The sequence below is a fragment of the Prionailurus viverrinus genome, chromosome B4 (assembly GCF_022837055.1).
Source record: "Prionailurus viverrinus isolate Anna chromosome B4, UM_Priviv_1.0, whole genome shotgun sequence".
Taxonomy (NCBI): Eukaryota; Metazoa; Chordata; class Mammalia; order Carnivora; family Felidae; genus Prionailurus; species Prionailurus viverrinus.
Genome location: NC_062567.1, coordinates 116,649,360 through 116,721,448, shown reverse-complemented (window position 1 = coordinate 116,721,448; position 72,089 = coordinate 116,649,360). Strand labels below are relative to the sequence as shown.

General features: G+C 38.1%; 1 protein-coding gene and 2 non-coding genes across 7 annotated transcripts; all 3 read right to left on the bottom strand.

Moving 5' to 3' along the window:
• Positions 1 to 24,093: 24,093 nt before the first annotated feature.
• TMPO (thymopoietin) lies at positions 24,094 to 54,684 on the bottom strand. 5 transcript variants are annotated; one of them, XM_047865877.1, is made up of 9 exons: positions 54,151 to 54,684; positions 45,213 to 45,339; positions 41,443 to 41,601; positions 35,872 to 35,969; positions 28,973 to 29,092; positions 28,778 to 28,873; positions 28,253 to 28,363; positions 27,114 to 27,202; positions 24,094 to 26,295 (listed from the first exon to the last, which is right to left on the bottom strand). In XM_047865877.1, exons 1-9 carry the CDS (start codon positions 54,427 to 54,429, stop codon positions 26,010 to 26,012), a joined length of 1,365 nt encoding a protein of 454 aa, XP_047721833.1. In that variant the 5' UTR covers positions 54,430 to 54,684; the 3' UTR covers positions 24,094 to 26,009. The 5 variants fall into 5 exon arrangements, with proteins under 5 accessions (XP_047721833.1, XP_047721834.1, XP_047721835.1 ...); XM_047865878.1 differs by lacking the exon at positions 28,973 to 29,092; XM_047865879.1 differs by lacking the exons at positions 28,778 to 28,873; positions 28,973 to 29,092 and having other exon boundaries at positions 54,151 to 54,683.
• An 11,571-nt stretch (positions 54,685 to 66,255) lies between these two features.
• On the bottom strand, positions 66,256 to 66,327 carry TRNAW-CCA (transfer RNA tryptophan (anticodon CCA)). Its single transcript has one exon. It is a non-coding gene; the product is annotated as a tRNA-Trp (tRNA).
• A 592-nt stretch (positions 66,328 to 66,919) lies between these two features.
• TRNAD-GUC (transfer RNA aspartic acid (anticodon GUC)) lies at positions 66,920 to 66,991 on the bottom strand. The gene has a single exon. It is a non-coding gene; the product is annotated as a tRNA-Asp (tRNA).
• Between the last annotated feature and the right edge of the window lie 5,098 nt (positions 66,992 to 72,089).

Genomic DNA, 72,089 nt, shown 5'->3' with positions numbered 1-72,089 from the left:
AGCCAGCCAGGAACTCCCTAACACGTTTTTAATCCAGCATGGAATAATAGCAACTCAACATTGTTTTTAAAATCTTATTTTTGGGGCGCCTGGGTGGCTCAGTCGGTTAAGCATTCGACTTCAGCTCAGGTCACGATCTCACAGACCGTGAGTTCGAGCCCCGTGCCGGGCTCTGGGCTGATGGCTCAGAGTCTGGAGCCTGCTTCCGGTTCTGTGTCTACCTCTCTGTCTGCCCCTCCCCCGTTCATGTTCTGTCTCTCTCTGTCTCAAAAATAAACATAAAAAAAAATTTTTTTTTTTAAATCTTATTTTTAAGTAATCTCTACACCCAATGTAAAACTCAAACTTACAAACCAGAGATCAAGAGTCACATGCTTTACCAACTGAGCCAGCCAGGAACCCCTAGCAAATCAACATTTTAAGTGTTATTTACAAGTGACAGACTCTACTTAGTAAAGTTCTCCAATAGTAAGAAATACAGGTTTCCTCCTCTACCCAAAAGTTTGCTTTAGGCCACTTTGCTTTTACAAAATACCTGCCTTTGTGCCTGGTTTTCCCTAATCAAAAGAAATCCAAAGGAGATTTCTGTTTTTACAAAATGGTAATGGCTTCTTCACTTTGAAACCTTTTGGATGGGGTTGGTGGCGTGCAGGGGGCAGGGCAGGGACCTGTATTACAAACTACAGTGAGTTCCACAGCGACATCTAGTGTGTCCTTCTTGTAAAATTGCTTAGTCTTGCATATTTCTGATAGAGTAGCTTGTGGCCATATGACTAGACACTATTTTTGAAGTCTTGAAGGAAACAGCCTAACGAAAGTCTGTTTATTAATCCTTATTATCATTTTTTAGATTATAGTACAGAATGTGGTATTGTTTGGGGTTCTCATGGTACATATTTTAGCTGGACTAGAATTTACTACAGCAGGTGACACTGCAGTGTAAAAGTTATGTTTGATTGTTTTACAAATTTACTGTAAAATTTACATAGTTTATTGGGAAAAAATTAAAGAAGTTTTAATCCATCTGTAAATGTTTAAATTATTAAGAACTGTTCAGTTCAAAGCTGCCTCATTCAAGATACTGTAATAGGAAAATGTTATAAAAGGGACCTCTGTACATTCAACAAAAATTCTATTTGTAGGGGCTCCTGGCCGGCTTAGTCAGTGGAGCATGTGACTCTTGATCTGGGGGTTGTGAGTTTGAGCCCCCTGTTAGGTGTGGAGATTACTTAAAAAAAAATCTTTATATATATTATATATATAATATATATAAATTCTATTTGTAGAATGTTGAGAAGCTTCTAAGAAATCACCTGAGTGACTAGTAAAGGAGTAACAGACAGTAATAGATGTATGCCTTGGCAGTACTAACGTTCTATTTAATATGATAAAAAGGTCCAAATAGCTCCAAAGTGATTCGTTTACAAAGACAAAATGATCCATAAATGACTATTTACTGATCAATGCCATATAACTTTTTCCTGTTACAGTTATTTGGAATAGTCTTAGGAAAAGTGTCGCCGTTACTATGATAACTGAAAAACGAGTACCTTAGTGTTATGTGTCCAATCCAATTTAACTGAACAAACTTCCCTTGAAGCCCTTCTGCCCCCTTAACCAAAGAGAAAATTGGATTTATTCTGTTATCTGATTATGGCGGCCCTCATTCTATTAATCAAAGCTATCTACCAAATCTTCACTTAACTAAGGAATTGAGTCTGAATGTTTGGAGTTAGTTGGTTGTGCCTGGTTGAACATTCCTTCGTTGTTATCACAAGTAAAAATATAAACCCTTTGGTTAGATTCGCTTTCAAAACTTCAGTCTTGATTAGTAGCTATGTGGCCTCTTGATAATTACTTACTCCATTTGGGCTATAGTTTTCTCAGCAGCTAAATAAGGATTTAATCAGCTTTCCTAGAGATCAACAAGTAGTGATGACAGTAAGCATTCTTATTTAGTTCCTAAAGTAACTATTTAGAAACTATTTTTTAGTTCCTATTGTTTTACTTTTTTTTTTTTTTAATTTTTTTCAATGTTTATTTATTTTTGGGACAGAGAGAGACAGAGCATGAACGGGGGAGGGGCAGAGAGAGAGGGAGACACAGAATCGGAAACAGGCTCCAGGCTCTGAGCCATCAGCCCAGAGCCCGACGCGGGGCTCGAACTCACGGACCGCGAGATCGTGAACTGGCTGAAGTCGGACGCTTAACCGACTGCGCCACCCAGGCGCCCCTATTGTTTTACTTTTAAGTGTAGTATTTCACTGTGGGTTTTTGTAGGCTTTTGATAGTTAACCTTTATCAGTTAAGGACCCTCCCTTCTTTTGCTAGATTGAAAATTTGTTTTGTTTTTTAAAGTTTTGGTTTTTTTAAAAATTTACTTCTGTGGGGGAAGGGGCAGAGAGAGGTAGAGAGAGAGAATCCCAAGCAGGCTCCACACTGTGAGGGCAGAGACTGATGCAGGGCTCGACCTCACAAACCATGAGATCATGACCTGAGCTGAAATCCAGAGTTGGATGCTTAAATGATTGAGCCACCCGTCTCCCCTGGTTTTTGTTTTTTAAAATAATGAGTGGGCATTGAATTTTATTGAATGGTTTTTCTGTATCTTTTGAGATTGCATAGTTGAAATTATAAGGAGCAACATGCTTAAAAAGATACAGGATTATGAGTTCATGCTTTTTTGGACCAAATAAAAACAACTCACAAAACCGGCAAACTTTGAAAACATGGTATACCATTTGTAATTAGAACAAAAATTGCACAATTAGCACAGAATAACAAGAGAATATTAAAATAACATCTTCTATGCTTGCCCCACTCATTTTCCTTAGGACACAATTTCAACATTCATTGATTCAGATGAAACTGATTTAGTTTTTTAGAATTTTAATTGTGGTAAAAAAAAAACCCCACATATTTGTGATCTTTTTTTATTTTAGTTTTATTTTTTAAAACCTAACAAGTAGTACTTTTATAATTTTTTTAATGTTTTATTTTTATGTTTTTGAGAGGAGGTTTGGAACAGAGGATCTGAAGCAGGCTCCATGCTGACAGCAGAGAGCCCTATGAGGGGCTCGAACTCATGAACTGTGAGATCATGACCTGAGCCAAAGTCAGATGGTTAACCGACTGAACCACCCAGTGCTCCTTAACCATTTTAAAATGTACAGTTCTGTAGCGTTAGGTATATTCACATTGTTGTGCAATACATCTTCAAAACTGTTTTGTCTTGCAAAATTCTGTATCTGTTAAACAACTCTTCATTACCCTCTCCCCCAAGCAGCTTCTGCAACCACCATTCTACTTTCTGTTTCTTTAATTTGGCTACTTCAGATACCTCATGTAAGTGAAATCATACAGTATTTGTCTTTTTGTGACTGGCTTACTTCACTTTGTACAATGTCCTCAAGTTTCATCCATGTTGTAGCGTGTGATGGGATTTCTGGGCTTTTCAAGGTTGAATAATATTCCACTGTATGTACATCACATTTTGTTTATCTATTCATCTATTTTTCTGGATATTTGGGTTGCCCTCTTCTCAAGGCTATTGTGAATAATGCTGTTATGAACATGGGTGTGCAAATATCTTTTCAAGATCCTGCTTTCAATTCTTTTCAATATGTATCCAAAGGTGTTTAGATCATATGGTTAATTCTATTTTTAACTTTATGAGGAATATCCATACTGTTCCATAGTGGTTGTACTATTTTACATTCCTATCAATAGTATACAAGGGTACCAACTTCTCCAAACCCTCACCAACACTTATTACTGTTTTGTTTTCATTTTATTAAGTTTAAAATTTTTTTAATGTTTATTTTTGAGAGAGAGAGACAGAGAATGAATAGGGGAGGAGCAGAGAGAGAGGGAGACACAGAATCTGAAGCGAGTTCTAGGCTCTGTGCTGTCAGCACAGAGCCCAGAGAGGGGCTTGAACAGTGAGATTATGACCTGAACGAAGTCGGACGCTTAACTAACTGCCTGAGCCACCCAGGCACCCCTAATTTTAAGTTTTTTAATTTTAATGCTAGTATAATTAACATACAGTGTCATATGTGTTTCAGGTGTACAATATAGTGATCCAACAGTTCTATACATTCATTACTCAATACTCATCATGATTAGTGTGCTCTTTAATCCCATAACCCTCCCACCTCCCAAACCATCTGTTTGTTCTGTATGGTTAAGAGTCTGTTTCTTGGTTGTCTTTTTCTCCTTTGTTTGTTTGTTTCTTTTTGTTTGTTTTTAAAGTAGTCTCCACGCCCAATGTGGGGATCAAACTCATGCCCCTGAGATTAAGAGTGGTACGCTCTACCAACTGAGCCAGCCAGCTGCCCCCGGTTGTTTTGTTTCTTAAATTCCACACTTAATGAAATCATATGGTATTTGTCTTCCTCTGACTATTCCATTTAGGATTATACTTTCTTTTTTTTTCTTTTTTTTTCTTTTTTTTTTTCAACGTTTATTTATTTTTGGGACAGAGAGAGACAGAGCATGAACGGGGGAGGGGCAGAGAGAGAGGGAGACACAGAATCGGAAGCAGGCTCCAGGCTCTGAGCCATCAGCCCAGAGCCTGACGCGGGGCTCGAACTCCCGGACCGCGAGATCGTGACCTGGCTGAAGTCGGACGCTTAACCGACTGCGCCACCCAGGCGCCCCAGGATTATACTTTCTACATCCATCCATGTTGTTGCAAATGGCAAGATTTCAGTCTTTTTTTATGGCTGAATAATATTCCATCATACATATATACCACCTCTTTTTTATCCACTCATTAATCAAGGAACACTTGGGCTGCTGCTATATCTTGGCTATTGTAAATAATGCTGCTGTAAACATAGGGATGCATATATCCTTTTGAATTAATGTTTTCATATGTTTTGAGTAAATACCCGATAGTGTGATACCATGTCATAAGGTAGTTGTATTTTAAAACTTTTGAGGAACCTCCATACTGTCTTCCACAGTGGCCACAATAGTTTGCATTCCCATCAACAGTGCACAAGGCTTCCTTTTTTTTCCCACATTCATGCCAATACTTGTTATTTTACATAGTGGTTTTTTTTTTTAATATATTTTTTTTAATATGTATTTATTTTTGAGAAAGAGAGAGACAGACGTGAGCTGGGGAAGGTGAGAGAGAGAGAGGAAGACACAGAATCCAGAGCAGACTCCAGGCTCCGAGCTGTCAGCATGGAGTCCAACATGGGGCTTGAACTCACAAACTATGAGGCCATCAGCTGAGCCAAAGTCAGACGCTTAACCAACTGAGCCCCCCAACATAGTGGGGTTTTTTTGATAATGGTCATCCTGATGGGTAAGAGCTTATATTTCATTAGATTTGCATTTCTGTAGTGATTAGTGATATTGAGAATCTTTTCATATGCTTGTTGTCCATTTATGTATCTTTTTTGGAGAAATATCTATTCAAGTTCTTTTCATTTTTAAATTGGGTTACTTGGGGTTTTTTGTTGCTGTTCAGTTGTAGGAGTTTTAAAGATATATATTTTGGACCTTAACTTCTTTCTTTTTATTTTTTTAAATGTTTTATTTTATTTATTTATTTTTTTTTAATTTTTTTTTTTCAACGTTTATTTATTTTTGGGACAGAGAGAGACAGAGCATGAACAGGGGTGGGGCAGAGAGAGAGGGAGACACAGAATCGGAAACAGGCTCCAGGCTCCAAGCCATCCGCCCAGAGCCTGACGCGGGGCTCGAACTCCCGGACGCGAGATCGTGACCTGGCTGAAGTCGGACGCCCAACCGACTGCGCCACCCAGGCGCCCTATTTTATTTTTTGAAAGACAGAGACAGAGTGTGAGCAGGGGAGGGGCAGAGAGAAAGGGAGACACAGATTCCAAAGCAGGCTCCAGACTCTGAGCTGTCAGCACAGAGCCCAGCGCGGGGCTCGAACCCATGAACATGAGATCATGACCTGGGTCGAAGTCAGATGCTCAACTGACTGAGCCACCCAGGCACCCTGGACATTAACTTCTTATTAGATGTATGATTGGCAAATATTTTCTCCCATTCTGTAGACTGCATTTTTACTCTGTTGATTATATCCTTTTGTTTTGTTTTGTTTTGTTTTGTTTGGAACTGCACCTCTAAAAGACACTGAGATGCTTTTTTTTAATTTATTTTTTAACACTTATTCATTTTTGAGAGAGAGAGAAGGAATGCGAGCAGGGGAGGGCAGAGAGGGAAAGAGAATTCCAAGCAACTTCCACGCTGTCAGAGCAGAGCCCAACATGGGACTCGAACTGATGAACCATGAGATCATGACCTGAGCCAAAGTCAGATGCTTAACTGCGTGAGCCACCCAGGTGCCCCTGATTATATCCTTTGATGCATAGAAGTTTGAAAGTTTGGTTTAGTCCCGTTTGTATGTTTTTGCCTGTGTTGCCTGTGGTTTTTGGTGTCATTTCCAAGAAATAATTGCTAAATCCAATGTCATGAAGGCTTTCCCATATGTTCTCTTCTAGGATTTTTACAGTTTTATATCTTACATTTAAGTATTTATTTTGAATTATTTTTTATATATGGTGTAAGGTAAGGGTCCACCTTCATTCTTCAGTCATGTGGATATCCAGTTTTCCAAACTCTATTTATTGAAAGGATTTTCACCACTGAGTCGTCTTGGCAACCTTGTTGGCGACCATTTAACTATATGTGTGAGGATTCACTACTGGACTCTACTCTATTCCATTGGTCCATATGTCTGGCTTATGTGGGTACCACACTGTTTTAATTATTGTAGCTTTGTAATATATTTTGAAACCAGCAAGCATGAGACCTCCAACTTTGTTTTTTTTTCAAGATTTTGTTCAGGGTCTAAATTTTAAAAAACCAAGTATGTAACATTTATAATTGCTAAAATCACTTTCTCATGTTTATGATCTCCAGCACTTTTCTTTTTTAATGTTTTATTTATTTCGTTGGGGGGGGGGGGGGCGGGGCAGAGAGAAGAGAATCCCAAGCAGGCTCCATGCTGTTAGCACAGAGCCCAGAGCAGGGCTTGATCTCATGAACTGTGAGATCATGACCTGAGCCAAAATCAAGAGTCAGACACTAAACTGACTGAGCCACCCAGACGCCCTGATCTTTACCACTTTTTAGCTGACTTTGGAAAGCTTTTTGGACTTAAAACAATATGAACTATACCGTAAAGAAGGTACATACAATAAATAAACAATTTCATGACCATAAAACCACCATCCTCATCAAGAAATACAACACTACCCCCAATTGCTTCCCTGCCTCTGTGTTCTTTCTGGATCACAATCCCCTCCTTCCATAGGAGGTTACCACTATTCAGCCTTTCCTGAAAATTATTTCCTTCTCCTTATAGTTTTAAGACTTAAATATACATCTTTAAACAATGTAATTTTACCTGTTTTTGAACTTTAATTTGAATCATATTATGTATTATTTTAACTTGCATTTTGTATATAAAATTTTTTCTCATTTTATTTATTTGAGAGGGAGAGAGAGACAGAGACAGTGTAAGCAGAGGAGAGAAGAAGAGGGAGACAGAGAGAGAGAGAGAGAGAGAGAGAGAGAGGGAGAGAGAGAGAGAGAGAGAGAGAGAATCTTAAGCAGGTTCCAAGTTTGGTTTGGAGCCCGAAGCTGGGCTTGATCTCACGACCCTGGGACCGTGACCTGAGCTGAAATCAAGAGTCAGAAGCTCAATGAACTGAGCTACCGAAGCACCCCTTAACTTGCATTTTTGGCTCAACATCGTGAAATTCTTCTGTGCTGTCTAGCTATAGTTCATACATTATAATATTCCGTTATATAAATATACCACAATGTATCCATCTATTTTACTACTGACAGACAGTTTTATTGAGTTTCCAGTTTTTGGTAATTACTCTCAGTATTATTTATACACCTTTTTAAAAAAAAATTTTTTTTAACGTTTATTTATTTTCGAGACAGAGAGAGACAGAGCATGAATGGGGGAGGGGCAGAGAGAGAGGGAGACACAGAATCGGAAGCAGGCTCCAGGCTCTGAGCCATCAGCCCAGAGCCCAACGCGGGGCTCGAACTCACGGACCGCGAGATCATGACCTGAGCTGAAGTTGGACGCTCAACCGACTGAGCCACCCAGGCGCCCCTATACACCTTCTTTACATGTATCTTTTTTTTTTTTTTAAGTAATCTCTGTGCCCACCATGAGTCTTGAACTCACAACCCCAAGATCAAGAGTTGCATGCATTACTGACTAAGCCAGCCAGGCACCCCTTCATGCATCTTGATGTGTAAGAGTCTATCCAGGGTATATATTTGAGTAGATTGCTCATTCTTAGGGTACATGTATATTCAACATATGTCAGCTTGTTTTTCAAAGTTGTACCAACTTACAGTCTCATCAGTAGCTCATGGACATTCCCATTATTTCACATGCTTTTATGGTGTAACACTATTTAATTTTTGGCAGATTGGTGAATGTGTAATAGTATCTGTGGTTTTGCTTTACACGAACCTAATTACTTACCAATGATGCCAAACATCTTTTTGTGTTTATTGCTGATGTGTGAACTCCCTGTTAAAGACTTTTGCTCATTTTTGGCAAAAGATGGTCTTTTAATTTATTTGTAGGAATTCTTTATGTTCAGGATTGCCTTTTGTCACCCATGTATGTTGTAAATATTTTCTTTCATGTTTTGTGCTTTCTCTCTTTATGAGGTCTTCTCATGAAATGAAGGTCTTTATTTTAATGTAGTCAAAATTATGTCTTTTGTTTATGGTTAAAGTCTATATATATATATATATATAGTCAGTATATATATTAAGTCTTTTTTTTTCAACGTTTTTTTATTTATTTTTGGGACAGAGAGAGACAGAGCATGAATGGGGGAGGGGCAGAGAGAGAGGGAGACACAGAATCGGAAGCAGGCTCCAGGCTCCGAGCCATCAGCCCAGAGCCTGACGCGGGGCTCGAACTCACAGACCACGAGATTGTGACCTGGCTGAAGTCGGACGCTTAACCAACTGCGCCACCCAGGCGTCCCTATTAAGTCTTAATACACACACACACACACACACACACACACACACACACACAGGAAATTTGGGCATATTGCTTTGTGAAGCTTGTATTTTGCCCATTTTTCTATTGGTTGGCTTTTTTTAATTTTAATTTTTTTTAAGTTTATTTATTTTGAGAGAGAGAAAGAGAGAGTGCAGGCAGTGTGTGCAGGGAGGGGCAGAGAGAGGGAATCCCAGGCTAACAGTGTGGAGCTCAATGCAGGGCTCAAACTCACCAACTGTGAGATCATGACTTTAGCTGAAATCAAGAGTCCAGTGCTTAATCGACTGAGCTACCCAGGCACCCCTTGGCTGCTTCTTTTAAAGATAGATCTTTAGGAGCCACCTGGATGACTCAGTCAGCTGAGCATCTGACTTCAGTTCAGGTCATGATCTTGCAGTTTGCGAGATCAAGCCCCACATCAGGCTCGCTGCTGGCAGCCTGTTAGCATAGAGCCCGCTTCAGATCCGCTGTCCCCCTCTCTGCCCCTCCCCTGCTTGTGCTCTCCCCAAAATAAATAAATATTAAAAAATGTTAAAGGTATGGGAATGCAAGCTGGTGCAGCCACTCTGGAAAACAGTATGGAAGTTTCTCAAAAAACTAAAAATAGAACTACCCTACGACACAGCAATTGCACTACTAGGTGTTTATCCAAAGGATACAGGTGTGCTGTTTCAAAGGGACACAGGCACCCCCATGTTTATAGCAGCACTATCAACAATAGCCAAAGTATGGAAAGAGCCCAGATGTCCATTGATGGATGAATGGATAAAGAAGATGCTGTATGTATATATATATATATATATAAGTATGTATGTGTATATATACACATATACGTATATATATATATATATGTACATAATGGAGTATTACTCGGCAATCAAAAAGAATGAAATCTTGCCATTTGCAACTACATGGATGGAACTGGAGGGGGAGATTATTATTATCCTAAGTATTATCCTAAGTGAAATTAGTCAGTCAGAGAAAGACAAATATCATATGACTTCACTCATATGAGGACTTTAAGAGACAAAACAGATGAACATAAGGGAAGGGAAACAAAAATAATATAAAAACAGGGAGGGAGACAAAGCATAAAAGATTCATAAATATGGAGAACAAACAGAGGGTTACTGGAGGGGTGCGGGAGGGGGGATGGGCTAAATGGGTAAGAAGCACTAAGGAATCTACTCCTGAAATCATTGTTGCACTATATGCTAACTAATTTGGATGTAAATTTAAAAAATAAAGTTAATAAAATATATATATATATTTAAAATGATTGATGTATATAAAATTTCTATGTATAAATAAAAGACTAAAAAAAATTTTAAGGTAGCTCTTTAGAAATTCTTCATATACTCCAGATACGAACCCTTTATCAGATGCACATATAGCTAATATATCTTCCACCACTCTCTGGCTTGCCTTTGCCCTCTCTTAATAATGTCTTTTGGTGAACAGAAGTTTTTAATTTTACTAGAGTTCAATTTATCAATTATTTTGTTTATGGTTGGTGCTTTTTATGTCTTATTTAAGAAAGCTTTACCTACTCAAAGTTCATAAATATATTTCCCTATACTTTCTTTTAAAATCTTTATTGCTTTATCTTTCTAATTTTAAGGATAACCCATCTAGAATTTTTATAGATTGTGAGGTAGGGATTAAGTTTAATGTTTTTTCCATATGGATATTCAGTTGACCCATACTAAAAAGACCATCCTTTCTGCACTACACAGCAAAATATAGTCTTTGTCATCTATCAGGTGACTGTACTCAACCTGTCTGTGAACTCTGTTCTGTTCCATTGACTTATCTGTCCATTGTTGGAACAAAACCACATGTCTAAATTCCCACAGTTTTTATAATATGCTTTATATATATATATATCTTTTATAATAGAACTGTTATTTAGCCGTGTGGTTGTTCAGCTTGTTCTTCTTTGAAATTGCCATAGCTCTTCTTAGCTCTTTGCATTGCCGTCTAAATATTACAATCAGTGAAATAAAAATTTTGTGTCAATTTTCATATCAAAAAATCTGCTGGGATTTTGAATGGGATTATATTGAATCTATAGATGAGTTGGGGAAGAACATCTTTGTGTTAACTCTTCCAATCTATGAGCATGGTATTTACTTGGACGTCTATTTAATTTCTCTTAAATAGAGAAGTTAGTAGTTTCCAGTGAAAGGTCTTTTACATTACTTGTTAGATCAAGTTCCATGTTTTTTGATGCTTTCTGTATTATTTTAAGTGGTATTTTTTCAAAATTTCATTTTCAATTTTTTTCTTGCTGATATACAGCAACACAACTGATCTCAGTGCAATAACATATTCAGAGGTGTTGTTAAATGAACCTATTAATTCTAATTGTTTTGGTTTTTCTACAGTCATGTCATCTGTGAGTAATTAGTTTTCTTTCTTTCCAGCTTTCCCTTTTTATTTATTCTGTCTTCTTGTTATTTAAGAACTCCAGTGCAATGATGAATAAAAATGATGATGGTAGACATTAATTCTTGGTTTCAAATGGAAAGCTTTCAAAATTTTACCTAATCACTGATTATACCTCACAAGTTTTCCTAGTCATATCTTTAATATCACTCAGGTCAAAAATTTTCTAATTTCTATTGTACCCTTTTTTGATTCATAAGTTATTTGAAAGTACATTGTTTAATTTCCAATAACAGATTTTCTCAGTACTGTTCTTTATTGATTTCTAGCTCAAATGCACTACAGTCAGAGAATATGCTATGAAATATTTCAGTCTTTTAAAACTTTGAGGTTTTTTTGTTTTATGGCCCAACATTATGGTCAATTTTGATTAAAGTTCCAGTTCCAGTTGAAAAGAACATGTACAATAGGCAGAATTTTGACTCCTCCTTCACCTCCTCATGTTAAATTGTGGATATGTTACATTATATGACAAAGGGACTTCGAAGATATAATGATTAAAATAGGGAGATCATCCTGAATTATCCAAATAGGCCTATCATCACATGAGCCCTTAAAAGCAGAACAAGGCAGAGTAAAAATGTGAGGACTCAGCAGTCTTTGCTGGCTTGAGGATGAAGAGGGGCCAGGTGCAAAGTGTGAGAAATTGAATCCTGCCACAATCTTGAAGGTATTTGGATGTGGATTCTTCCCCAGAGACTTCCCCTACTGAATCCTTGATTTTGGTGTTCTGAGACCCTAAGCAGAGAACTCAGCCTGGGCCACGCTGTGCCCATACTTCTGACTCATGGAAACTGAAATAATAAATGGCTATTTTTGTTTAAGTAATCTCTGCATCCAACGTGGGGCTCGAACTCATGACCTGAGATCAAGAGTCACATGCTCTATGGACTGAGCCAGCGGTGCTCAATAGCTATTGTTTTAAGTTGTTTAAACAATAGCTATTGTTTTAAGTTGCTAAATTTATGGTTATTTGTTATGGTAGCAATAGAAAATTAAAGCAACATGCATTCTGTCTTTGTTGTAATGAGGTGTTCTATACATATCAGTTATCAACTGTTATACAGTAAAAGAAATATAAAACTTAATTGCTTAAAACAACATAGGGAAGCATTGAGAATACATAAACAGCTCCTACAACTCAGTAAGAAAACAACCCCCCAAATGGGCAAAATATTTAAACAAACAGTTCATAAAAGACAATATACAAATGCCCAATAAGAACATCTCATCACACGTGTAGATGTGTCGACGCACCACTGCAGTCAAGAAACATTGGTATTCCATCACCACAGATATCTTCCTTGAGCCTTCAGTCACACTCACTCACTCTCCCCCAGCAGTCTCCCCAACACTAGGTGACTACTAACCTATTTTCCATCTCTACAATTTTGTCATTTATAGTGTTATATAAATTGAATCACATAGTATAAGACCTTTTGAGATTGTCTTTTCACTCAGCATGATCTCTTGAGTTCCATACAAATTGTGCAATAGTCTGTATTTTTTTTATTGCCAAGGATTCCGTGGTATGAATGGTTTAACCATTCACATATTAAGGGAGTCCCAGGCTTGTTCCATTCAACATGATGTCTGGGCCATTCATCCACATTGTTACATGAAACTGTAGATTACTTATTGCTATCTGATAGTCCACTATGTGCATTCTACATTTACCTATTCTCTGTTGACAGACATGTGAACTATATCCTAGGGGAGATATTATGAATAAAAACTATTACAGGCATCTACCAATGAAGCTAGTATTTTTTGGTGGATGTTTTCATGCTTCATGGGTAAATACCTGAATGGAATTGCTACATCATTTATTAACTTTTTCTTACTTTCATTTAAAATGAAAATAGAGGGCCTGGGTGGCTCAGTCAGTTGTGTGTCTGACTTGGGCTCAGGTCATGATCTCACGGTTCGTGAGTTCAGGCCCCACATAGGGCCCTGTGCCGACAGCTCAGAGCCTGGAGCCTGTTTCAGATTCTGTCTCCCTCTCTCACTGCCCCTGCCCCACTGGTGCTCTGTCTGTCTCTCTCTCAAAAATAAAAGAATTTTAAATGAAAAGACTGTTTTTGAAAATAGATTAATACCCGTGAAAAATGTAATAGAGTATAACCATTTAGATTGTTCACTTTACTGATAAGAAAAAATTTCAGTAAGAAACTTGGCACATTGTTTTTCACCTGCTAAAATGTTATCATCTGGGCACATCTGAAATGCTGGCAGATAGGTGGGCTATAAGGGGTCTATTGGCCAGGGATCTTCATCACTGTCATAGAGGATTTGTGAGAACAGAAGGACAGTATAGGCTGGGAAGAGAGTGTGAACAAAAAGTGCATGGAGAAACACCATGTAGTTTAGTAGGGAGCGGAGTTGGGAAACTCAAAGAAAGGGAACCAAGAGGCTGACAGAGGCCTTATTTCCCCTAGCTGGGCCTTGGTAGTTGTCCTGAGAACAGCAAGGAGCCACTGCGGGTTATTGAGCAAGAGATTTGTCACTTTAGTAGCTAGTGTCAGGGAAGGGAAGATTGCCCTGCACTGGTTAGCCCTTAAGTCCTAGATACCTCTGTCCCTGAGGCTTGTGGCCCCCATGTAGTATCCACTATCCTCAAGCTATCAGGTATGGGTAGGTGGGATGTCTGAAGATCAGGGATCAAGAAGGAAAACTGGTCCCTGCTACCTTCTGTCCCCTGCCCACCAGCCCCAAGCTGAATGTAATTGTCCTCGATGAGCCATCATCCTCGTCTTCACCCACCTCCGGGGAGACCCCCTTTCCTGTCCTGGGCAGCAGGCAGTGCTGGTAGCTGGCACAGTATTTGTGGCAGAGGTGGCACTTGGCAGCAAGTGAAACAAGAGGACCACAACCCCCAGCACGCCTACCAGCATAGGCCATGCCCAGGCTCTGAGGGTCCCACGATGCCTTGGTTTGCCTCACTCATGGAGGCAGCTGAAGACATCAGTGAGCCTCAGCTTCTACCAGAACAGCTTTAGCTCCAAGGAGACCCCCAGATGCCAGGCAGCCCTGGAGCAGAGTCCTGTCAAAAGAATAGCTAGCGCTGGAGATGATCTGCACCTGAACCAGAGGAGTACTTGGGGAGGAGTGTCCAGGCTAGAAAAGCACCTGTAGGAGCTGTGCAGTCCATGGAGGAAACTTCCAGCTCTGGAACTGCTACATCATTTAGCATTATACGATACTACCAGATAGTATGCCAAATAGTCATTGTGCTGCAGTTGTAGTTGCTCCATTAGTGGTCTCACACTTGATGTCGTCAGCCTTCAACATTTTCAAATGCTTATTTGGATATTCCTTTTTTAAGGGATTTTCAAGTTTTGTTAGTTTTCATTTGGGTTGTCTTTTTCTTACTGATTTGTGGGACTTTTAAATACATGTATCCAGAACATCTTCTGCCATTCTTTCATTCGTTTACTTTTTAGCAAGGTCTTTTTGATTTATACTTCTTAAATTGGTCAGTGCTTTTTGGATCCTATTTTTAAAATGTTTGCCAACTCTAAGGTCAAGATGTTACCTTTTTTTTTTTTTTTTTTTTTTTGGAGCTTGACTTAACTTTCACATTTAGGTCAATGATCCACCTCAAATTAATTTTTTGTGCATAATAGGAGTTAGGGGTTAAGTTTTTCCTATGTAGAGACCTTATTTCTCTGACACTGTTTTTTTGTTTTTGTTTTTTTTTACTTGGCAATGATTAGCTTGTATTTACTGAAATAGCATAATGGGCGTGTAGGACCAGCCAACTGAACTTCAGAAGCATAAAACTACATTGCATGTCTGGGTCTGTATTTGTGAATACTTTCAATGACTCTAACAGAAGTGTTAAAAGGCTTTGTGATGTGCTGAACACAATAACATGTGGTTCTGTTGATGCTTGGGTGAGAGAATATTTTATTGTATCTGAAATCCCACTGGGGAACTTTCTTCTAAGGCATGTTTTTTATAGTTGACACAGCATTACATTAGTTTTAGGTGTACAACACAAGTCCATATGTATGCTAAGTTAGCTCAAGTGTAGCTACTGTCTGTCATCATACAACACTATTACCATGTCACTGACTATTCCCTATATTTGTTATTTTTAAAAAAATGTTTATTGGGGTGCCTGGGTGGCTCAGTCGATTGAGCGTCAGACTTTGGCTCAGGTCATGATCTCACCGTTCGTGCGTTCGAGCCCTGTGTTGGGCTCTATGCTGACACCTTGGAGCCTGGAGCCTGCTTCGGATTCTGTGTCTCCCTCTTTCTCTGCCCCTCCCCTTCTCGTTCTCTTTCTCTGTCTCTCAAAAATAAGCATTAAAAAAAAATTTTTTTAAGCGTTTGAGAGAGAGAGAGAGAGCACATGAGTGAGCAGGGGAGGGGCAGATAGGGAGAGAGCAAATCCCAAGCAGTCTCTGCACTGACAGCATGGAGCCCGACATGGGGCTCGATCCCACAAACCATGATATCATGACCTGAGCTGAAATCAAGAGTTGGATGCTTCACCGACTGAGCCACCAGGTGCCCCCTCTATATTTATTTTTAAAAACCTTTCATCCTTTCACTGACAAATGCATGAATGAATTATGAAGTGATACATATATTTCTGCTGCAATTGCCATATCATATTATCTCAAAATTCTTGTTACCTTTTCAGTTACCTAGCTCATAATTTTATGACTGGTTAGTAATTTTTTTAGAAGTAATTTCTGTCCCCAATGTTGGGCTCAAACTCACAACCCTGAGATCAAGAGTCACAAACTCTACTGAGATAGCCAGGTGCCTCTGGTTAGTCATTCTTTAAATTATTTCTGTTCAAATAACTGATGTCATTTCTGCCTCCTGACTAGAATCCGGTATGCTGACAAAGGGCTAGTATCCGGAACATTTAAGAACTACAAATCAATATGAAAGTTGTCATTGGCACATAAGCAGACTCTATAACCCAATAGACAGAAATAGATATATATGTATCCACCAAAGGATACAAAGAAATGTTCATGGCAGCATTTTTTGGTAATAGCCAAAACCTTGGAACAACCCAAATACCCATTAAAAGTTAAATGGATAAATTATACTATATCCATACAATGAAATGCAACATACCAATGACAATAAACAACCTACCACTACATATAATTATATGGATTAATCTCACAATGTTAAGTGAAATCCAAAGGAGTACATATAATTAATGTATGACTTTATTTACAAAGCAACAACAAAAAAATCCATGTTGTTAGCACAGTGGTTACTCTAGGTGGGGTGTTGGGGAGGCATAGAAACTAGAAGGGAGAGGAGTCTGTGGTGGGGGGGGATTGGTAATACTGTTTCTTGAACTGTGTGGGGCTGTATAGTCTCTCATTTTAGGCACAAACCAAAGCCCTTCCTTAACATATTGCCAAGTCTCAAGCTACTGCCCACTATTCTTAGAACTATCTACACTTCTGCTCCTGCCATAACACTGAAATTTTCACCCAAGTCATCTGATGGTAAATTTAGTAGACATCATTTCTCTGCCCATATTTACTCCACATTACTATGGACCTACTCTTTTTTTTTTTTTTTCAACGTTTATTTATTTTTGGGACAGAGAGAGACAGAGCATGAACGGGTGAGGGGCAGAGAGAGAGGGAGACACAGAATCGGAAACAGGCTCCAGGCTCTGAGCCATCAGCCCAGAGCCCGACGCGGGGCTCGAAGTCACGGACCGCGAGATCGTGACCTGGCTGAAGTCGGACGCTTAACCGACTGCGCCACCCAGGCGCCCCGGACCTACTCTTCTTAAAATGCTCTCTTCAGATTCTTAAATCAAACTGAACATTGCTGGAGGGGTGAACACTGGGTGTTATATGTAAGTGATGAATCACTAAATTCTCCTGAAACGATTACTACACTATATGTTACCTAACTTGGATTTAAATAAAAATTTTAAAAAATGCTCTTTTCAGTGACAACTGCATGCTCCTAGTCTTCCTTCATCATTCATTCCATTCCTTAAATATGGATAACCATCCTTAACTCTTTCATACTTCCACATCTGTGGATATTACATTCCCATCACTTGGAATTTATCACTTTTTTTTCTTCTTAAAATTTTTTAGCATTTATTCAATTTTGAAAGATGAAGAGAGACAGAACATGAGCAGGGGTGACGCAGACATAGGATCTGAAGCAGGCTCCAGACTCTGAGCTGTCGGCACAAAGCCCAACGCGGGACTCGAACTCACAGACCAAGAGATCATGACCTGAGCCAAAGTCGGATGCTCAACCGACCGAGCCACCCAGGTGCCCCAGAATTTATCACTTTCTATGGACCCCCAACTATTCCTAATTTCTCTAAGCTTCAGATCCTAACTGCCAACAGATGATCTTCATCTAGATTTATTCCTATAGTATCTGAGTGCTTACTACGTGTCAAGTATTGTGTTAGATGCTAGTATTTCTCATAGGGTTATCAAATTCAGTATATTCAAACCCAAAATCTATCTTCTTCCTATATTTAGTGTTCTTTTAGAATTCTTTTAGTGACTAGCACCACGTTCCACTAGGCCAACCAAGTAAAACATTTCTAGATAATTTTAGTCCTCTCTGACCATCTTATTCATCAAGTCTATTGAATTTACCTCTGAGTGATAAATCTACTTCTCTCCAGCCTTATTGCTATTCATTCATTTAATTTTATAATCAATTTTTGGAATGATGAACATATGAAACTGAACAAAGAAAATGTCAATATGAATTCCAAAGCAGTATTTAACAGTCTCCAAATGACCAAGTTAAATATTCATATAACTTGTCAGTTTAAGACAGTTGTGGAAGCCAGACCATACAGGATGCACCCTAATCACCCCTGCCTCTTGGTCCTCACTCTTTTGTTAATACTTTCTCTGTATTTTCACTTCTCTGTAAGACCAACAGAATATATAGAAAAAAGTGATGGTGTGTCATTTCCAAGACTAGGCTATGTAAATACTGTGGTTTCAATCATGGGTGCACTCTCTTGGATTGCTCTGGGAGAAGTCAGCGGCCACATCATGAGGGCACTCAGGTAACCTTTGATGTCTCCCCCCAACAGCTGGAGGAACTCAGTAAGGAACCTCAGGCCTACCCACTATCCTGTGAGCTTGAGTAAGATTCTGCCCTAATCAAGCTTTTACATCTAAAAGAATCTTACTGCAGCTCTAACTACAAGGTCATGAAACCACACAACCAAGTCACTGCCTGATTTCTGACCCATACAAATGGCAAAAATTGTCTTAAGTTGCTAAGTCTTGAGGTTACATACTAACAACTTATTTCTAATTAAGCCATAACCATGATATGCTAATTTCTGTTACTAAGACAAAACAGATACATTTTACACTGCCTCACAATTTCAAATTATTCAGTCACAAGATCAATATGTTAAATCCTGGACAATAAAGTCCATAGTGATTTAGTATAAAAACACTTGATTAGAATTCTATTTTCTTAGGGGCACCTGGGTGGCTCAGTGAGTTAAGCTTCCCACTTTGGCTCAGGTCATGATCTTGCAGTCTGTGTGTTCAAGCCCCACGTCGGGCTCTGTGCCGACAGCTCAGAGCCTGGAGCCTGCTTTGGATTCTGTGTCTCCCTCTCTCTCTGCCCTACCACTCTTGCACTCTCTCTCTCTCTCTCAAAAAATAAACATTAAAAACAATGAAAAAAAAAAGAATTGTATTTTCATAATTTATTCCCAATAAGCTCTGACAAATTTTTGGTCCTTTGACTTACAAAGGTTAAACATTACTAATGTCCTTCAATTAGGTAAAGAAAATAGGCAACAATATTGAAACTGCTGATAAACCTATATTGCTATTAGTTGAAACAGTCAAATGGTTTTTTTTCTTCTTTTTTAAAACTACTTTTCGGGGCGCCAGAGTGGTTCAGTTGGTTAAGCAGCTGGCTTTGGCTCAGGTCATGATCTTGTGGTTTGTGAGTCTGAGCCCCGCATCAGGCTCTGTGCTGACAGCTCAGAGGCTGGAGCCTGCTTCAGATTCTATGTCTCCCTCTCTCTCTGCCCCTCTCCCGCTCATGCTGTCTCTCTCAAAAAAAAAAAAAAAAAAAAATTAAAACATTAAAAACAAAACTACTTCTCATAAGAGTGCCTAAGACAAGTTCAAAGACATTTCTGAAACTGCATCCTGCAAGCCAAAAATTATACCCGACACAGAGGCTTCAAATAAATATTTGCTGAAGTAGGTGATAAAATTTTACAATCAATTTAAAAACACTGTGAATGTTGGGGCGCCTGGGTGGCTCAGCTGGTTAAGCATCTGACTTCGGCTCAGGTCATGATCTCATGGTTCATGAGTTCCAGCCCTGCATCAGGCTCTGTGCTGACAGCTCAGAGCCTGGAGCCTGCTTCAGATTCTGTGTCTCCCTCTCTCTCTCAAAAATAAACAAACATTAAACAACAAAAAACCCACTGTGCATGTAGCATAAATGCCATCAAATGTCAGTTAAACTCACGATTCTATACCAGAACAAAACAGAATTGATCTGTTGGGAGTCACCCTGCACTCAAAACTCGGGGTCTCCTTCTCTACCTCCTTCCCAAATCTTTGTGGGAGGAAGATGGTATATAAGCTTTGAAAAGCACTCTGTGACTTCTAATTCAAAGTGAAAGACTGATCAAGTTGCCACTTTCTGTTGAGACTCTATTACTAAAGGGAATTTAAAAATGTATACAATGATGAAAACTGGGAGAAGTGAGATGTCAAAGACAATATATTTCAAAACCCAGTATGAAAATGGAAAAGATTAAGAAATACAAAATCTTCAACAAAAAAGGCAAAAATATGCAATGGGAAAAAGTCTCAACAAATAGTGCTGGGAAAACGGGATAGTCATATGCAAAAGAATAAAACTGGACCACTTTCTTACCCTGTACATAAACTCAAAATGGATTAAGGACCTAACTGTGAAACCTGAAGCCATAAAAATCCTAGAAGAGAGCACAAGCAGTAATTTCACTGACATCAGCCACAGAAACACTTTTCTAGGTGTCTCCTGAGGCAAGGGAAACAAAAGCAAAAATAAACTATTGGGACAACAAAATAAAAAGCTTCTGCACAACAGAAGAAACAATCAACAAAAGACAACCTACTGATAGAAGTTATTTGCAAATGACATTACCTGATAAAGGGTTAGCATCAAAAATATATAAAGAGCTTATACAACTCATTATGAAAACCCCCAAGTAATCTAATTAAAAATGGGCAGAAGACATGAACAGACATCTCTTCAAAGACATAGACAACAGACACATGGAAAGATGTTCATCATCACTCACTCATCATCACAGAAATGCATCCCAAACCACAATGAGATAGCACTTCACACCTGTCCGAATGGCTAAATCAAAAACTCAGTGGGGTGCCTGAGCGGCTCAGTTGGTTGAGTGTCTGACTCTTGATTTTACCTTAGATCATGATCTCAGTTTGTGGGTTCATGAGTTTGAGCCCCAGGTGGGGCTGCAGTGACAGTGCAGAGTCTGCTTGGGATTCATTCTTTCCACCTCTCGCTCCTTGCCTCTTCCCTGCTAGTGCTCTGTCTCTCAAAATAAATAAACTTAAAGGGTAGAGGGAGAGAATCTTAATCAGGCTCCACGCTCAGCTCAGCACAGAGCCCAATGTGGGGCTCAATCATGACCAAGAGATCATGACCTGAGCTGAAACCAAGAGTGGGACACTTAACCAACTGAGCACCCAGGCACCCCACAACATGACTTACAATAGTCAAATTATGGAAGCAGCCCAAGTGTCCACTGATACATAAATGGATAAAGATGTGGTGTGTATATATATGTAGTGTGTGCACACGCACACACACACACACTGGAATATTATTCAACCATAGAAAAGAATGAAATCTTAACATTTGCAACAAATGGATGGATCTAGAGTATGCTATGTCAAAGTCAAAAATGTGAAAAAAGTGAATGTCAAAAAATACTAAATGAAAGTCAAAGATAAATACCATAGGATTTCATTCATATGTGGAATTTAGGAAATCAACAAGGGAAAAATAAACCAAAAATTAGACTCTTAACCACAGAGAACAAGCAGATGGTTCCCAGAGTGGGTGGGTAGGGGATGGGTGAAACAGGTGAAAGGAATTAAGAGTACACTGATATTTCCCAAGCAGGCTCCACGCCGTCAGCACAGAGCCTGACATGGGGCTCAACCCTACAAAGCGCAAGATCATGACCTGAGCTAAAATCAAGTTGGATGCTTAACTGAGCCACCTAGGAACTCCATGAGTAAACTTATCTTGATGACCACTGAGAAGGCATAAAACTATCAAATCACTATATTGTACACCTGAAACTATTAACTAACTATACCATAATTAAAATTAAAAAAAAAAAAAAAAAGAAAAAATGTGGGTGCCTGGGTGGTTCAGTCAGTTAAGTGTCCAACTTTGGGCTCAGGTCATGCTCTTAGGGTTCGTGGGTTCGAGTCCCGTGTCGGGCTCTGTGCTGACGGCTCAGAGCCTGGAGCCTCTTCAGATTCTGTGTCTCCCTCTTTCTCTGCCCCTCCCCTGCTCTCTCTTTCAAAACTAAATATTGGGGCACCTAGGTGACTCAGTCAGTTAAGCATCCCACTTTGGCTGAAATCATGATCTCACAGTTTATGGGTTTGAGCCCATCAGACTCTGCTGACAGCTCAGAGCCTGGAGCCTGCTTCAGATTCTGCATCTCCTTCTCTCTCTACTCCTCCCCCACTTGTGCACTCTCTCTCAAAAATAATAAACGATTAACTTAAAAAAATGTGGGCCCCTGGGTGGTTCAGGTGGTTAAGCGTCTGACGTCGGCTCAGGTCATGATCTCAGTTCATGAGTTTGGGCCCCACACTGATGGTACAGAGCTTGCTTGGAATTCTATCTCCCTCTCTCTGCCTCTTCCATGCTCTCCCTCTCCAAAATAAATAAACTTAAAAAAAAAATAGAAGGGGTGTCTGGGTGGCTCAGTCTTGGTTAAGTGTCAGACTTTGGCTCAGGTTGTGGTCTCGCGGTCATGATTGAGCCCACACTATCAGTGTGGAGCCTGCTTGGGATTGTCTCTCTTTCCCTCCACCCCACCCATCCTTGCTTTCTCTCTCTCAAACTAAATACATAAAACCTAAAAAAAACAAAAAACAAGAAAATGAAACTTAAAAAATGGGGTGTGCAAATATAAATCAGAAAATATGTAAGGAAATTAATATAATTTAATCGCAAGAGTTATTTTGAAGTCTTTTATTTAAAAAAAGTCTTTTATTTGAAGTCTTACGTTTATTTATTTAAGTAATCTGTACATTCAACGTGGAGCTTGAGCTCACAACCCCTGAGATCGAGTCACATGCAATTCCAACTGAGCCAGTCAGGCACCCCTGAGATCTTTGTTTTAAATTTAAGGAGAAAGTGCAATTAAAAGTTGGTATACAATTCATGATAAGGTGATACTGATCAATGTATTTTAAGGTACTATGATTATGATGCCAAACTAAAAATAATTTTCAGCAAACTTTGGACTTTGAATAGAGATTCTATTATTTATGAAGAATGCTTGGTCTTCAGTATAAACAACCATATTGCACCATAATTACATAATGTGATAAATCACTACAACAGCAAGCATATTACAATATATAAATGTATAAAAATAACACATACACATTAAATTTATACAATGTATTATGTCAAATTTATTTTTTTTTAAAGTAAAAGGGAATGAAACTTAAATGGCTGCAGAGAAAGATTAAAACTAGAAGTGAAGCTTAAAGAATCCCAAATGAAGTTTGCAACTTAGAGGCACCAAAACTGTAGAAGAAGCAAGGCTGAACAAGAAAACTGGTATACAGTGTGTATGTAGAGTGTTAGTCTTTCATATCCCCTCTGCCATATTATGTGTAATCAGACCAATTATCATATGTAATCACATCCCAGCTGTTCAAACTTCAGCAAATTTCTTAACCCCTCTGAGCATTAATTTCTTCATTTGTAATGAGAGAGTAAGAAAATATCTACTTCATAGGATTACCATAAAGATTAAGTTAATATCTATCAAGTGCATAAAGCAGTATCTAGCACATGGTATGCATCTAATAAGCATGGTAAGCCTTTAATGCTATGTACTAATTATAGTATGTATATGTACATGTGTGTATATTACTTTAAAAATCACTAAATAAAATCACCTTTGGGGAACACATGAATGGAGAGAGAACTTTCATCTTATGATCATAGCTCCATGCTAACTACACCTTGGCAACATCTTTGCTTCATCTCAAAGCAAGACTAACAATGAGTGTCAGAGATTAAGTACTAACTTAGAAAAGGATGTTATATTGTTCTATATCACTATATTGTAGAGTTGGGGAGGTGCCTCTGGAAGCTTCCCTGTATCATTCTGTGAGTATAATGGCTATACACTGCTTACCCGTGAACAAACGAGGAGCTGATTATGAAATGATTAGAAGCAAAACATTAAGGAGCAAACTGAAACAAGAACTAAAACTCGACAATCCATAAACATCACATAAGAAATGTTATCAGGCATCTTATAGTTTGTGCTATCTAAAAAGCATTTATTACAATGACAAAACTAGAGGTTAATTACTTTTTTATTATTGAATTATACTGTAAAGTCTACATCTACAATTTAATCAGGAAGAAATGCTTTGCATTTATATCAAGGACACATTTATTCTAGTGGAATAAAACAGACACAGACAAAAGACCAAGTACACATTAAAAAAAAAAAAAAAAAAAGACTAAATATTTTACCTGGTCCTACTTTTTACTATTTTGGACCATACCTTTCCTATTAGAAAATTGATCTTACACACATATAAGTTTGATTATCTTCCCATATTTTTAATCATTAAATGTAGTTTCTCACAATTTCTAATAATAAAAAAAAGACTGAAAACTATATGGGAAGCAAAGTTTAGAAACAAGAAAAACTAGACTGCTATTACTGTACTGTAGAAAAGATGAGTAAAATGTGCCCCCTCTGTGGCTCATTTCAAAGAAACACTTTTACTCAAAGAGGCAAGCATTTCTGATCTAGGAGTAAGTTTTCCACTCCCCTGTGGGACCAGACCTACCAAATGTTTCTGATCAACTGTAAAGTAAGTGAAAAATGTCTACAAGATATTTAGAAGCTAAATATCAGAATACAGCTAATGAAATCAAAATTGTGTGGTCTAAATATACATATTAAGCTTTTTACTTTAAAAGTATCTTTTTATTCCAGATGATATTTAAAATAACTTACATCTTTAGTGTGCTTTATGGTCAATGACTGTGAAGTTGAAATTCAAATGATTTTTGTTTTACTTGATTCTACTAAAATTTCAGTTACCTACTATTTTACTTAACCAAGTTATACATGAGGTAAGTTTTAGCTAAAAAATAAAATAAATCAACCACAAAGATAAGTTAACCATTTCAAGAGTATACAAAAATCATAATGCCCACTTCATATTCAAAGTTTACAAATTTATGTATTAACTACTTTGTATCTAAGAAAAGTTTACTATGTCATTTCAAAGTAAATACTTTCTGCACTTAAATCAAATTTTGTTGGGAAATATTGGGCAAAAAAAAACAGGCAAATTTTGTTTTTGGTTAACAGAAGACAATGCAATAATAAACCCAAATGGAACCTAAGACCAGTGTTTAAAGTTTCTAACTTCTAAACAGACACACACTTATTTATCTAAGAAATATTTGGACAGAATGTCTCACTGTAAATAAAAAGTACAGGTTTCCAATTACAGCCTTATAGCTAGCTAAACAGTTTCTAAAAACATGTACAGCCAGCTAACAGTTCTCTAAAACGTGTATGTTATGCTAAAGATCCCTGCTAAAATATCAACAGCATTTAAATGGGTCTTACTGAAGTAGGACATTCATGATACTAGAAATCTTTTAAAAAGTGAGTACAATAGGGCTATAATAATTACTATTAATAAAAGTTACAGAAGAGATTATTGCTGTATGTTCCCCCATAAACACATCAAACCTATGGCAATTACAAAAAGTACAACCCAAGTTATGTTTTTTCTTACCAAATTTCATGTTTCACATATCTGTAAAGTTTTTATACAGCAGAGAATTCTTAAAATCTTTTCTGTAAGAATTCAAAGTATTTAAATGTGTAGCTTCACATTATACTATGTTTTGCCCTTCTTGTTTCCCAAATACACAAAAACAATATACATTTTTCTCAAAAGTGAAGTAAGATGTCCACATTAAAAAAATAAAGCCTACAAAAAAGTTCCAGAGCTAAAAAAGATTATATGGCACGAGGTGATCTCCTACTAGTCCAAAGTCCAAAACATTTAAATGAAGTCCATTTATATATCCTGCTTTGCTTTTCAATGGAATACTACATTTATTCAGGTGAAATCACATTATTTTTAGTTCTCAAGTCAACAAGTATACACAAATTTTTTTTTATACAGTTATTAGAAAAAATAAGGAGACCAAATTGAGTGTGCCAAAGAGATATCATTCAGTTGGATTTTCCAGAGCTATTAGAAAGAAAATTAATGAACGGATTTCCTTGGTTGGTTTCCATAGCTTGATAGACCAAAAACAAAAAAATGGCCACAATAACAAACAGCAAAATTTTTATCCACATGGGAATAGAGCGTCCCTTTTTTGTCTTTTCTGACTTGACATCTGACAAGGGAACATATTTAGGAATATATTTAGATGAAAAAGATTCTTCCATCCTGAAATCACTGAGTTCTAATGGCCGGCCGGCAGCCCCTTTGATTGGTCTGCGGCAACTAGCACTGTTGGGAGTAAAAGCAGGAAGAAAAAAATAAATTTAGATAAAAGTCATGATTCTGATATGTAATATAAGATCTCATTACTACTTCCTAATTTCAAACACATTTCTTGAGATAAGAGTAGAAAACGGTCACATGTAAACAGTGAGGTCAGTCAGCCTATTTAAAATTTCTGTACATTTTTCATTTAAAATGTTGGATGTTCATTCTATTAGAAAATATTCAGAACACTGATATTCACTAAACTTGTTTCCTTAAAGGCTTTTCAGAGCCAATATATTTAGAGGATGAGAGGAAAAAAATAAGGTACTTTGGTGTGATTTGTTCAGTTAGGAAATAATTCAGGAGTTCTCTAAACACAGCCTTTTCAACTAGAAAAGGGAAACTTTTTTACTTCCTTCGAGGTTTCTGTTTATATAACAAACTCAGAATTAGAAAAAGGAGAATTAGATAGTAGGCAAATTATTTATAATACTTCAGCTTATCAAAGTTAATTCTGAAACTGACTCAACTTTCAAGAATATGAACTGGTGACTTGGAATTACACTGCTCTCAAAAGAACAGTTTACTTCTGAAAACATGGGTACAATAACCTTGTGAAGAATAAAAATCATAATTTCCCTATTATATGCTAGCCATATTTCAATTAAAAATAAAAGGTTAAAATTCCTGTAGGTGCATATGAAATAATCATGTTGTACATCCTAAGTAGATATAACTTTTATGTCAATTGCACCTCGATAAAGATGGGAATAAATAAGTAAATAAATAAAAATACCCTAGTAGAATACACTAATACTTGTTTTAATGTATCTGAATACCTAATTCCTGTTGGTGTAGATGCTTCAAAGGGAAACATTTCCTTAAGAATATCCCTTTCTATTCTTCTTTCCTCTGTTTTTTCTCCCACCTAATAAGAAACAGACAACCACAAGTTAACAGTGTAAATGTGCAATTAAAACACAATTTAAAAAAGAAGTTTCAGAGAACAGAATGCATTCAAGTCTGCCCCAGCTTTTATCACTCCCCTTTCTAAACCCATCATTGCTCAAGTATCCATACACTTCCAAAGCTCTCCTCAAATTTCTTCACTGTGGAGATATGTTAATGTGGTAATGGGGGCAGGGGACTGCCACACATTCAAGCTAACAAAACAACCCCAAACCACCCTCAAACTAAAATCCAGTATAGTTAATATGGCAGCGTTAAGTTCCCCCCACTGGATTTCACTGCTTTTCATTAAGAGTACACTGTTTCTTCTTCCGTTAAGAATTTTGTAATAACTGATGAAATACAGAAGATATCAAATTAACATGGATCCTTAAAAGTTTTAGTATATGTGAGTCAATTCAATCTTCCTAACTTAAAAAACACAAAATGATTTTTTAAATTACCTGCTTATTTTGCTGTTTACCTTTATGCCCAGATCAGAACCACCTTCAGTACAAATTCATTAAAATTATAATGCATCATGCAGTTAGTACTTCAAAGCTTAAGTATACAGGAGTTAATCAATTCAAGCATCATACAAAGTCACTTAAAAGTCCCATTACTTGACCTTTCAGTGAAAAGATAGAATAGCCTCCCCAACAGCCCAGAAACACTTTCAACCCACATCCATAACAAAGAGAACACATTAGAAGCAGCACAAAAATGAATACTCCCTTGAAAGGTAGAACTTAAGAGGCACATGGTAGCAAGCTGATAGTATTAGCATATCATACTATATTAGTTACTTTCGACTGTCACTAATAAAAGTATGTCTTTAAAATAATATATGCATATATATGTGTATATATATATATATATATATATATATATATATACACACACATACACATACACACACACACCCACCCAATTAAGAAAGCTCTGCTCCCTCCCACTGCAAAAGACAAATATAAAAAATTTCCTCTTTAAAAGATCAATGATAGCATCGATCTAAATTTTATGCATTTACTTCAGCTCTTGTCAATGGTTTCTTTGGTGTTCTTCTGGGTATGTCTGAGAATTCAGTGATTGGCAGAATAGGAGCTGCATGCTTGAAATTTCCAGTCACCCTATTGACAACCTGCCAAGATTCAAATTATTCAGACTCAGAATTATCCAAACATAACAAAGACACGTAAAAAGAAAAAAAAAGATACTCTATTTCTGTAATATTCAATACTTTCTCTTAATAAAAATTTAGGCAAAAGAACCTAGAAATGAACATATTCAATGCTTCACATGTGAAGCCTTAGCACTTTTTAAATATTTTAGCAAAAAAGTTTCCTTATAATACTTAGGTAGGATTCTTGTACAGATTGATATATTTAAATTGACTATATTGAAAAATTCTAAAATTCAGAATGGGGAAAATGAGTTTAAAATATAATGTCTAAAAACACAAATTTGAGATTTGCCAAATTTACCACCTCCCCAGTTCTAATTAAAGGGTAATTTACAAAGAATACCACTTGTATAGTTTATGAAACATATTTACTAAGGTTTCGTTGCTTGAAGCCATTATAGTTTCAGCTATGGGAGTACTCTCTGAAATTATTGCACCATCTATACGAAAATGCTCTGAAGTTTCCACCTGTTAGTTTGAAAACAAAACAAAAACAATAAATATAAAATAATCACTAAAGCCCTACCAATCTGAAAACCCAATTCTAAGTAATAAGCCTTGCATCACCCTTTTCCTTGGAGTTCTTCTTGACCCTCTTGTGGATTCCCTAGTTAATGCCTGCAGAGGTCCGCCTTTTGAAGATCCACTTGTCCATTCAGTCTCAGTTATTCCAGCTTGAGAATAGCTCTATTCAAGTATCGACACATTAAAAAGTCATATTCTAACATCAAACACCTTAATAATGGCCACATTACCTAGCACAGTGAGAAGTCATGAAAAATCTCCAAATGCCAGCATTTGCAAACAATGCTATGCCCTCAACATATTTCTAAACGTACTGACTAAACCAATATGTAGGCATTGGAAAGTGCTAAAAAGTATGGTAAAATACATTAAAGCATCCAACTACAGGAGCTTACAAATTGTAATATGAGTGAGAGGGAGAAAAGCACATAATTTTATCACTGCTCCTTCTGTGACTTGCTGTTTGCTATTTGGTTCTTGTTTCATAACTGCACCTCTTTGGCTGTCTAAACAAAAAGCAGGCTGATCATGACTATAATAAAGTCATTTATTATAACAAGCCCATTTCCTTTTAAAACAAAATAAAATTTTATAATTGTTAGCATAAATTAAACATTGTCCTTTTCAAGTAGGATTATTTAAAGGTTCAGTTTAAATTATAATCCACACATAACTATCTGAACGTAAAAGTTCCCAGGTGTCAAACTTTTCTTAGAAACAGATACTAAAATTGAGCAAGAAGAACCTGGTGGTAAGTTACCTCTTTCACAAACACACAAGCCTATAATGTCAAGTCCCAAACCTACACTTCTCACTATAGAGATAGCAGTAGTGATGGACCACTGGTACCTTCCAGTCCCAGATTCCTTTCTCCCTGAAAAGCCAATTGATTTTTCCTCATTTAAAAAATAATTTAGTAGTTCTTACATAATAGTTTGAAAACCACTAGACTAGTACTTCTCAAACTAATGTGCATATCCATCACCTGGAGCTTTTGTTAAAATACAGATTATTGATTCAGCAGCTCTGGGGCAGGACCTGAGATTCTGCATTCCAAGTAGCAACTTACTCAACTTTGAAGCCACAATTACCAGATGATTCTTTTAAATTAACCAGAGAACATCTATCAATGGTTAGTATTATACTAAAGTGTGCTTATATTGTCACTTCTGCTTTCAAGCTAATATTTTATCTAGATAACTGAGGTTTTTATATCCAACTCAGTGCCTATTAATTTTAAAGACAGATGTATTTTACTTTCATCCTGAGACAAGGGCGCTCATCCAGTAAGCATGCTTATTTAGCTGGAAACATTACTACCTAAACCCCACAAGGTACAAACATAGTCTCCTATCCAATTTTTTATTTATCTGTATTTGGGATTAGTATTAAAGAGTTTCTCTTTGACTCACAATTAGAAACTCTGGGTTCCTTTTCCTGCTATCAGAAAATATGTGCTGAATGCAAACTTAAGATTGATCAAAAGACAAATGCATAAACAAATTACACACAAATATGATAAATGTTTATTAACAGTTAAATTCCTGATTATTTGAATAGAAGGGAACAATAGTTTTAATCTGAGGTTCTCAATCCTGGCAGCATAGTATCAAGTGGGGAGCTTCTAAGAGATATCAAATGCCCCCAACCCCACCTTAGTCTAGTTAAGTCAGAATCTCTTCTAGAAGGGGCTTGGGCATAGTTAATTTTTACAGCTCCTGAGGGGATTCTAATGTGCAGCCAGGGTTGAGGACACCCGGTTTAAGATACTATAACTGACTTATGATGCTATCTCAAAGTATTTTCTTAAAACTACTTTCAGTAATGCTTCCTCTTTAATAGTCAATTGCTCAATGCCAATAAAATTAGAACCAGTATTTTAAAAATATTATGGTTTGAGAGTGTATCTGGTATTATCAGTGTATATTAACTATTTTAAAACTCCCCAAAGCATTAAAAATTACATTTCTTGAAAGGGTTAATAAAACTGATAAAATATAAAGACCATTTTTATGTAGATATTTTATCTACAGCCATGAAGGTGGCATGTGGAAAAATGTCCCCTTTCCTTAAAATTGGTTGTCTCCCAAATTCCAGGATTTTCCATTTGTTATATTTTGAACTGAAATAATTTATCAAAAATTTTACCAACATCTACTGAAACTACTATGGTTAATAAAAAAAAATTACATGTTTACATTTCTATTAGTTATCCTTGAATTAAAGGTCAAGTTCCATTTAAATATTCTTTATATATTTCTGTGGAAAGAAACACAAGAAACACCTTGGTTGCCTGTGGGAATAGCTGGAAAGGGGTGGGAATAGCTGGAAAGGGGTGGGAAAGACACTTCTCACTATAAATCATATATACTTCCTTTTGTCCAGGTTTATTAAATTCTTTGGTTGAGGACTATCAACTAATTTTATTAGTTCTTTGACTATCATCATCTAATTGAGAATTAATCATCTTCACAGAAAACTAATGGAGAACTCTTCACACACCAGAAAAAATATTCTGAAGATTTTTTCTATCAGAATCCACTATAAACAAGTGACGATTACTGACTGAAAAGAATGGAAAACATTCCTATGTAAAATTAGTAGTTAACGTGATTGCTGTATACTGTTGCCAAAATACTAACTGCAACTTTCATCTACTTTCAGCAAGATGTTCTCCAGCAACTCCTGAATTTATCAGGAGAAAAACAGGAGACAGAAACAAAAACCTTGCATTGCCTTTCAATATGCTATCAGGCAAAAAGTTATTTGGAAGACAGTAGGCAGTTGAGGCACAAAAGAATGCAGGAGCTGGGCTATAAAAAAAAAGGCTATAGATCTGTCAGTAAAAATACAAGCTCTAAGCAAAAATTTACACAAAACGAAGTTATAAAAAGAAATAGTATTAATTAAAAGCCACCTTACTCTGAATAATTATTAATTTAGGTGAAATATGAGTAATATGGTTACTCATATTAATTTTAAAAAAAACACAGAATCCTATTCCTCCATTAGAGAAAGGTACTCTCATACAATGCTGGTGGGAGTATGAAATGTTTTAACTCTTATGCGGGAGATTTGGTAACATCGAGCAAAATTACCCAGTAACTTTACTTCTAGATTTCCCCAAGATAAATTGGCTAAAATATGAAATGATATGTGTAAGGCTGTTCATCAGTTCATCTTTGTATTATCGAAACAGCATAACTGAAAATAATCCAAATATCCACCAAAAGTAAAGTGGCTGAATAAATCCCAGTACATCTATAAAATGCAATAACATGCAGTGGTACAGAGCAATGAGGACGATGGCCATACTGTATTCTGATATGGAGTGATCCCCAGGATATGTGTTTAGATTAACAGGTAGAAATGTGCAAAATTCACTGCCTTTTATGTAAGAAGAGGAGCAAAAATAAATGTATACATCTATACAGTAGGCTTCATGCCTAGCATGGAGCCCTATGCGGGGCTTGAACTCACGACCCTGAAATCAAGACCTGAGCTGAGATCAAGAGTTGGAAGCTTACCCTACTTAGCCACCCAGGCGCTCCCTTAATATTTTCAAAAAGAAAATATTAACCAAAAGTTAACAGAAATAGCTACTTATAAATAAAAGGAACAAAGATAAAGTCCAGATTTCTGACTCTCTTATTTATGCCTAAATAAAACCATATACATTCAAAAATCTGTATGAAAGAAAAAAAATTCACTCGTGACTTTAAGCACAATATTTTGATTTTATGCCCTAACGATAAGAAAAACTGCCAAAACAAACAAACAAACAAACAAACCAAAAACCCAAACTGCGTTTTACCTGCCTTATTATCAAGAGTACTGTATTATTTAGAAACATCTGTATAGTGAAACTAAGTAACTCACGTTTTAAGAACCAAGATACTCAGCATAAAAGAGATACAGATAGAACATCCATAAGTTAGATAGCATTTACAAACTTGATGAATTCATGATTTATGTTTTCCTAAAAAATAAGTACTCCTAGCTCTTCCTAGTAAAAAGGGCTGAAAGCAATGACAACCCAGCAGAAATGCACAACCTAGCATCCACTGTAGGTAGCTTCCAAATGTTTTCAATGAAAAAGATTAGGGTTCTTTGGAAAAAATGTCTTATTTGGTAAAAGGCAGGAAATATACATGAGCCTGGGACATCTTACTGTGCTAGAAAACAAGAAACTATCAAAGACAAATAGTGTCAATAAAAGGACACAGAAACCAACTCAGTAATTCCCACTGAATAAGGATGACACAATTTGAACATGGAAAAAGAATGATGAGTATAACTGATTCATAAATGAAATATATGAAAACCATGCTAGTTAAGAAATATTTTATTGATCACCTCTCAAAGTGACTAGGGCACTTTAATTTGAAAGTTGGCAAAGTATGCTGGCTCTCTTGTGTGAATTTTATTTCAAGGTAACTATGCAGGTCATGAAAGAAGTTTTTTTTGTTTTTGTTTTTTTTTAAGTTTATTTGAGAGACAGCTTGAGTGGGGGAGGGGCAGAGAAAGAGGGAGAGAGAGAATCCCAAGCAGGCTCTGCACTACCAGTACAGAGCCCAACAGGGGGCTCGAACCCACAAAGAGGCTAGATCATGACCTGAGCTGAAACCAAGAGTCAAGACGCTTAACCGACTGAGACACCCAGGAGCCCCATAAAAGTTCTTTATAAAAGAATTCCCGTTTATAGATGTAAAGGAATAAGAGAATAAGAAAAATCACTACCTTATAACCTCAAACAACATAGTGGTTCTAGGCAATAATCATAAATGGCTATCATAACCATTAAATGAAAGGGTGATGTGGAACTTTAAAATGGATGGGTCATGCTTTCAACATCTGAACCTATTACTAATTTAGCATTGTTTTCCTTCTGAAATGATGCAGTATGACAGCCACACCATTTATGAAGTATTCTGGTCAAAGAAACTGAACCTGAATCTATCCAATCCTCTAGTTTGATGCTGTGCAATATGGTAACCACCAGCTATTTAAATTTCAGTTAAATAAAATTAAAATTTTAGTTTCTCAACTGCACAAGCCACATTCCAAGTATTCAATAGCCACATGTGGCCAATGGCTACCCCAACGGACAAGAGATATAAAAAACATTTCCATCATCACAGAAAGCCTAGTACACAGCCCTACCACAGGTCTAACTTGCAGTCTACAGGACATATAGGGTTACAGAACAGGAACTTAAATGACAACTGAAGAAGCAATCTGCCAAACCCAGAATATGGGAAATTCTGGAGAACTGACTTGGTTTCTTCACCAAATTAATAGAGGGGAGTGGAGATAGCTACAGGCTTGTGAGATCAAAACAAAACAAAACAAAAATCACCAAATGGTATGTGTAGCTTACTTGGATCCTGATTTGAGTAATTTAATCATAAAAGAGGTATTTCTGAAACTGGAGAAATTTGAACAGATATGAAAAAATTAATGACTTTATTAGGTGTGATAGTATCAGTGTTATATATGTATATATGAAACAGCTATCTTTTCGAGATACATACTGAAAGTACTGACATTTTAATGTATGAAATTATGTTAGAGATTCACTTTAATATATTACAGTAAAAGCAAAATAAAACCAAAAGGAATTTAAAAAGCTAGAGGGTACACGGGAAGATGAACAAAACTGGTAAAACGCTTAAAACAAGTGACACTCTCTGAGTACAGGGTCCTTAAACACTTCCCTCCAATTTTCTTGATGTTTTGAATTTTGTAGAAGGCCACTATCATCTCCTAAATTTACTCTGTATTTATCCTGTCCCTCAGTTTAGATTCTCCAACTCAATTAAACCATACTTAATACCATCCTCCAACCTGCCTTTTACCTATTATCTGACCAGTCAAGCATTCTTGATGGCACTATACCATCCTGCCTTTATACTGAGAACCAAAATTCTCCATGCTGGTCTATTTCATTGTCCGTCACCAGATTCTTCCTAATTTCTCTTTTCATGTTATTTCCTTATTCTTCAGCATGTCCCTGCTGCTAAATAAAAGGGCAATAATATGTTTATTCCAGTACTGGTTTTGTATTAAACAAAATCTTTCATTGAGTGCTCTATACATTCTCTGCAATCCCCAAGCTTATTTCTAACAAATAGTTCTGAAATTCAACTTATCAAGTACATCAAACCAAGGCAGACATAGCTTAAGCAATCAAGAACTTCCTCTGAGGATGTGTGACTTTAAAATGCCAAAGAGAAGATGGAAAAGTTAAATAACCAACTAGACAAATCTTCCAGCTAGACAAATTAAGGATAAGGAAAATGACTCTACGGATAGCTATCTTGTAAAGGTCAGCCAAATCAATGCAAGATTAGAGTCAATAATTTGTTCTCTGTTAGTTCAGTTATACCTGTGCTTATTAGTTCTCTCTTTAGTTACCTACATTTTCCTTTTGAAAAACTGTACCCTGCCTCACCCACAAATGAAAAAGAATTTTCACCTCAAATAAGGAAAGAAAAGTATGGTTTTAGGAACAGACTAGCTTCAGAGTTGAGGGAAAAGCCACAGAAGACCAGCAAAAGTAGAAGTAAAATTAGAAATCTAGACAAAGATACAATATAAAATCCATCCTTTCCTTTAAAAAAAAAAAAATGCTTAGGCATTTCCAACCTTTTAAAATATTTCCCTTGAAAGTATGACTGGCTTTGAATCACACTTAGCACAGAATCAAACACAAATGAGACATTTATTAAACACTAGGCTCTTGCAGTTAAGTACAGGCTACGCTACTGACAAAAAACATGAAGTTTAGATTTCTAAGGCCATTTAATGAACAATGGAATGAACACCTCATTGAGGGCTGGAATTTGGGTGTCAACTATTAACCAAAGGCAAGGACATAAGCAAATTAGTGCTGTCAGATTATTTATACCTGAACACAGCGATCAGAAAACTAAAGATACCTGATTGTGTTCAACTCTTCTTTGCTTGAGTGTTACTGGAGTCTTTGCTCTGCCCTTTAGTGGTTCTCTCTTCTCAAGCTTGAGCTCTATTTTAGAGTCTGGAAATAACATCGGAGAAACATTACTCTCGGAACTACACAATAAACTACAATGTCATCCTCACTACTCTGGAACCTTCGTTTTAGACATTCTTATGTAAAACAAGTTTACCTACTGGTTATTACCTCAATAGACTACAACTGTTCAACTGTAATTTCTGTCTTTAAAAAGTTTACTTCCCCATTCATATTTTATTCATATTTGTTTATCTCCCCCACTCCTTACGATTTATTCTCCTCTCCTTTTTCTGGATCTAGTAGCCTAAAACATAAAGTGAATTCAAACTGCCCATGGAGGCTTTTCACTCAAAACAGCTTGGATGTGGGAAAAGGACATTAAAACACAGTTGTTACCATTCTTTTGTCCATACGGTGCATAACTACTATATGAATAAAGGTTAGCTATTAAAATTTGAAATATGGAAGAACAAAAGCTATAGGGAATGTTAAGGCTGAAAATACCTGCATGGTATCAAGCCTCTAATAATAATAAATAGATGTGGTGACATTAATACTTTAGGGCAGTTTAAAAGTCCTCCCTTCTGATTTGATGTGATTATAAAAAACCTGGGTACAACTGAGGTTAGAAGAATCCCACTTACATAAAATAAAACTCACAGGTCATTTCTCCTCCTTCTCTCCATAATAAAAAACATTTCTTTGAAGAGAAGCTAGTGCATATACATTAGTTAGCATATCACCACGATGCCAACAACTCAAATATATTTTTTATAGTCTTCAATGTTCCATTCACCTAGCCTTCGTTTTTTGTCACCATTTGAAGAGCTAGATTTTTTAAGTTTTATTTATTTAAATAATGTCTACACCCAACATGGGGCTTGAACTCATGACCCCAAGAGTCGCATGCTCTTCCAATTGAGCCAGCCAGGTGCCTCAGAAGAGCTAGACTTTTAAAGACTTGTAAAAATTTTAGTTAACTTCCACATTTTGTGGCCATTTATCAAAGTATAGCAAAATCAATGTCACTGTTACTACTAAAACTTCTATTACCAAAAATTTAAGTTAGATTATTTTCCTACCAGAAACAGAAATGGGAGTCAATTCTTAAACAAAAAGCTTAGTTTTGCATGAACCCAATGCACTGGTGCTAAAAAAAGTAGTCAGGATAGGTATGTTTTTGCTAATTATCTAGTCTGGTACTAGTCAGTCCACAGTCTACTTGCAAGTCTCCCCAAAAATAAACAGTGATTTTTACCATCTTAGCTCAAATAGTTCAATCTTTACTTAGGATTAAGGTACCAACACTACCCCCCAACCCCAAACTTCTATTAAATGGACTTATTAATATATTTATGTTTAGGATAATCCTTAGCATTATAAACCTTATATTTTATTAACTCAGAATCTAAAAATTAGAAATCACAAAGTAACGAACCCAGTAGTAGTTGAGCAGAAATGGATAAAACAATGAAGGTATCTGGTCACAGAGTAATTCTTCTCACAAATTTAAATTCTAACAGCCAATAAAAACATAGTGTTTAACAGAAGAAAAACCACAATACTTAGAATATTTTCAACTATACCACTGGAATCTCAAGAGAGTTTCAATGAAGAAATGGAAAAGGGATGTTCATCCACAAATACCTAACTTGTTGCAACTCTGAGAATAAAACACACATACAACATGTTTCTGGAGACCACACAATACTGTTCAAATTACAACTTTATTGAATTTGCAGAAGCATTCTACAGTAATACATTTAAAAAAATCACATTGCACTTAGTAGGTACATGTATACATGTACATTCCAGAAGACAAATAACAAACAAAATTACTCCCAAGAAGCTGCAAAGATGGACACGTATAATAAGAATATAGTAATGGCTAGGAGTACCAAAGGGACTATACTTTGCTGATACTTAATACTACTATTTTCAATAAGAATACAAAGAAATTTGATTATCAAATGCCTCTACAGTTAGACTCATCTTACAATCATAAAAATGAAAACAGAATATACTGCTTTATACAAAGTATAATATGATTTCTTATAAAATTTTTTAAAAACTAGTAACAAATTTGCTTTCAAAATTTAGATTAAGTCTAATCATCCACGAACCACAACATAACTTGAAAGTGTTATTTAAAAAAAAAGCGCCCCACTTTTCCAGTGTCTAGTTCATCTGACAAACTACAGTGATAGTGAGAATGTACTCTTTTAGAATTTTATTGTTTAGAGCAGTATTTTTAAAAAATGTTTAGTTTTGAAGGAGAGAGTAACAAAGCATGAATGGGGGAAGGGCAGAGAGAGGGAGACACAGAATCTGAGCGGCCCCCAGGCTCTGACCTGTTAGCACAGACCCTGATACAGGGCTTGAACTCACAAACTGTGAAATCACGACCTGAGCCAAAGTTGGACACTTAACCAACTGAGCCACCCAGTCACCCTGTTTACAGCAGTATTTTGCAAAGCATGGTCCATGAACTGTTTACTACCAGTCCTTCATAGAAATGAGACACTTGCACTGGAATGTAAATTGGCACACTGTTTCATCAATAAAATTTTGCTACAAAAATAAACCCTGTCATTGATCTAAAAAGCACCTCTAGATCCAAATTCTGGTGCATACTTATCTTGTCTGTAGATCAGTGACTGTCTGCAGACTGGCACTTTGAACTGCACTGATCTAGAATATTATGAAGGAATACAGAAGTAAAAAAAACAAAAGTGAGAAATAAAAAAAAAAAATGTGGACAAGTTCCAGAAAGTGAAAAGATATTTAGTAATATTTAAATCTGTGAAGACTCCACTTATATTCTATTTAGTGGAATTTCCTTAGTTTTGGAGAATTGTAAAATCTTAAGTAAAACAGGAGAGAGTGAACTATATGAGGCAAAGATTCTTTAAATTGTTTATATCAGGCTTTTTCTATCACAGCAACTTAAAAAATAAAAAAGGGAGTACTATGTAGGCAATTTTATACTGTAATTTGATAGGCAGAAGTTTGACTTTGAAAACAGCCCAATCTGGAGACTAAAAAGATCTTTAAAGAAAATCCTGGCAAAAAGCAATTAAAAGTACTTGAACTTCTTAGAAAAGCTGCTATGTTCCCCATATTAAAGATCAAATAAGGTGTCTTTATTCTTAACTTTATTAGTGTTTATTTCCACGCTTTTTAATTACTTTGTATACTTCTCCTCCAAATAATGTTCCACCTTTAAAAGGAGTAACAGCCAGCTTATTCTTAGAAGCTGGATTAATTTTACAGTCCTTCAGCCAGAGATATCGGCGACCTAAAGTGGCAGATCCCATGCTATGGGCAGCCATCTTTACTTCATCAAATGCAGCCTCACAAAGAAATGAGGCTGCATCATATGTTTTGCTCAGAATCCCAAGTGCCTGCTGCATATGACTAGGATCTGAACTAAGGATTTGTGCAGCCTGACTGATGTCTGCCTGCAGAGCCCGAACTACAAAGGCAGTATGGGTTGCAATCTGCAATGCTGATGCTGCAGCTTCATATGTTCTACAAAGTACTAAGTCCAACTGTTTATCACAAGACTCAGTAGAAGCTGCCTGAATACCTACGGGTGGAGCCGCTTCAGAAATAAGCCCCAGTATTTCATCATCTACTTTTGGAACTGATAATATCTGTGCTGCCTCTCTGGAGGAAATTGGATACTTGCATGCCAATGAAGGCAGTTGCCTGTCAATTTGCTGCCACTCCTCTTCAATTACTTTTAAAATAGATTCATGGAAGGGAAAAGATAGTTCTGGGGCATCTATTTTCTCATGTTGTGACTGCTTAGACATTTCTATGCCTAAAGTAGTGAGTGAGTGAGAGACAACAGTTTTGGCAAAAGAAGACATAACTTCAGATCCAGGTGTATTTTGAAATGCCACAAAGGAACCTGAATCCTTTTCGTCTACTGACTTTTCACTGAGTCTAGGGAATTTTCGTGGAGGAGACAGAGATTCGGTTTCTTGAAAATCAGATCGATCAATTCTCTTCCATCTGTTTTCTACATCCAGTGGGGGTGTAGAGTTTGAAGTCCCAGGCAAACTCCCTACCCCACCCTGGGCCAACAGAGAATTGACATAATCTCTGATTGCCTGAGCAAGTGGTGGAGAAATTACTTGTGAGCTCCCAGACTCTTCTAGTGCTTTCCTTTCACTGGAGAGAACTGACTGATCTGAAACATGGGACCTCTCAGTACACAATGGTTGAATTCCACTTTTCTCTCCACGGTAAATATTTTCTACTATATCTTTATAGCAAGTAGTGGTGGTTTCTTTAATCAGTGAAGGAGAAGCTGCAGCAGAGACCAACATGGCAGCGAGTTCATGCTGAAATGATGCCGAAGAACTTTTCTCTAAACATCTATCATGGCTAGACTTGGAGGAAGTAAACAAATTCCCTCCAGAGGCTAACTTCTGCAACTGTTCCCTGCCAGGCAAGGTTGTGGCAATAAGAGGTTCCCTAGGTGGGTCTCCCTTAGAAGTATGAACTTTCTTAGCTGCCTGTAGTTCAGTCCTGCCCAAAGGAGGACGGGTGGAGATTTCAGGAAAAGAAATACCCTGAAAAAATCCACCAGAGGGAGCAGTTGGAAGTTCAGAAAAAGGAACAAAATCCCTAGTGGACTTCACTTTCTTGTGTTCTTTCTTCTTTCCTGTAGAGGCAAAAGAGGCAGGAAGTTTAAGCATTACTTGTGTTTAAGCTGATTTATTTTTTTGCCTCTTTGCTAACATAGTGCTGTTGAAGGAAAAAACTATATTTCATATTCTGAACAACCAATCTGACACTCTGTGCCCTGGCAGGCAATGCTTATGGAGATATAAGCAATTTGGGTCAAATTAAATAATCATGAAATTGACGAACAAGTCATATGAATTAAAACTTTATAAATATCAAGTTGTTCTTATTATAGAAAGGTCATTGTTTCATGTACTAGTTAAAAAAAATACTTACTATGGTCAAATTTTCTTAAAATAGTCTACTAATAACATGTCAGAGTGTTTGCTTTTCATAGTTGCCCTGAGATCACATTATCTAGCAAACTATAAATTTAAATGCCTACCAATAGAAAACAGAGATTGTATTGTAAATACTACCACTATATATTAATTGCAAGAAATAAAATGGACATATAAGTAATAAATTAGTAAGATGAGATCTCAATAGTATAACAGAATGGAGAAAAGCAAGTAATAAGATTTAGCATTATATTTATACACATTTTTAAAAGTTCAAAATAATATGTTATTAGATACATATGAAAAAGTATTTAAAAATGGGTTGGAAAGATAAACACCAAATTAATGATAGCGGTTGCTTCTGTGTTGATAATACTTGGAAAGGGTAAGTGGGAAAACTTCACCGTTATTTTTAATACTTTATTCTTAGAAAAATGAAATAAGCAAAAAAATAATTTTATCTTCTTCATGGTTACTGTATCTTAGGAGTCTGAAAAAAATTACATATATTCGATTAATATCATTTAAAATTTTACCTTCTTCATTGTCACTGTATCTGTCCGAGTCATTACTTCCATTCTGTCTCATATTTTCTGCTGATGAAGAAATCGTTGGCAGAGGAGTTGACGATCTTGACTCTGTTCCCTGTTCCCTCAGTTTCAACAGTTTTTTCTCATATAGCTTTCTGGTTGTTCCTGTATGAAGGCAGAACTTGCTTTAATATCTGTATTTTCTTATTTAAGATCCTGCTTATCGTATTTACCAACATTAAAATGCTGCATTCATGCTTAACTTTTTTTTTTTTTTTTAACATTTATTCACTTTTGAGAGACAGAGATAGAGTGAGTGGGGGAGGGGTAGAGAGGGAGGGAGACACAAAATCCAAAGCAGGCTTCAGGCTCTGAGCTACCAGCAGAGCCCGACGTGGGGCTCAAACCCAGGGACCGTGAAATCACGACCCAAGCTGAAGTTGGACGCTCAACCGACTGAGCCACCCAGGTGCCCCAACACTTTACTTTTCTAAACTTAAGTGATTAAAAATACCATATAAAGGATTCTTTTCTAAAATAGGTGTTTTGCCGAGATTTTAATACATACATGATTATGTTTCTTTTAGTAGCATGGAATACACAGATTGATATAAATCTTTTTTTTTTTTTTTTAAGTTTGAGAGTAAGCACACATGTGCGGGGGGGGGGGGGTGGCGTGGAGAGAGAGAGAGGGAGAGAGAGAGGGAGAGAGAGAGACAGGGAGGGAGGGAGGGAGGGAAGGAGGGAGGGAGGGGAGAGAGAATCCCCAACAGACTCCACACTGTCATGGTAGAGCCTGTCAAACTCACAAACAGTAAGATCATGACCTGAGCCAAAATAAAGAGTCAGACACTTAACTGACTGAGCCACCAGGCATCCCTGGTATAATCTTATTATAGATCACCTACTAAAGAGCCATGTATGACTGAGTATTTTTGATTGAAAAGCTTTAGACTTTGTACATTTTCCAGTACTATGTAAATAGCATTTGCCTTATAGAAAAAAATCATTTTTATAAACAGACTGCATTCCTCTCAATACTATGATAAAAATCCCACAAATCTCAGAGATTAATATGCCTATAAAGAGCCATTCAGTTATGGGTAAAGAAAAGTCATCTACAGTTGTTTAGTCGAATATATTTTCATATAACATTGTGTAAATTTAAGGTGTTAAATCACATTTAGATATAAGTACTTTGTGATCAAATGACCTTTTATAGAAAATGTGTGCCACAAAATAGAAATTGTATACCAATTAGACAGCAAAGTAAAATTGATTACGAACACATTTTTAACACATTTCAACATGAATGACAATTTAAAGCCAAAAACAGCTTTTATTTTCTATTTTACACTAACTGTATGTCCCTCTGGTTTCTTTTTCTTTTTTAATGTTTATTTATTTTTGAGAGAGAGAAAGAGTGCGAGTGGGGGAGGGACAGAGAGAGAAGGCAACACAGAATCCGAAGAAGGCTCTAAAATCTGAGCTGTCAGCAGAGTCCGACACAAGGCTCGAACCCACGGACTATGAGATCATGACCCGAGCCAAAGCTGGACACTTAACTGACTGAGCCACCCAGGCACCCCTCTGTGGTTTCTAGAAGATGAACAAAATGATGGGGTGCCTGAGTAGCTCAGTTGGTTGAGCCTCTGGCTCTGTTTCAGCTCAGGTCATGATCTCATGGTTCATGGGACTGAGCCCTGCATCGGGCTCCTCACTGGTAGTGTGGAACCTGCTTGGAATTCCTTCTCTCCCACTCTGCCCCTCCCCCACGCATGTGCACACACTCGTGCTCTCTCCCTCAAAACAAAGAAATAAACTTAAAAAAAAAAAAGATGATTAAAATGATAATACACTTTTTTTTAAAGAAACAACACAGATCTCAAAATGTTACATAAGTAGCTGCAAGATGAACAGCTAGGGAGGGGAAAGTGGAAAGATGTTGTCAAAGGGTACAAAATTTCTGCAAGATGACTAAGTTCTGCAAATCTAATGTACAGAATGGGCTATAGTTAAGAATACACATGAAACTTGTGAAAAATGTAGACCTTAAGTGCTCTCACTACACATTCAGACACAAAATAAAACAGTGAGGTGATGGATGTTAATTGGCTTGATCATGTTGATCATTTCACAATATATACGTCTACAAAAACATCAAGTTAAACACACACACCATATAATACAACTTTTGTCAAGTATACCTCAATAAAGCTGGGAAACAATGAACAGCTGGTATACCAATATATATAATACGTACATTGATACACAATACACATATTTGCAGCATCTCCCTTTTGGAATTTTAAATGAAAAAATTAAATATCAAATATCTGTTGGTAGTTATATTCACAGGCTTATTACCAGCTATGTGGAAGTACTGTGTTAAATAAAACAAAAGAAAAACATTCTAAATTCTTGTTTGCAACTTTACCTATAGAAAAAAAAAAAAAAAAACAAATCTAGAGGCACCTGGGTGGCTCAGACTCTTGATTTCAGCTCAGGTCATGATCTCATGGGTTTGTGTGATAGAGGCCTGTGTTGGGCTCTACACTAACAGCATGGAGTCTGCTTGGGATTCTTTCCTCTCTCTCCTTCTGCCCCTCCCCTGCTTGCACACATGCTCTCTCGCTCCAAAAAAAATTAAATTAAAAAAAAATTCAAATTTCCAGTGTTCAAAACTTTACATAACTTAGAAGACCAAAATACACCTTGCCCATCTTGAGGTTACTGTCAAGACCCTCCAGAATTAAAGCAAAACCAGCCTTGCAAAATCACTGACAGTAACCAAATGATGGAAATCCAGTATATTATATTAAGTTCCAAGTTTTCTTTTAGTTTGTTCTTTAAGGGATCATTCTTGAATTCCAGTCAAAACAAGACTTTAAAAATGTTATTAAAAAAAATTTTTTTTTAAGGTTTATTCATTTTTCAGAGACAGAGTGTGAGAGGGGGAAGGGCAGAGAGAGAGGGAGACACAGAATCTGAAACAGGCTCCAGACTCTGAGCTATCAGCACAGAGCCCGACGTGGGGCCCGAACTCACTGACAGCGAGTTCATGACCTGAGCTGAAGTTGGACGTTTAACTGACTGAGCCACCCAGGCACCCCTAAAAATGTTAATTTTAATGATAACTGAAAATGGGTACTATGCTAGGAATTGATGGAGTTCCTTTTTTTTTTTTTTTTAATGTTTATTTATTTTTGAGAGAGAGAGAGAGAGAGAGAGAGAGAGAGAGATGGTGGGAACTGGGGAACTGGGGAGAGGCAAAGAGAGGGAGACACAGAATCCGAAGCAGGCTCCAGGCTCGGAGCTGTCAGCACAGAGCCCGATGTGGGGCTGGAACTCATGAACGGTGGTGAGCCTGTGACCTAAGCTGAAGTCGGATGCCTAACCAAACTAAACCACCCAGGCATCCCTAACTTGAGTTCTATTAACAAGTCCGTCACTAATTTATTAACTTGGATGAATTTGGCCATCTGCGTCACTTCAAATTTTCCTCAATTGTCATGTAAGACTCCTATGTCTCACCAGGTAGCTGTGACATGAGCACAATATGAAACAATTTCAACAACAGAGGTAATCTTGGAGATTATCTAAGTTCATTTCTCTCATTTTATTTTCCTTATTTATAGTTAAAGAAATTGTGTCCTGGTCATATAAATGATTAATGACACACTGGTCCTTAGAACCCAAACTCTAACTGCTAGGCAAGACAGGAAAACAATTTGGGGCACTTACAGAAAAGATAACTTGAAATTTTACCAACTTACCCACAATAGGACCAGGATTCACTCCATATTTCACAAGCTGATCCAAAAGATCTTCATTAGTGAGCTCTGTTACATCTAGATCATCTTTATCTTCTAGTCTGGGTTTATCAGTTTTCTTTGTGGCTTTCTGTAAACAAAGTCCGGTTATCATTTCCACATGAATTAAAGTGTTCACCTATTTTATAAGTCACACTGTATACAATATAAACATGCAAATTCACCCTCCAATTTATAGCTTTATTAGGCCTTAGCAATTTTATTAAGAGCAACTCATTATTTGAAGATATTTTTTAAGTTTAATTGTAACAACTCAGATTTGTAAACATTACTATTAAAAACAGTTTTGGCTAACCTATCTAAAGAGGAGGTGGTGTCATCAAAAATTCAAGAGTAAACAGCAAGGGTTTAAAGACTTTAACCCCGATAATCAGAGATACAATTTACTACTGACCACTTAAATAATCCTTAAAAATTTAAATTATTCTATAAGAGCTTACGACTTTACCATAAAGATATTTCTTAGTTATATTTAAAAATGATTTCCTTTAATTTAAACAAGCATATCAGAGTCTATGAAACCCAGGTGAATATTCAGTAGCTTTAGTAGCCAGTGTCTGACCACGAAGGAAGTCAAACTTTTTGACTATCACCTCTTGGTACAACTCTGGCAGCACATTTAGTTCTATATGGCTGTTTCACTTAGAAAAGTTCAGAGAACATGGAACAAGCTTTGAGAGAAATTTCAAAGGAAGTTTTCAGCATAACTTAAGCAATGAGTATTTGCTGGAAAAATATAAACATTCCAAGGTTAAACAAGAGAAGAAAGCAGAAGTGTGGGTGTCTTCTAGGGTTATGGCAAATAGCCCTACAAAATGCCTCAGTAACCCCAGAAAGCCTCAGAGAATTGAACAAAAAATAGCTGTTTGAATAATGGCTACAAGTATCAAAGTCAGTTTAGGCCCAAATTTCTATTTTAGGCAAATGAGTCAATACTATGTCTTTCAACTGCCTGACTCAGGCAGAGTATGTGACTCTTGTTCACGGGGTTGTGAGTTCGAGCCCCACGGTGGGTATAGAGATTAATTAAAAGAAAAAATAATGCATTCTAGGGGTGCCTTGGTGGCTTTGTCAGTTAAGTGTCTGACTTCAGATCAGGTTTTGATCTCACGGTCCATGAGTTTGACCCCACACCAGGCTCTGTGTGCTAAGAGCCCAGAGCCTGAGCCTGCTTTGGGTTCTGTGTCTCCCTCTCTTTGTCCCTCCCCTGCTTGTGCTCTGTCTCTCTCTCTCTCTCAAAACAAACATTAAAAAACTAAAAATAAATACTGCATTCTAGAAATATTTTATGCAAAATGGTGAAAACCATAGTTGTATGGACTGCTTACATTCAATGATGCTGAGGGGGAGAAAGAAAAATCAGGCATGATTTGGCCATGTATTAGAATTTCTATTTTGGGGGTGCCTGGGTGGTTCAGTTGGTTGAGTGGCAGACTTTGGATCAGGTCTTGATCTCATGGTTTTTGAGTTTGAGCCCCACATCAGGCTCTCCGCTGTCAAGACGGAGACTGCTTTGGATCTCCTCTCCCCCTCTCTCTACCCCTCCCCGCTTGTGCTCTGGCACTCTATCTCAAAAATAAACAAACATTAAAAAATAAAAGAATTTCTGAATGAAATCTTGCCATTTGTAACAACATGGATGGAACTAGGATATTACGCTAAGTGAAATAAGTCAGAGAAAAAGTATCCCATATTTTCAATCATATGTGGAATTTGAGAAACTTAACAGAAGACCATGGGGGAAGGGAAAGGGAAAAAATAATTTCAAACAGAGAGGGAGGCAAACCATAAGAAGGCTGTTAAATACAGAGAACTGAGGGTTGATGGAGGAGAGGCAGGGGAGACAGGAAATGGGTGATGGGTATTGAGGAGGGCACTTGTTGGGAGGAGCACTGGGTGTTGTAGTAAGTGATGAATCATGGGAATCTACTCCCGAAGTCAAGCGCACACTGTGTATTACCTAACTTCACAATAAATTATATTTAAAAATAAATAAAAAAATAAAGTTATAGGATTTCCAAAAAGTAATTTTTTAGCAAAATTAAAATTTGAAATATTTCATATAAAGCAAGATTATGAGAAATTATTTTTTAAAGATAACTGCTAATAAGAATAATGATATCGATTCAAGAGAAATCTTTTAACTAAAAAATGGCTGTGAAACTGATGGTACTTTCAGAAAGCTTTAATACACATATTGTGCTAATTTAGGATCAGGCTCAAATCTTTAAGCAACTTACACATTGATATCAAAAGTTGCCAAGAATCTAAGAGTTTATACATCATAGCCTTGCATTCTTTAAACACTTTTTAAAAATCAAATAGACCAAATCTTGTGTTAGTGACCTACCTGAATTTTCCAAAAAAGTGTGGACAGGTTGGGAAGAAAAACTTCCTTGTATAACATACTTTTAAATAAAAGAAGGGGCGCCTGGGTGGCGCAGTCGGTTGAGCGTCCGACTTCAGCCAGGTCACGATCTCGCGGTCCGTGAGTTCGAGCCCCGCGTCGGGCTCTGGGCTGATGGCTCGGAGCCTGGAGCCTGTTTCCGATTCTGTGTCTCCCTCTCTCTCTGCCCCTCCCCCGTTCATGCTCTGTCTCTCTCTGTCCCAAAAATAAATAAGCGTTGAAAAAAAAAAAAAAAAAAAAAATTAAATAAAAGAAAATCACCTCCCACTCTAAGAATGTTCAAATTCTACTATCAACAAAACATTCAAAAATTTTAATTCTTACAGAAGCCTGAGGTTTTCAAGAAATCTCTTTCTTTGGCACTCACCAGTTCCACCTATTTGTTTTTTTTTTTTTAATTTTTTTTTAACGTTTATTTATTTTTGAGACAAAGAGAGACAGAGCATGAATGGGGGAGGGGCAGAGAGAGAGGGAGACACAGAATCAGAAGCAGGCTCCAGGTTCTGAGCCATCAGCCCAGAGCCCAACTCGAACTCACAGACCGCGAGATCGTGACCTGAGCTGAAGTCAGATGCTCAACCGACTGAGGCACCCAGGCGCCCCAGTTCCACCTATTTGTAAACATACTTTATCTTCTCCAGAAAAACTCCTTGAGCAATAGTCCCTAAATCTGGCTTGTTATCAAAACCTCAAAACTTCTGGAAGTTACCCCTATTTTAAAAAGTCTTAACCCCATTCTGAGATCTAATCTTGGGCCTGAGAATCTGTATTTTAATGTGTATCTCAGGTGTTCTGGATGCAGCATTTAAGAGGGTAGCAGAAAGAAGAGGCACTGTCATATTCATAATGTATCCCAAGCATCTAAAATTTAAAAAGGACTGACAAAGGAGTAGGTAGTTGATAGCTGTTTTCTTGAATGAATTAATGAGTGTCATCTGGGGAGGGAAAAATAGGTCATTCTTAAAAACCCATTTCTTATTAAGAAATAACAAAGACTTAGGGTGCTTGGGTGGCTCAGTCGGTTGGGCACCTGGGTGGCTCAGTTTAAGTGTCCAACTTGGGCTCAGGTCATGATCTCACCATTTATGGGTTCGGGCCCCGTGTTGGGCTCTGCGCTGACAGCTCAGAGCCTACAGCCTGCTTTGCATTCTGTGTCTCCCTCTCTGTCTCTCCCCTGCTTGTGCTCTCTCTCAAAAGTAAACATTAAAAAAATTTTAAGAATAACAAGGGCTTATCAAATCAAGCAGAAAACCAACTCTTAATATTTTCTTAAAACATAATGAAAGATTACAGCTGTACAAAGAAATCTTGAGGCCAACAAACCAGCTTATGCAAAGTCAAGCAAAGCAGGAGTTCATAACAGGCTACCTGATTTTTATTTTTAATTTGCAGGGAGAAAAGTTCCAGAAATGTAATGCCATTTAGAAAAAAAATTTTTTAAAAACATTTATTCATTTTTGAGAGACTGAGTGCAAGCAGGAGAGGGCAGAGAGAGAGGGAGACACAGAATCCAAAGCAGGCTCCAGGCTCTGAGCTGTCAGCACAGAGCCAGATGCGGGGCTCGAACTCACAAACCATGAGACTATGAGAATTTTATTCCTTTAAGTAAAATCACATACTCTTAGTTTCATTCAGTTAAAAATACTACATACCTAGTATGTGCCAGGCACTGTTCTCCAGTTTCTTCCCAACTAGCAGATGATCTCTAACATCTTTTTCAACTTTAAAATCCAACAGTTCTTTGATATCACCTATGAGCTACTATTATTTTCATTTTTTTAAGTTTTAAGTAGGCTCTATGAGCAACGAAGGGCTTGAACACATGACCCTGAGATTAATAAAAGTTGCATGCCCTACTGACTGACCCAGCCCGGAGCCCCCAGCTACTCCTATTTTTAAATTTCTACCATAGGTAGCAAGATTAGTATAACAATAATTATTTTTATAAAATAGATTCTACTGAGCACTTAGTATGTACCAAATTGTGTTCTGAGTACCTTCCTTACATGTATTATAGAATCCTAAAGATCCTATGAAATAGATACTAACACCCCCATTTTACAAGAGAGGACACTGAAGTTCAAAGATGCACAGCTAACTCTAGCAATATAGTAACATTTGAACAAAGTATGCATACATCACTTTCACAAAGTTACCTCATCCAATTCTGAAAAAAAAATATTATGGTAACATTGTATTGCTCTGGCGCTAAGTAAACACAAAAAATTTCAGAAATCACATGTTTTAATAGGGATCAACTGCTGAGCACTAGACACCTTAACAAATTATCTCTTGTAATCCTCAATTAAGTAGCTACTAGTAGTTACTAGATTATTCCTATTTTCCAGGTGAAAATTGATCTGATAGGCAATGTTCATCTTTCAAGAAGGTCCTCTGAATAAGTGTCAGAGCTGGAAATTTAATGTACTATATAACTCTGATTCAGAAGTCCACACTTAACACCTTATTGTAGACTATGGTAGTCAATTTATGATTTAATTAACATACTTTTTACTGTTGTCCTCCATGTCTTTAAATATTTCTTAAGAATTCATGATCCACTTGATCAGACCATTCAAGAATGCTATGCTCCATTAGATTCTAAATAGCTACAACTGCTTTGCACCTTAGAACAAAAAGGCAGATTGCCAACTTTTTGAATGTTTATTTTTCTGTCGGCAATCCAGGTAATTTTAACACCTAAAAATGCTGGTGTCATCAAGATGCATAAAATAAAAAGTTTAAAAGAAAACTAAAACCAAAAACCAAATTTTGAATATGCAAATATTTTTGTCATATCACACCAAATGAATCTAAGAAACCATGGCTATGGCTGAAATGGAAAGGGGCTCTCCTTTAATTAAAAATATTCTGGGGCCCCTGGGTGGCTCAGTCAGTCAGGCATCTGACTCTTGATTTTGGCTCAGGTCATGATCTCTCAGTTCGGTGAGTTTGAGCCCTGTGTTGAGTTCTGTGCTGACACTGCAGAACCTGTTTGGGATTCTCTCTCTCTGCCTCTCACTGTTCTCCCCCAACTTGTGTGTGCTCTCACAGTCGTGGGATGGAGAACCATGTAGGGCTCCACTCTGGGCATGGAGCCTGCCTGGAATTCTCTCTCCCTCTGCCCCTCTCCCCCACTAGCATTCTGTCTCTTAAAAGAAATGAACATTAAGAAAGAGAAAAAAAAAAAAACAAACAAAAAAAACTCCTCATAAACCCATGTTTAAATGGAAGGCAACTGCTACATCTTTGGTCAAATCCACAGTAATGTTTGATTTATTTATAAAATGTTAAAAGCTGGGGCACCTGGCTGGCTCAGCCAGTGGAGCACGTGACTCAATCTCAGGGTCATGAGTTCAAGCCCCACATGGGGCGGGAGCCTACTTAAAAAAAAAAAAAAGTTAAAAATTTACCACTTAGGGGCACCTGGGTGGCTCAATCGGTTAAGCCTCCAACTCTTGGTTTCAGCTCAGGTTCTGATCTTGCAGTTCATGGGTTCGAGCCTCGCACCAGGCTCTGCACTGACTAAGGAGTGGGCTTGGGATCCTCTTTCTGCTTCTCCCATTCTCTCTCTCAAAAACTAAATAAACTAAAAAAAAAATTAGCACTTAAAAATCTGCCTAATCTACAACTCTCCAACATAATTTGACTTTCTCCTGGGTTATACTCTTTAAAAAATGTAACTATATTGTTATTACATATAAGGCTAACAATTGCCATGATATAAAATTTTGTACATATAAGAGGAATGTGCCATGGAGAATAATTTCATCTATTATTATAGATACCCTAAGATTCTTTTCCTCTCAACTCAAGATATTTTTCCTATGCCTGGTAAAGTCTATCAGATTCCTAAGTTAAATTATAAGTCACTTTTACTTAATGTGCTTTAAAGCAGAAAACGATGCTAGTGACCAAATAATCACTATCAACTTTTTCAATTTGTTCATGCCATTAAGTCTGGCCAAGGCTTGGGTATTTGAGCTTCAAATACCCAAGGCAGAGAAGACTATGGCTTCTATGCCTATGAAATAGTTTTCCTCTATACAGACTAAAACATTAAATGAAATATAAAGGGCTTAGCATGCCACTGGACATTGTAGATTCTATTAAAATGTTAATTCCTTTCACCCAGAATTTATTTGCATGGTGCTGATCAACTCTGATAACATGAGAAATTTGTTGAGATAAAATGTGTAAATAACAAACATGACATGATCGATTAACATACCCCAAAAAAACCCAACAAATTTAAATAATTATATGGTCATGGTTGGCAGGGTCTGCAGAAATCAATCTCTGGTTGTTAGAGCACTTGGTAGGAACTCAAAAGTGTTGGATAACTGAAATTTTTACACCCCCAAGAAAACAGGGTAGATTGGGACATACTTTAAAAAAACATTTTTTTTAAGGATTATTTATTTTGGAGACAGAAAGAGGCACAGTGCAAGCAGGGAGGGGCAGAGAGAGAGGGAGAGACAGAATCTGAAGCAGGCTCCAGGCTCTGAGCTGTCAGCACAGATCCCAATGTGGGGCTTGAACCCACGAACCATGAGATCATGACTGAGCCACCCAGGCGGGACATGCTTTTTTAAAAAACTGAAGTATAACTAACGTGGTATTATATTAGTTGGGAAATATTCTCTAAACATCAAAACCAACATGATGTTTTCTGTTTAAAATGAATCCTAAAAATAAGAACAGGGGTGCCTGGGTGGCTGGGTCAGTTGGGCGTCCAACTTCAGATTGGGTCAGGATCTCAGTTTGCGGGTTCAGCCCCACATCGGGCTCTCTGTTGTCAGCACAGAGCCCGTTTAGAGCCTCTCTCTCCCTACCCCGCTCTCTTTTTCTCTCTCTAAAATAAACATTAAAAAAAAAGAATGAATAATCCTATCATAAACACAACCAAGTACTTCCATGGCTCAAGAATACGTTTGCACAGAGACACTATAGAGTTCTACAGGAGACTTTTTTAAGTGTGCTGATTTAAATGGAAAAGATTGCACTTCCAACAAAATCTTGACTAAAGTCATTTGAATATCTTTTCCAGAGGGGTTGGAGAAAAACGAGACAATGGATATGCTTTACTTTTAAAGTAAATTTCTCTTTATTATGGAGAAGTAAGTTGGCTTTCTTCAAATCCACAAAAACAGACATCTGAAGCAGTAAGATGCAGTTGGTCTTTTATTTAATGAATAAATATTTGACACTACTACGTGCCAGGCACTGACTTAAGACATAAGATTTTCAATTTCTCTAGAGCCCAGGCTAAGATTTTCAGTTAAACCTACATCTATTACATCTTTCTCATTCCCACCTGGGCAGTCCAGAAAAACACATCAGAGTTTTAAAAACTAAAGTTAAACAACACAACTTCTAAAGAAGCAGTACTTTTGAGTTATCAAAACTCAACAACTCTAAACTCCACAATGTCTTACAAAGTTACATCCAATCACTAGTTTCAAGTACACTCTCACCATGATTTGAAATGTGAGAAGTAGGCAGTTCACACAAAGCAGCATATAAAAACTCACAGAAAAGCAATTCTGAAACAAAACATGAGTCTGCCAGAACCAATCTGAGATTTACCTAGATTTAGATATTCCAAATTGCAGTTACTGACATATCAGAATGCCAAGAAATAAGTATCTCCTGGTTCTGAAATCTCTCCTTTTCTCATGCAAAATTTACCAAAAAGGGAAAAAAATACAAAATCCAAGCCCTTAGAAACTAGAATTTCCAAACATCTGAATGTTTATACCTGCTTAAAGATGTTAAGTGTTCATTTCAATTTAGAGTAACACTGCCCCGCCAAAAGACGGCCTGTTGCTGGACAAACAGTAACAAACAAGAAAAACAAAAACCGTTCAAAAAGCCCTCCATATGCAAAACCATAAAAAGGCGGGAATTTCATGATTTCAAATTTTGGTTAGAAATGAATATGTCACAAATTGCCCTCCAGGGAGCGCTCTGGGCCTCGGTTACCAGTCATTTCAGTTAATAAAGCGGGAAAACGTTCGAACGTAACCTACAGCAGTTTCAGGCTGACCCTCAAGGGCTTTCGAATCCGGCACAGAAGTCGCCGTCGAAATACCACTCTTGTTGGCGATCAAGGAACACCGAGGTACCCGCGCGCACCAATCACCCCCGTCACAGAAGAGCAAACGCCAACTTCACACCTTCCAGACACACAGCCGCGAGCCCCGCGACCCCAACTTCGCGACTCTCCCCTCCAGCGACCTCCCCTTCCAGAGCTTGCAAGCCTGCGGCGAAGGAGGCAAAGGAGCCAAATCCTGCGTCCGCAGACCCAAAGGCTAGCCTCCCGGTTGGGCGCTGGGGCAGCCCCGCCGCCGAGGAGGCCCGAGGGGGCGCCAAGGAGGGAGGGCGGCGAGCGCGCGCGGGCGGCGGAGGTGGGGGGAGGAGGGCGACAACCGCCAATCGCCCGCCTTTGTGGCCCCGGCCGGGCGTCCTTACCCTGCCGACGGCGGCCCGGCTGCGGCCTGCGACCGCGGCTCCGGAGCCGAGGACTGGGGTGGGCTCGCGCTCCTCGTCGCTGGAGAAGTCCGGAGGCCCCTTGCTGTTGGCACCCGCGGCGAGCGGCGGCCGGTTGCGCGCCGTGAGGTGCTGCAGGTAGAGCTGCACGTATACGTCTTTGCGCTGCTCCCCGACCGGGAGCGTCACATTGTTGGCGACCAACTCACTCTTCAACTTCTCTTTCGTCAGGACCGAGGGGTCCTCCAGGAACTCCGGCATCTCCGCGACGAATCCCTTTCCCCGCAGCCTTCACACCCGCCGCTCACGCCGGCGCGCTCGCTCCTTGCCCGGGGGCGGGGGGGACCGCGCTGTCGCCTCTGAGCCTCACGGCTCCCGCCCGGGAGGAGCGCCGCAGAGCAAAGCAAAAACTCCCACACACAAAGCAAAGCAAAAGCCGGACACAAAAGCCCACCGAGCCTAAGTGCGGACCAAGTGCGGCTAAGATAAGAGCCCCCACTAACCCCAGCCCACACACTACACAAGCGAGGAGAGAGCAGCTTGTTTCGCCCACGCCCCAAGAACGCGCGCCGCCATTGGCCCGCGGTGGGAGGAAGCCGAACGGTGATTGGTGGGAGCCCTCGCGCGGGTTCCATTAGCCACCGCACGGTGCGAGAGGTGGTAGAAACGCAGTTTAAAAGCCGCTCGGGCGGGAGCCCTGGAGGCTTGGCCCGTTTCTGTTTCCCTTTTCTCCACCCTTCCCCTAAGACGCTGATAAGGGACAAGTAGTACTCTTCTGTGTGCGGTTTCCTTCCCCCGCCCTGCTTGAGAAGAACCTTTCCTCTCTAGGGTCGATCGCCTTCGAAGGGGCCGAGTTTCACGCCAGCTGCGAGGACCAGGGGCTGGGCCTTTCTCAATCGTAGGACACTGATTTACAGAAGAATGACCGCAGCCTTTCCTTCCCCATATACTCGCCCTGAAGGGAAAGAAAAGGATCGACGCGTGCTCTTCGGCACTCCTCTTCCTTGATCTGTTTTACCTGTGGGGAGCGAAGGGGAGAGCAAGCAGTTAAATCCCTCTCTCTGCTTGCGAAGGCTTCTTTTGTTCCTGAAATCCAGGAAAAGCAAAAGCTTGACTCCTGGGCACTTTAAAATGCCCCCGAGTTTGTGACAAAATTGTATCGTCAGATATTCTATTTGCTTCTTAGCCTACAGGTTGGGACGTTTATAAATTATTTAATTTTGAACAGATGGGGCACAACTGCATTTTTGTTGAGAGCATCTCTGGATTAGATCCTTATACCCATAAGTATCTTACCATAACTTAAACCTAATGTTAAATAATACAGCAAGACGAAGCGAAACATCTAGGAATACTTTAATGGGCAACTTAAGATAACGGAGATGGTGCATACCTAGATTTTAATCACAGAGGACCCTGGTGAGCTATAATCAGGACGGGAATCCTAATCAAACCCATATTATTGATCCATATAAAAAGTCTCAAATTTCATGAAGTTAAAATGTCTTCCTGAAAGCAAATGCCACTGATGACAAATACTTGTGTTTCTTACGAATATAGATGTTCCAAGATGCTTTCTTCCAAGAAAGAAACTGACCTGAATCATTTCCCTAGAATTCTGACCTCCAGACTGCTTTATAAGCTGCTTAAAAAATTTTTTTAAATGTTTATCTGATTTCTGCATGGTTGTTTAAATTTGGGTAAGTTTTTTAAAAATGCCTTCACTAAAAATGTTCCCTGTGAGTTAAGTCATTTTATTTTGCTCAAATTGAGGAGACATTGTTTAATGATGGATTCTTTAGCTAGGGGCAATTTTATATTTATTTTCTAAAACTCAGTTTTTACAGATATTTAAGCAATAGTAATAAGCTCAGTAATATAAATTAAAACATTTTAACTAGCAATTTATTTTGTACATTTTTAGGATGTTTTGTGAAAGTTATCTCATTTTTCTCCCCATGGGTTCCCTGGGCACATAAGCAATTGCATTTATCTTCATAGGCGGAACTGAACTGAGAGGCAAAGGACCATGAGTTTGCACTGACTGGTAACCCCACAAATTAATTAATGCACGTGGGACAGTCCCAGTCTGCATAATCTCAGCAATGATGGGTCTATTCTACCCTAATTGAATTAGCAAATTATCCTGCTATATTGTAACTTGCTAGGGGAAAAATTTGGCTCTGGCCTGACTGTACTAATAGTTTTTAAGAGGTAGGTTTTGCTGCTGTACCCGAAAAGGGTCAGAGTTACCAGGGCTATATAGGATGTGACCAGGGTGGGACACAGAAGAGTTCTGGGCTCTGACTGCTGCCCTGTCGTCTGAGGATACCTGAGCAGCTTGGTCCCTGAAATAGATCCTTAGAGAAGGAGGCATCACTGATCCCTGAAGATAATATTCTACCTAAATTTTTATGTGAGTAGAATACAATGCTGAAGTCACAGAACCACCTGAGAATGGGGCAATGGCTTTTTTCATAGGGTCCTTGCACCAGATATTTTTCCATTTTCTACGCAGTTTAATCCTTGGAAACAATAATTTTTCCTGCTTTGCAACCACAAACCAAAAAAAACCCACAAAAAAATCACCTGTTGAGTCTGCAAGGTATTTGTGTTATCAAGTTGTTTTAAATAGACACAATACTATGCCTTACAGGCCAACATTAAAGAATGTAATTCTCAAAGAACTGCATTCTAGGAGGCATGTGACTCTTGATCTCAGGGCTGTAAATTCGAGCCCAGCGTTGGGTATAGAGATTACTTTAAGAAACAATCTTTAAACAAACAAACAAAAAACCCCACTACATTCCAGATGCTTGAAATGAATATTCCTTGAGCAAAAACAATTTTCATTCCCTTTCATTAATTAACTCTTCTTTCTTATCTCTAGACACTATCAATTGGAGGTTACTTGCAGATTCTACAACCATGTCAGTAGACATGGTTGATATCGTAAGCTATCAGACAGTGAGATTGCCTTTCTACATCACAAAGTCATGACTTGTCAAATTCAGACTTGGAATTGTCCTACACACATCAGGTATATCCCCAGAACTATTAATTTTTTAGTGATGAAGGTAGCTTTTGCTTTTACTCTGCTGTAGGGCTCCTAAGTAGAAGTTATTTTTTTCTTCATACTCCATGTATCTTAAGACCAAGAGGACAGAGCCTGGGTGGCCTCTCTGTTCCCAATGACTACTTCAAAACTATTTCTCCTCTTTCCTCCTTCAAAAACATTTGAAGTTTATACACCTGACTAAATCACCCTTTACCATCTTTATCATTTATCAACCTGACCACTCTCCCTCAGATATTATAGGTTGTTTTTCCTTGCTCTAGGTTTCTCCACCATTCCTGTCTATATTCTCTGTGAATTTAACATTTTTACAGATGGACCATGCAACCAGCACTTGGCCTTTTATTTTTATTTATTTTAAGTTTATTTATTTATTAAAGTAACCTCTATATCCAACATGGGGCTCAAACTCATGACCCCAAGCTCAAGAGTCACATGCTCTTCCAACTGAGCCAGCCAGGCACTCCTAGCACTTGGCCTTTCAGATCTTTGACCTCTTCATCTCCAACAATTTGTTCCTCTATTCTATTTCATCCATCCACTCCAAGTGGTAATATTCTGAACGGTATCATCAATAACTCTTTTACCTTCCAACTGTCCATTTCAAGCATCCCAGTTGTCAATCACTAGCCTTTTCCCCTCAGCTCATTTAATATACTCTCACTGACCTATTAACACCCTCAATCCATTAAGCCCAACACTTAAACTAAAGTCTATTAATATGCTTCTGACATCATTAATACTTCCAACTCACCCAACGTAGAGTCCTTGATCAATCCTTGTAATTGCTCTTTTGCAAACATTTTCAACTCTCTTACCCCAATGTCTCTATCTTTCTCACTTGGAGGAACCTCAAAGTAGAAACCCAGTCTTGCTTGGACTAAGCCCTGCTGAAACAAACTTTTCCATTCCATTGCTTGCATCCAAGTAGCAAAGATTGCTATAGAAAAATCATACGAAAGGACTGACTGGTTTTAATTTATGACCTCATACCTCATGGGAGCACTTCAACTGGCTGGCAAAACTATTCATTCTCTGGATGAATCATTCATACTTTGACTTCTCTACTCACATCTCTCATATCCTTTCCCCCACCTGTCCTCATTTTCAGCCAGAGAACTTGCATCATATTTGAGAAACTAGAAACCATCTACAGGGAATGCCTCAACTTCAGAAGGTCACATCTGTACCCATTTGCTCTTGCATTTTTCTTGTTTCTTTTTTTTAATTTTCTTTTTTTATTTTTTAAAATTTACATACAAATTAGTTAGCTTATAGTGAAACAATGATTTCAGGAGTAGATTCCTTAATGCCCCTTACCCATTTAGCCCATCCCCCCTCCCATAACCCCTCCAAGGAACCCTCAGTTTGTTCTCTATATATATGAGTCTCTTCTGTTTTGTCCCCTCCCTGTTTTTATATTATTTTTGTTTCCCTTCCCTTATGTTCATCTGTTTTGTCTCTTAAAGTCCTCATATGAGTGAAGTCATATGATTTTGTCTTTCTCTGACTGACTAATTCCACTTAGCATAAAACCCTCCAGTTCCATCCACGTAGTTGCAAATGGCAAGATTTCATTCTTTTTGATTGCGAGTAATACTCCATTGTATATATATACCACATCTTTATCCATTCATCCATCGATGGACATCTGGGCTCTTTCCGTACTTTGGCTATTGTTGATAGTGCTGCTATGAACATGGGGGTGCATGTGTCCCTTCGAAACAGCACACCTGTATCCCGTTGATAAATGCCTAGTAGTGCAATCGCTGGGTCATAGGGTAGTTCTATTTTTAGTTTTTTGAGGAACCTCCATACTGTTTTCCAGAGTGGCTGCACCAGCTTGCATTCCCACCAACAATGCAAAAGAGATCCTCTTTCTCCACATCCTCGCCAACATCTGTTGTTGCCTGCGTTGTTAATGTTAGCCATTCTGACAGGTGTAAGGTGGTATCTCCTTGTGGTTTTGATTTGTATTTCCCTGATGATTGATGTTGAGCATTTTTTCATGTGTCGGTTGGCCATCTGCATGTCTTTCTTGGAGAAGTGTCTATTCATGTCTTTTGCCCATTTCTTCACTGGATTATTTGTTTTTTGGGTGTTGAGTTTGAGAAGTTCTATATAGATTTTGGATGCTAACCCTTTATCTGATATGTCATTTGTAAATATCTTCTCCCATTATGTCAGTCGCCTTTTAGTTTTGCTGATTGTTTCCTTTGCTGTGCAGAAGCTTTTTATTTTGATGAGGTCCCAGTAGTTCATTTTTGCTTTTGTTTCCCTTGCCTCCGGAGATGTGTTGAGTAAGAAGTTGCTGTGGCCAAGATCAAAGAGGTTTTTGCCTGCTTTCTCCTCAAGGATTTTGATGGCTTCCTGTCTTACATTTAGGTCTTTTCCATTTTGAGTTTATTTTTGTGTATGGTGTAAGAAAGTGGTCCAGGTTCATTCTTCTGCATGTTGCTGTCCAGTTTTCCCAGCACCATTTGCTGAAGAGACTGTCTTCATTCTATTGGATATTCTTTCCTGCTTTGTCAAAGATTAGTTGGCCATACATTTGTGGGTCCATTTCTGGGTTCTCTATTCTGTTCCATTGATCTGAGTGTCTGTTCTTGTGCCAGTACCATACTGTCTTGATGATTACAGCTTTGTAGTATAGCTTGAGGTCTGGGATTGTGATGCCTCCTGCTTTGGTTTTCTTTTTCAAGATTGCTTTGGCTATTCGGGGTCTTTGTGGTTCCACACAAATGCATTTTTCTTGTTTCAATGGAAGAGAGAACTATCATAGAGAACTCTGTCACTTGTACTCTGGATCTCATCCTTCTCTCCTGCTCAAGGACTTGATTTGTTGAGTCATCATCTGTGAAATTTCTTACTTTTTTTTTTAATTTTAAATAGGCTCCATGATCAACATGGGGCTTGAACTCACAACTCTGAGATCAAGAGTCACATGCTGTACCGCCCTGTGAAATTTCTTAATTGGGGAAAAAAAAAAAAAAAGACTTGGCATTTTATTTTGTTTTATTCATACAATATAAAAATTTTTTATATTATATTTTCTGTTGAAATTGGTATTGGGTTTTATTTATTTATTTATTTAGTTAGTTTGTTAGTTAGTTAGTTATCTATCTATCCTGGTATAGATTACAAAAAATCTTTAAAATTATAGCATTGATACCCAAAACCTAGGGAAACAGGAAATATATTCCTATGTGAAGCCACAGCTTAAAAAATAAATCAATGGAATTACTTTGTCAGAAAACTGTTCTGAAACTTATGATTTTTTCATAAATCACTTGCATAACTAACTGCCTTCATTTCCCATTTTGAACTTCTTAATGTTATTAACATAGAGCTGACTTTTTTGTTCTTCATTATCTCATTTTGCGTGGTTCTGAATTTAAAAGTGTCACCTCAAAGCAGATGACAAACATTATTGACTTTTTTTTAATAATATGAGAGGATGGGGTGCCTGGGTGGCTCAGTCAGTTGAATGTCTGACTTTGGTTCAGGTCACAAACTCATGGTTTGTGAGTTTGAGCCCCGCATCGGGCTCTGTGCTGACAGCTCAGAGCCTGGAGCCTGCTTTGGATCCTGTGTCTCCCTCTCTCTCTGTGCCTCCCTGCTCATGCTCTGTCTCTCTCTCTCTCTCAAAAGTAAAAATAAAAACATTAAAAAATATATAAGAGGATGTTCACAGTAGAAAAAAGTAGAGAACCATATCAGAGTAAGATCTCAGTTCTATAAAAACTGAAGTGTGTAGGGATATGTGTATATTTAAAAATATACACATAGAAAAAACCCTAAATGAACATAGACCAAAAAATTTTTTTTAATATTTATTTTTGAGAGAGAGAGAGAGAGAGAGAGCGAGCATGGGGGAGGGGCAGAGAGAGGGAGAGACACAGAATCTGAAGCAGGCTCCAGGCTCTGAGCTGTCAGCACAGAACCCGATGCAGGGCTCGAACTTGCAAACTGTGAGATCATGACCTGAGCTGAAGTCAGACACTTAATCAACTGAGCCACCCAGGCACCCCTAGACCAAAATTGTTTTTAATGTTTATTTATTTTTGAGAGAGAGAGATAGAGCACACGCACAGGGGAGGGGCAGAGAGACAAAGAATCCCAAGCAGGCTCTGCGCTGTCAGTGCAGCGCCCAATGCAGGGTGTGAACTCACCAGCCACAAGATCATGACCTGAGCCAAAACCAAGAGTCAGATTTGTAACTGATTGAGCCACCTGAGCTGAAACCAAGAGTTAGATACTTAACTGACCGAGCCACCCAGGCGCCCCTGGACCAAAATGTTTGTGGTAATTTCATCTAGGTGTTGGGGCACAAATGATTTTTATTTTCTTTCTTATTTTTTCTGTGTTTCTCAATATTTCCACAATGAACACATGATTTTTATAAACATAACTACTTTTCTTTTTGAATTAGTTTGAGAAATTGGAAAATCCCTTGGCTTATCAGAATTCAGAGTCTTTCAGTTTTGTATTTCCAAAGGCTCCATTTTATCAGTTCATCTAGAGTACATGAGTCTTAGGAAACTGATTAAAAACAGTCTCGGGGGGCCTGGGTGGCTCAGTCGGTTGAGCATCAGACTCTTGATTTCAGCTCAGGTCATGGTCTCAGGGTCATGAGATCAAGCCTTGTGTCAGGCTCCATGCTGACGGTGGAGCCTGCTTGAGATTCTCACCCCGACCCCCTCTGCTACTTTCCCCTGCTCACATTCTCTCTAGGAAAAAAAAAAAATCTCAAAAGAGAAACGTAATTTATTAAACAGGTGAAATAAATGCTCGGAGCATTCTATGCCAGTGGATAAATTCATTTGGAAGGATAAATGACTGGAACATTTCTAGTGAAACAGAACAAAATCACAGGTCTATTAAGTGGGAATTCAAATATGGATCTGTATTTCAGAGCTTCTTTACTGACATCATTCCTATATAATGGTTGTAGAAGTTAAAATGAAGTGTTCAACTACATGGTCAACTAATCTTTGACAAAGCAGGGAAGACTTCCAATGGAAAAAAAGACAGTCTCTTCAACAAATGGTGTTGGGAAAACTGGACACAACATGCAGAAGATTGCAACTGGACTACTTTCTTATACCATACACAAAAATAAATGTAAAATGGATTAAAGACCTAAATGTGAGAAAGGAAACCATCAAAATCCTAGAGGAGAACACAGGCAGCGACCTCTTTTACTTTGGCAGGAGCAGTTTCTTACTAGACATGTTGCTGCAGGCAAGGGAAACAAAAGCAAACATGAACTACAGGGACTTCATCAAGATAAAGAGCTTCTGCCAAAAAAAAAAAAAAAAAAAAAAAGAAAGAAAAAAATCTGCACACTGAAGGAAATAATCAACAAAACTAAAAGGTAGCCTACAGAATGGGAGAAGATATTTGCAAATGACATATCTGATAAAGGATTAGTATCCAAAATCTACAAAGAACTTCTCAAATTCAACACTCAAAAAACAAACAACCCAGTTAAGAAATGGGCAGAAGACACAAACACTTTTCCAAAGAAGACATCCAGATGGCTAATGGACACATAAAAGATGCTCAACATCACTCATCATCAAGGAAATACAGATCAAAATCACAATGAGATACCACCTCACACCTGTCAGAATTGCTAAAATTAACACAAGAAACAACAGGTGTTGGCGAGAATGCAGAGAAAGGGAAACCCTCTTGCACTGTTGGTGGAATGCAAACTGGTGCAGCCACTCTGGAAAACAGTATGGAAGTTCCTCAAAAAACTAAAAAATAGAACTACCTTATGATCCAGCAATTGCACTATTCGCTCTATACCCAAAGGAAATAAAAATACAGATTTGAAGGGGTATGTGTACCCTGATATTTATAGCAGCATTGTCAACAATAGCCAAACTATGGAGAGAGCCCAAATATCGGTGGTGTATATACAAAGAGGTGGTTTATATATTTACAATGGAATATTACTCGGTGATCAAAAAGAATGAAATCTTGCCATTGGCAATGACGTGGGTGGAGCTAGAATATATTATGCTAAGCAAAATAAGAGAAAGACAAATACCATATGATGTCACTCATATGTGGAATTTAAGAAACAAAACAGATGAGTATATGGGAAGGAGGGGGAAAAGAGAAGAAAGCTAAACAAACCGCAAGAGACTATTAACGATAGAGAACAAACTGAGGGTTGATGGAGGGAGGTGGGTGGGGGATGGGCTAGATGGGTGATGGGTATTAAGGAGGGCACTTCTTGTGGTGAGCACTGGGTGTCATAAGTGATGAATAACTAAATTCTACTCCTGAAACCAATATTGCACTGTATGTTAACTAACTAAAATTTAAATTAAAAAAATAAAGCGTTGGATTTTAAGTTGTTTCAAGGTTATAGCAAGTTAGCAAATGGGCTATTCTAAGAAAGTACAGACATCCAAACTTGGAAAGAAGCTGGAACCTGTGAAGTGACTGCTTTAGAGCTGTAGCAGTATAAATAATGACGTGTATGTACTGCTTTACAATATTTTTCTGTATTTTATCTCATTTGATTATTTTTAAAAATATTTTTGAGTATAGGTGACACACAGTGTTACATTAGTTTCAGGCGTACAACACAGTGACTCAACTTCTCTTATACCTTATGCTATGCTCACCACAAATGTAGCTACCATCTGTCACCATACAATGCTGTTGTAATATTGCTGACCGTATTCCCTATGCTGTGCTTTGATTCTCTTAACAACTCTGTGAGGTAAGTGGGACCTCCATTCTGGCCTTGCTGTATAGGCCAGTGGTTCTTAAACTTTAGCTGGGATCAGAAGGCCTGGAAGGCCTGGTGAACACTGGTGGTTAAATGCTAGGCCCTGTCCCCGGATTTTTCTGAATCTGTAGGTATGGGGTGAGGCCAGAATATTTGCATTTCTAACTTATTCATAGGAAACTGTCTGGAAATAACAGCTCTAAGCCACCTTTTTGTTTTTTTTTCACTCTTTGTAAAACCAGAGCTGGTCACAGTCTTGAATAATAGCTTTGCATTGCTCTCAGAATAAAATCTAAATTAGAAGGTTCTGAGTGATCTGACTCCTGTTTACCTCTATAGCTTTCTGTCTCTTTCTCTCCAGCCATACTAGAGAAATAGCAGTACTCCAAAGAAGCTGTATCAGTTTGCTAGGGCTGCCATAACAAAATGATTAGCAGGTAACATTACACGTTCACCTTTCAAGAGTATGATTTTGTACAAATAAGATAACATGCTTGATCCAAGCTAAGATCAAGCAAGTATTGTTACAGATATATGATATGTATGCAAAGGTTGCTGGGGGAGAGGGAACATAACTTCTATTATGGACTGAATTGTATACCCTCAAAATTCATATGTTGAAGCCCTAACCCCCAGTACCTCAAAATGTGACGATATTTGGAGACAAGGACTGTTAACAGGTAATTAAGTTAAAACGAGGCCATTAGAGCAGGCCCTAATCCAAACTGACTAGTTTACTTGTAAAAGAAAACTTGAACACATAGACATCATCAGAGGTGTGCACATGCAGAGGTATGATCATTGAGGACACAGTGAGAAGGTGGCCATCTATAAGCCAAGAACAGATCTCAGAAGAAAACAGCCCTGCTGTCACTTCGATCTTGAACTCCTAGGCAGTCCTAGCAAACTCATATAAACCTCAGGTTGAAAAAACCAGATCTTTGGGACATTATGGACAGTGCTCAACTTATAGAAGGCATTCAAATATGTCTACTGGATAAATGTCTTAAAGTCACATAGGAAAATTTTGTTTTTCAAGATCCTCCTTTATGAGGCTTTCTTGAGCTACTAACCAAGGCAGAGTTAATGTCCCTATTTTAGCAACTCCATACTACTCTGTTCTTATTTTCAGGGTACTTAGCCCAATATATTATAGTATTTGGGTACTTTACTCAGTGTATCCTTTTCCTCAGTGCTGAGCACAGTATTAGGCTCATCATAGTTGGTGGGCCATATCTGTTGAAATGGATGGTCTAATCTTAATCCATCCAAATAGGAGAAAGAACAAACTACACAAAGTGAAAATATAATGTCCAGCTATACTGGCTATGTTAGGTTAAATCATAAGAAATTAGTATTTGATGTTTTCAAAACACTGAACAGAAAAACTCCGGGACTTTTTTGGAACATAGCCAATAAAAATCTAAAAATATTTCTCATCTTGCTATTCATTTTTTTTGTACAACAAATGTTTGACATATGCCTGTAAGGCACTATTCAGTACTAAGAGTGCTGGAACTTACAAAGGTGAATAAGTAAGCTTTGCTCCTTATTAAAAAGATTAATAGTTGAAAGTTGAATATCTGACTTTTGTCCCCACTCACCTGAATTAGTGAAAATATAAAGGGGGCATCAATACGTCACTTAAGTCCAATGGTTGCTAGCACATTCTCTGGACATTTTTTCCACCTTCATTATAAAACATTTAGTAAAGACAAGGATATGCAGCCAGTCTTGTCTGGAAACTTTGGTGACCCTTGGCAGGTCCCTATTCCTGTGTGTGCCAGTTTGTAATAGTAGGATACTAATCACACGTCGTAAGATTGCTTATTGGCACACAGGCTAAGACATATAAACTGCCATGATATTCAAAGTTAGAAAATTTTACTCTATTGTACTTGCTTTCGAAAGGCAAAGGGTCTAATACCGTTTTGGGAAAATTGGCTTGTTCATTTCTTGTGAAGGCCGTTGGGCTGATACACCCACTAATGCACAGTAGTAATGGTCCATACATATATTTCTATGTATCATGCACATTAAACGACAGAAAACTCACTTTACAAAGCAAAACAGTACAAAGCCACTAGCCTTAAGGCTCTATAATATAAAGACAGATTTGTCTTTTCGCAGACTAAGGATTACTAGGGTAACATTTGAAGGAGGAAGATTTAATCTTAAAATTAAAGGCATTTTTAAAAAATGGCGGGAATAATCCTACGTCTCTAGAGGTTAGTGGCTTAAAAGAGTAAAAGCCTCATGACCCCGACGTGATTCGAACACGCAGCCTTCTGATCTGGAGTCAGACGCGCTACCGTTGCGCCACGAGGTCCTGCTGGGCTGTGGCTCGCGCAGTTTCTTAGGACTCAAGTATCATGGCGCTTCTCCCGGACGCATTTTTTTTCTTCACGTCTTTCCTTGCCCCTCCACCCAGTACAGATTGGAACTGGAGACTGATCCTTTTGGCACCCAAATTTTACTGACCGCTAATCCTCTACCTAACTTGGGGAGGAACCAAAGGAAGCGGGAGAACGGAGTTTCCCTTTCAGTCGAGTCCCCAGGGTCAAGGGAAACTGTTCCTTCCTCTTCTATAGCAAGCAATTTCCGTTCTTACCCGCCCCTTTAGGCGCGGAACTCCGCCTTCCCTCTCCCCTCCCCCCCGGGTTGCGCGCGCGGAGTTCGTGACCTCCAGTTGGAATTTGTCGGGCGTTTCTGCGCAAGCGCATGTCTTTGCCAGCTAGTCCCTGGTAGCTAGCGCCAGTTGTATAAAGCATTGCTCTAAGGGTATGGTTTTATTTCACCGTGAGTGTTAAGCTTAAAAGTACCATTTTTAAAAGATGCGCTTACAGAGGATATTATGTATTGTATATGTCAGCAGGTTTGCACCTCATAGTTGAGCAGTTGGATTAATAAAATTTGCCGGCCTCCCCGTCGGGGAATTGAACCCCGGTCTCCCGCGTGACAGGCGGGGATACTAACCACTATACTAACGAGGAGCTGTCGCTTTTGTTCTTCCCAAATATCTCTTCAAAAGTAGAAAAGATTCCCTCCCTAGGCTACTTTCCTTTCCGCTTGCCACCCGGAAGTGTGACGATCCGGACACCTGGACCTCTGCCTGCTCTCTATCCCCTTTGGGCACCTTGGACTCTTCGTCCGTGGAAAGAGTAAATTATTTAGAATAAGTGAAACAAAATGCGCTTCCAGTTTTAGTGGTGGTGAATTGTTGAAAATAATTTTCCGGAGCTCTTTATACTTTCCAGATGACTTAGGTTTCTTGTTGGAGTTTTTTATTTAATAGTGACCAAAAGGATGTGAGTTGAAGCAGAACTTTACCTTCACTTACTTATATTTTCATTCAGAAGTCGAAGTCCAAGGATATCATATGGTTGCCAGATGTCCAGGGCTGCCAGGGTTGTCCCACAGTACAGTGCCTCCTCAAACAATTTGTAAGCTTTTGTTACACCAAAGGGCTCATGCATTGGACCAGCTGAGGCCAGATGAAATCCTGTTAGCTGATTTTTTTTTCTGTATTTCGGTCTCTTTCCTGAGGCGTCTACAGTTTACTCGAAAATGACAAACACGTAAGTGGTAAAGTAATAATACATTTAAGTAATTCAAAACAAGGATGTGCCATTAATTAAACATAGGGTTAGGAAGGTGTGCTAATTTGTACCGTCTTTAGCTTTTTCATAAACAGGATCAAACCTGTTCTGTGGAGGACCTTACACATAAACTTTTGACATTATCTTTAATGCAAATTCACAGAGTCGCAGACATGACTGAAAGTTTTCATTGTAGAACTTAAGCTTACATGTCTTAAGGAATCCATTCCTTGTAGTGTACTGTGAATTACTACTTTATTTTTCTTTTCTTTTTTTTTTTTTTTTTGGTCATAGGTTACAGGGTGTTTTCCATCTGATGAAAGGGATTATTTAATCCAGACTTTTGAAAAATAGCAATTTCTGAGGCCTGTTTTGGCATATTTTTTCCACTTTTAAATACACCTAAGGCCTCAAAAAACTTCCACGGTCTGTGGCCTCCTCCTACTTCTGATTTTCAAATAACTTTTGTGAAGTCCAAAGGGCACTGTGATAACTATGCTGACGGCTTTTTCCTTGTAAGATTGAAGGGATTTGTCCCAGGTCTCTCAGTTGCCAAAACCGCCTGTCTTCACCCCTCCCCCACCTGGTAGGAGAAGAGGCTTAATCCTGTCCCTTCAGAAGAGACATCATCCTCTCCACCTAAGCTGTGATAAAGCTATGCCAGTGTTCACACATTGTGTTCTTACTTTTTTTTTCCTCCCTAGAGAAATGAAGAAGCAGCCTGAGTCAGCAGAGATCATGGAGCAGGAAACTCAGCACCTGCTGTCCATTTCCCTAAAATGGAAAGGAAGAGAGGATAATTAACCTGAACAGGGTAAGGGAGCTCAGAGATTCCTCACTGTCAGCGCTGGTGAAAGTAAAGGTTAAAATCTGACTGGCAGTAGAGAGAGCATAGAACTCTCAGGAAGTGAATAGTATGATGACAGTCGATGTTATTGAACGTTTCAAATCTTGATCCACCTAAATAACTGGTTGTCTAGCTTATCACAGCTTGTAGAACCATTTGTATTCATCTCTTCAACAGTCCGGTGAGGTCAATAAGGCAGGTGTTTTATCCCTATTTTACAGGTGGATAAAGAGAATTTTGTAGAGTCACACAGATAGGAAGTGGTAATAGGCTAGGAATCACCCAAGCCTTGACAGCAAATCTTGTGCAAAACTCATCCTGCTGTATAGTTCCACATAGTTGTATGTTAATAAATAAGTGTTATGGAGAGAAAATCTTACCACTAGTGTCAACATATGTGTCATGCTTGTTCCTGTATTAATATTCACTAATCTCTAATTGCTTAGGCACTGCGGTTACTCATTTACTATTGAACCTAAAATGTGCCAGACATTGTTTTAGACATATGGGCAGGTTTTAATGGATAAATGTTGTTCTTGGGGAGCTTATATCCTAATAGAAAGAAGACAATAAACAATGAATGTAATAAATGAATATGCTAGATGGTGACAAGAGTGTAAATAGAAAAAAAATAGCATTATAAGGGGGTCTAGAGAGGGGCAAATTAAATACAATGGTCAAACAGGCCTCCTTTTAATAAGGTAGCATTCGAACAGACTTGAAGTAAGGGGTGTAGTCATATAGCTAGCTACAATGATTGTAGGACCTGAAAGGTTGTTGTAAAGACTTTGGCTTTTATTCTGGGGAGAAATGAGCTGCTGTCGGGTTTTGAACAGAGAAGTGACCTGTTCTGATTTATGTGTTGTTTTTTTTTTTTATTAAAAACTTTCTTCAACGTTTATTTATTTTTTGGGGGGGACAGAGACAGAGCATGAACGGGGGAGGGGCAGAGAGAGAGGGAGACACAGAATGGGAAACAGGCTCCAGGCTCCGAGCCATCAGCCCAGAGCCTGACGCCGGGCTCGAACTCCCGGACCACGAGATCATGACCTGGCTGAAGTCGGACGCTTAACCGACTGTGCCACCCAGGCGCCCCATGATTTATGTTTTAAAGAGTTTTTGCCTACTGGGTTGAGAATAGACTGTAGGGGGCTAAGAGCAGAAGCAGGGAGACCAGTGAGGTCTATTGCAATAACCAATGTGGGAGGTGAGGTAGTTGAAGCCAGTGTGGGAGTCGTGGAGAATGGGACAGGTGCTGATAGATTTTGAAAGTGGAGCCTGTAGAACTTCCTGACACCATGAATTTGAGGTGTAAGAGTAAAAGATGAATCAAAGACGCTTCTAAACTTTTTGGCTTGAGCAGTTGGAAGAACAGAGTTGCCATCAACTGAAGTGGAGAATAGTGCACAATTTCAGAGGGCACCATATTCATAGTCCACGTGAAGGAAGCAAGAATTCCTGGCCCTTTTAAGGCTCTTCTAGGTAGACCAAGAGTCAACTTGACATGAGACATATTAATAGGAAAAAATAAAATTTAATAGCACACACAGGGAATCCATACAGAGATGGAAATTCAAAAGACAGACAAAATGAGGTATATATGTCATTATGAACTGAGGTGAAGGGGGTAAGGGTCTTGGACTTCAAAGAGAAGGGATGTATTCTTCAGGAAGCATGAAAAACAGTAAATATTTGGAAAAAGAGAAAACATTTGGTAAACAAATGTTCGCTGGGCCACTCAGAAACAATGGGACAAAGAGAAGACTTAAACAGGCCTTCCTGGTTTCCTCCCTGTCTACCATATTGTAATGTAGTTACATATATCTCAATTCTTTTAGGCAGTTATAGGGTAGCTAAAGAGTCTTTTCTGAAACAACTATGTTGGTATTGATTTTTTTTTTAATTTTTAAAAAATGTTTATTTATTTTTGAGCTTCCAGCACAGAGCCCGAGAGGGGACTCAAACCCACAAACCATGAGATCATGACCTGAGCTGATATCAGATGCTTAACTGACTGAGTCACCCAGGTGCCCCTGGATTGCTTTTTTTTAACTCAAAATAATCTTAATGCCAAAGTGGCCTATTTCAGGACAGCCTGCTCTTGGCCCCTAACAAGGGCACCCTGAGGAGGAGGCAGGGCACCATTCACACAGATGTTCTGTGGATGGCACTCCTTGGAAGTGTGCAATATGTCAGCTCTGCACATGGAGCAGTATTTTTAGGGATAATAAGTATTTCAGTTTTGGCTGTGTTAAGGGTGAGACATTGAGTAGGTAGTTGAACATAATGGTTGAATACTCATTGTAGAGGTCATTGTGCTGGGTGCTGGAGGTGCTATGATGAACAAAGACCCTAACTCAAGGAACTTTTATTTGAGGGGAGGAGACATATCTTTAATCAAAGAATAATTAAACAACAACAAAAAAGTGAAATTACAATTGTGACAGTTACTAAGAAGAAGATGCAGAAGGAAGAGATTTCTTGGTAGATGGTACTGCAAAGGTTATAGGAACTGAAGAAATGTGGTGAGTAGAGGGGTTGAAAGAAGTTGGAAGTGGCTAGAGATCATGAGGAGGTTCATAGGAGAGATGAGGTTGAACGGCCAATGGGAGTAGGGTGGGTGATACAGGATCTCTCAAGCTGTGTTAACTTTTCCTTGGCCTCTTAATAATTTTTAAAATAAATGTGTTTGGAGGTGCCTGGGTAGCTCAGCTGGTTGAGCACCTGACTCTTGATTTTGACTCAGGTCCTAGTCTCAGGGTCATGTGATCAAGCCCCACATGGAGCCCCAGTTCTCTCTCTCTCCCTCTGCCCCTCTCCCCCAACTCATGCTCTCTCTCTAAAAAAAATAATAAAAAAATAAATGTTTATTTATTATTTTTAAGGTTTATTGAGTTATAGTTTACATATAGTAAAATTCATTCTTTTTTAGGTGTACTGTTTTATGAATTTTGACCATAATCAAATTATAGACTATTTCTTTCTTTTTTTTTTTTTTAAGTTATAGACTGTTTCTATTACTCCTATCACTTTCATCACAAACTTTCCTTATGCCCCTTCCCTCCAACCCCAGGCATCACTGATATGATTTCCGGTTTCCTGAATTGAATGCCAGATTAATGGAAATGTACAGATTGTAACCCTTCAAATATGGCATCTTTGAGTTAGCATGATGCTTTTCAGAGTCATCCACATTGTTTCTTCTATCAGTGGGATTTTTTTTTCCATTGTTGATTAGTGTACCATTGTATGGATGTTTATCCAATCACTAGTTGATAGACATTTGAGTTGTTTCCAGTTTTTGACTATTATAAATATAGCTATTATAAACATTCCTGTTGTTAAAAAGAAACAATAGGCCAAAATGGAGTCACTTTTGTTATACTCCACAAAGACTTAACCTAGTTGCAGTTTTCGTGTCTCCCAGGAGTGAAATTTTAAACCAATCAGTCTGGAATTGCCTAATCAGCCCTTGTGAGGTAATCTGCATGTTAAGATCGCCTGCTCTTCCCCTTAAGGGAAAGGTGAACTTGCCTGAAACAATCCTTTCCTTTGCTAACAACCTTCCTGTTTCTGTCTATAAAATTTATTTGATACAGTTCTTTGCAGCTCCTTTCTACTTGCTGGATGGGATGCTTACCAATT

Excerpts from the sequence above, each read along its gene's own strand:
- TMPO (XM_047865876.1), bottom strand. The coding sequence starts at position 54,429 with ATGCCGGAGTTCCTGGAGGACCCCTCGGTCCTGACGAAAGAGAAGTTG. Across the intron at positions 45,340-54,150 it reads GCCGGGCCGCCGTCGGCAGG|AAAGCCACAAAGAAAACTGA; the intron begins GTAAGGACGCCC and ends CTTTGTTTACAG. Across the intron at positions 40,603-41,442 it reads ATACAGTGACAATGAAGAAG|GAAAGAAGAAAGAACACAAG; the intron begins GTAAAATTTTAA and ends TTGCCTCTACAG.